Source organism: Helianthus annuus, chromosome 10 (genome assembly GCF_002127325.2).
Source record: "Helianthus annuus cultivar XRQ/B chromosome 10, HanXRQr2.0-SUNRISE, whole genome shotgun sequence".
Taxonomy (NCBI): Eukaryota; Viridiplantae; Streptophyta; class Magnoliopsida; order Asterales; family Asteraceae; genus Helianthus; species Helianthus annuus.
The window spans coordinates 4,214,427-4,286,515 of NC_035442.2; the positions used below are offsets into that span (position 1 = coordinate 4,214,427).

General features: G+C 36.7%; 2 protein-coding genes and 1 long non-coding RNA gene across 4 annotated transcripts; 1 reads left to right on the forward strand and 2 right to left on the reverse strand.

Moving 5' to 3' along the window:
- Positions 1-15,170: 15,170 nt before the first annotated feature.
- Positions 15,171-27,628, reverse strand: LOC110883831 (S-adenosylmethionine carrier 1, chloroplastic/mitochondrial). Of its 2 annotated transcripts, XM_022131483.2 has the most exons (13): positions 27,511-27,628; positions 27,335-27,423; positions 25,127-25,231; positions 24,285-24,371; positions 24,070-24,142; positions 23,799-23,889; positions 22,976-23,029; positions 22,219-22,314; positions 21,557-21,646; positions 20,560-20,611; positions 19,807-19,868; positions 18,201-18,281; positions 15,171-15,488 (listed from the first exon to the last, which is right to left on the reverse strand). In XM_022131483.2, the coding sequence occupies exons 2-13, from the start codon at positions 27,363-27,365 to the stop codon at positions 15,378-15,380; spliced, it is 933 nt and encodes a 310-aa protein (XP_021987175.1). In that variant the 5' UTR covers positions 27,366-27,423; positions 27,511-27,628; the 3' UTR covers positions 15,171-15,377. The 2 variants fall into 2 exon arrangements, with proteins under 2 accessions (XP_021987175.1, XP_021987176.1); XM_022131484.2 differs by lacking the exon at positions 27,511-27,628 and having other exon boundaries at positions 27,335-27,504.
- A 3,991-nt stretch (positions 27,629-31,619) lies between these two features.
- LOC118483346 lies at positions 31,620-33,484 on the reverse strand. Its single transcript, XR_004870434.1, has 2 exons — positions 32,515-33,484; positions 31,620-32,447 (listed from the first exon to the last, which is right to left on the reverse strand). It is a non-coding gene; the product is annotated as an uncharacterized LOC118483346 (long non-coding RNA).
- Positions 33,485-34,221: 737 nt separating this feature from the next.
- Positions 34,222-34,833, forward strand: LOC118482580. The gene has a single exon (XM_035978108.1). It carries the CDS (start codon positions 34,222-34,224, stop codon positions 34,831-34,833), a length of 612 nt encoding a protein of 203 aa, XP_035834001.1.
- The last annotated feature ends 37,256 nt before the right edge of the window (positions 34,834-72,089 follow it).

A 72,089-nucleotide genomic window follows, 5' to 3' on the forward strand; every position in this document is an offset into this window, starting at 1 on the left:
GGCTAGGAATGCTGTGCTGTTCGATCGAACAGAGTCAAAAAGTCAAAGTGTTTAATGAATGTTATGCTGTTCGAGTGAATGACTTTCTAGCCGATCGAACAGCTGTTCGATTGAAGTGCACTAATATGCTGTTCGATCAAGAGTTTCTAGCCGATCGGTTAGCACTTTGCTAGCCGATCGGTTGGCACAATAAGCTGCTCGATCCAAAACAAGAGAGCTGTCCGATCGAATAGAAAAATATGCTGTTCGATCCAAGTAAAAGCTAGCCAATCGAGTGATAATTTCCTGTTCGAACGGTTAGCACTTTGCTAGCCAATCGAGTGATAATTTCCTGTTCGAACGGTTAGCACTTTGCTAGCCGTTCGACTAGCCTAACCGAACGGTTGGCCTACTCGATCGAGTAGGACTTCTGCTGTTCGATCGAACAGAGTTTGACATCAACATGACGAACAGTTTCAGCTCAATCGAACACAAAATCACTGATTTCTCTCAAACGGCTTGGAATTTTGACCTGAAATTTTGTAGGATCATAGATCAGATATAGGCGCACAACATATCAAAATTTCATCCAATTTCAACCGTAAAAACACTGTTAATTTTGCGATTTTCAGATAAAAACGTGAAGAACAAGAAAGTATGAAGAAATTTGACAAATCTGAGTAAATTCGACTCTGAATCTGAAGGATTTCTGTGCGTATTCGTGCGTTTGATCTGTGCAATCGAGCTCCTGCTCTGATACCACTTGTTAGGACCGGTTTGACTCCGAAACGATTGCGTATGACACGTTCGACGTGCGGAAACCGTGAACGTGAATAACCGAAACACACGAGACGTACTATTAACGTGATTCTTTGATAGATCTGAAAAGATACAAGAACCGTGAATCACCTTTTGCCTTTCTCTCTCTACTTTCTCTCTCTAGCTTCTCTCTCTAACCTCTAAGCTCCAAAGATCAAAATGGCAAAAGTCCCTAACTAAAAGCCTAAGGCTTCTATTTATAGGCCAAAGGTGATAAGGAATCTTTCCTTATTTACAATAATGCCACCTTGCCTTTAGTAACAAGATATTACATTGTAAACACTATAGTTCTTCTGTTTCAGCTACGAACTAAGATGACGGAGGCGATAGACATTAATGTACCAACACTTCCCCTTAACGTTACCCAATCCCCATACTCTCCGTCTTAAAATCTTTCTACTAAAAGTTATGACCTGTTTACCCCTATATTGAGGTTTTACCGGTTTAACATCATGCCAACCATTTCAACAAATCTTACCTTAACATTTCTCATTTATTTGTGCGTTCCACCTTGATTTCGATTATTCAAACATATACATATATCTTCATGTACTTAAATACGAAGTGAGTGCGGAAGTCACTTACCTTAAGCGTCTGTATTCGTGATCGCTTCCTTGCCTCCTCTTGACCCGTTAGCCTTCCGTGCTTGCATCCTTGACATGATTCTTATCGTTACATGTCTCCATATTTACATTCTTATTAACATACATGATATTACATATTACCGTATCATAACTAATTCATATCTTGCATTTGAATTTCAATAATCAATCCTAACAAGCACAAGGCGTAGACTTAACAATACAACATTCCAAATTTATGCAATTTATCATACCATCAGGTATAACATATAATGACCCACATGTACCGCTCGATCCTCCTATTCTTACAATCATATTATGAATTCTAATAATGTTATTCTCATACTCGTTGACTTTCATAAGGTCAACCATCAAGTATACAAAATTCTAACTTAGGAACATATGTCCATACCGATGTAATCGATCATACTAATGGCACTATAAACATTTCATGTTCATGTAGTAAAATACATACAACCATGTAATCACCTAGTTACATACTCACACCAAACATATTCGATTTCGTTCATACTAGTAATTCTCATAACTTCATAACTAACATCGGCATCATTCGAATTTACTCTTTTTCTAGGATTCTTATATGCTCCACATCTACTTCTTTAATCGCAATTAAGACAATCAAACAATCCACATGTGTGCATTACATCACTCAAGCATATAGCACAACTCCTAAAACATACTTCTACTCAATCACACATTAACTACATTCACGCATGGATTTCATCAAGAACATATTTCTCATGATAATTTACTTTTGAATACATCATGTCTACATTCTATACATATTCATCCACTACTTGCATACATTTTCACATATTATTGTCATTTAGACATTTCATCAAACACTTGGCGTGGGTACTACTATCTAAGCATAATATACAAGTAGTTCATGCCTAGTCTTCCTAGTTAATACATAATTCATCAAGTTTCTTACTTACAACAAGTACCATTCTTATCATAACAATAAACATATTAAACACCACATTTCTTTCAATCCATCTAACAAGAATCCATCAAACACAACATAATACATCATCATTAAACAAGAATTGGACATGGATGATATATCTATATCACCACCTTCACCAAAACAAATGGGGTTCACCTCAAATATCAATTTAATTGAAATCATGCATAATCTAAGTTCTATTTGGTGATTCTAATGCACCTACATGCTTAATTCCATACAAGTTCAAATACTGATCACATACTCTTTTCTTGTAATATCACCAAATCAAAATCTACAACATACCTTATGATTGTTACTACTAGATGGTTTGAATTCCTCAATCATGCAAGTATTTGGCTTCATATCCTTTTTCAAATTTATCAATTTACGGGGTTTTGGGGAAGAACCCCTTTTCCTCGTGTGTATATGTCGACACATATACATACATCGATATAAAAATGCTGATTTTATTACGTTATCCCATTTGTCACTTTAGGTCCTTCTAATTTTCGAGCCTTTGATTATTTACAACCAACACCACCATTTCATTTGTACATTTCACACCCTACATAAGAAAGCATACTATCAAACTAGAAGTTCGTATTTTTGGGGCGTTACATTTAGGGCTGTAAACGAACCGAACGAACACGAACAAGACCTTGTTCGTGTTCGTTTGTTAGGAAATATATGTGTTCGCGAAGCATTCACCAACACTTATCGAAGAAGATTTTATGTTCGTGTTCGTTTGTTAAGGAAATAAACTTGTTCGTGTCCGTTTGTGTTTGTTTGTTAATTTAAGGAAACAAACAAAAAGAACATTGACGAACACAAATGAGCACAAAATAATGTTCATGAACACAAATGGAAACAAATGAGCACAAACAATCGTTCATGAACAACAAAATATATAACACACTGACACTTATTAGATATTTAATTTGTCAGAATTTTGAAGTATTTAAATAGATATTAAAACTAAAAACACTAATGAACTATCGAACACAAATAAACACGTTACCGAACGTTCACGAATATAAACGAACGAACACGGTCTCTGTTCATGTTTGTTCATTTAACTAAACGAATGGAATTTCTTGTTCGTGTTTGTTTGTTTAATAAACGAACGAACACAAACGAACTTCCCGCCGAACGGTTCACGAACTGTTCGCCGAACGTTTGGTTTGTTTGCAACCCTAGTTACATTAGTGTTGAATTATCTTACTAGACAGTGCTACCGTATTTGAATCATTCCAAATATTTTCTTTACCTAATTTTTAGTTTCATCAAAGAATAACCACACCGTTGTTTTAGGAGTTTGTCGTCGGCGGTGAACATTCTTACATGCCACAAAGCAGTTAGGGGTTCTTATTAAGCGGTGAACAAGTTAGCGTGCACCAAAGCAGTTTGGAGTTCGTCTTTGGTGGTGAACCTTCTAACCTGCAAGAAAGCTATACAGAGTTCCTCTTTGGCGGCCAACCTTCTTATATGCTGTCACACCCCAACCGATTGTGGAAACATCGAGGTGGGACGAACGATATTGCTGAAAACGTCATAACATACTATTTGTGACGATAAATTAAGATATTAAATTTCGTTTCATTTCATAACTTCCAAAGATACATTGTCTCAAAAAATAAATTACAACAACTTGGGATCAACATGACCAAACACGAAAAGAAATACATAAACGAAATTCGGATGCGTTTCTAATTTCCACCCTAAATTGATTTCTCGTGCATCATCATAAATTTCCTGCAACGTGTATATAGAGTATTCATCAACACAAAAAGGTCGGTGGGCATACAAGTTTTGTCTACATAGCATAAGTATAAAAATGTCTCAAATATGCATGTTAATTGTACACTATGTTATATGAACATACTAGCATGCATTAGCTATAAATCGAACCAAAATGTCCATTAGCGTAATCTTATCACCAAAGTGAATAAGAACGTATTGATTGAATAATTAACTGTAACACCCCGTGTTTTCGAATGTCAAAGTCAAAGTCAAAGTTTGACTTCTTTGACTGTTAATAGGCTATTTTAAATTTTGTATTATGTGGAGTAAGTGTTGTCTAATCAAAAGTGATCGAATATTTATCAATGCGAACCGTTTATCGACCTTGAATAGCAGGAAGTAACAATGCGATAAAGTTAATCAATCAATAATCAAGCTAATCAAATCATCATCGAACTCGGAACTCAAATTATGCGAACTTTGGTATTGTTATACGTGTGTGTGTGCCTTATGTGTTACTTGTGCGTGTTTACCTTATGCTATGTGTGTGGTAATCAATCGAATCGAATCGAATCGAAACTCGAAACTCAATCGAACTCAATCGAAACGTGAATGATAGATGCTTCTATGTTGATATAGTAGTTAGGACTGAAAGTAATTGGAATAGAAACTCTATCGAATCCGTATCATCCTCCATCGAAATCGAAATATCAGAAATCGTCGCCCAAACGCTCGAAACAGGCCGCGGATCGAACAGGCTCTCACCGATCGAACAAGCCAGCCGATCAGACAGACCGTCCGATCGAACAGGCTGTCCGATCGGGATGCCTGGCCGATCGGCCAGCCCTTTCCTCTTTTGGAGCCTATAAATAGCCCTGTCATTGTCATCCTTTCCACTTTTGGAAAGCTCTGACCGACCAACTCGTATTCTTCATCTTTTCTCAGATTTCTCTCGATTCCGGTAAGTTTTCACTCCAAACCTTGTACGTTTTTTATCTATGCACACTTCTACACCTTTCTATCTTTCGAATCTTGAATTCCAACCGTGAAATCATCAAGATCTAAGTGTTCTAGGATGATGTCATCATGTGTTCTTCAAGAACTTCATGCTTTGGCCTCATTCCACCAAGAAACACTTAGATCTAACCGATTTCTACATTAACAAACAAAGATCTTTAACAGATCTAAACATTTCACGGTGTAAAAGATTGAAAGACGGATTTCCAACTTTTCTTTCAACTCTTTCATACTCAACGCCTTCAAACCGGTAGAAACGGAGCTTGAGCCGACCCACTAATCATTCTAGTAGTTGGGCGGTTCAAGATTCGGATTCTATCTACGAGGTTCACCGATTTCGGGTTAAACATCAAACTATCGTTCCGAACCAGCTCACCGGGCGGACTCGGGTGATTCCTGTCCGAGCAAGGGAAACAAGTAAGAACGAGAGTCCCTTGGTTCAACTCGTTGTCAAATTACTTCGATATAACGTCAAATAATCAGAAACAGCCAAGTGTTAGATGATAGGCCAACCAGGTCAGGATGCTGCCCAATCGATTAGGCTCTCCGAACGAACAACCCAACCGATCGGACAGGTCAGCCGATCGGCTAGCATATGGCCCCACACTTTACAAATTTATGAAGTCTGGTATTGAACGAAGTAATGTGCGAACGAACCTTTGTTTGGTAAACATTACTCTTCGGATCATGAGATACTATGCTTCAACACTTAATCGATTTTCAACTCGACAAGCCTTAGAGTGTCGTCCGATCGGACATGTTGTCCGATCAGGTGACCACCTACTGAGGACTTGCAACTGAAGTGTCTAACTGATCGGTTAAGCCAACTGATCGAACGACCCGTTCGATCGATCGACCGACCTGAAAGGTAAGAACACTTCAATGATTTTAAATACTGCAACAAAAACATCAAAAGTTCAAACCATCATACACAAACACATCCTACACAAAGGAAGAAACAATCCACTTGAACAGTCTAACCGATCGAGCCTACCGGCCGATCGAGTAGGCAGTCCGGATGGGATGTCTAGCCGAACGAACCAGCCGCCCGATCGAACCTACCGTTCGATCGACCGGGCTGTTCGACCCACTGTCACTTGATTCCATTTCGTGTTACTCATCGTTATACTATCGAACTATTCAGGCTAACCCTACATCCAAGCGCTCCCTTCAATCCATTAATCAATCGCTGTGAGTATACTCGAACCCTTTTTGCTTTAGCACTTTCGGGTGTTACATACGTTACCTATCTAAATCACAATCGAACACACTACTCAACTATTTGAACGCTAACCGATTCGCATGTATTACGTGACTAAATGAATGCTTGTTGTTATGTTTACACGTGGAATGTTGTCTACCTGCCTTAGCAACATAGTACTATAGTTTGGAGTCAGCACCCGTTCACACGAGGGTTGTTAAGGACAATTACTTGCATGGATTACGGTGGTAATCGTGTATTGCGAACTGTCTCGGACAGTCAACCTGCAGTCGTTGGTATCGATAGATCCATGTCGATAATTAACATGCATCATTTTCCTCTGTGTACGTGCTGGTTATGCGTAAACTATTTCGAACTCTATATGCTATATCAAACTTGCATGCTCACCTTTACATTATATGTATTGACTCTATTTTAACGTATGTGACAGGTGTTTAAGATGTTTACTTGCTAGGGAAGCGAGGCTAGAATAAAGCTCTAGAGGCCCCCAACAAATAGTTGTCTGTCAAGAACAAGCGTCTAGTGCATAGTTGTCAGTAGATCTTGTCAGGCTGGGTCTTTAGGAGCATTTAAACAATATTTATTTGTTTTATTTGTAATCTGAGTTGTCGGAATAGAAATACTTGACTAGATGTTTTCTGTAATAATATATTTTATTATTTGGGATACGGTATGGGACGTATCATTTAACTGGATAGTAATAATAGTTGCTGTGGAAACTTCTGGACAATCTGTTTCGCTCAGTGCTATGCCCCGATGATTCCGCCATCGGTTGGGGTGTGACATTAACAATGACCACAAAACGGGTGGTGTGCTACTCCTATAACGCTATACATGTTAAGGAATGCCTGCGAAATTAATGATAGATAACATGCATAATATGGTCCTAGTATGTATAAACAAGTAGCATAACAAGTAGCATGTTTAAGGATTGAGTGTTTGCATAAGATTGTTTGTATGTGTGATTGTGAATTTAATAATGATACATGTTACAACCTAAAGTGATTTAAACCGTAAAATAGGTCAAGCATACTCACGGTTTACAATAAACTGAAAATGAAACATAAAATACAAAACGTTACATGTGCAAGTGTCATACGTACAAGAGAGCAATCATAACTTCCTGTATCGTGGTGAATCCCATTCTTATGTGCAACAAAGCAATATTTCGTCTTTGGCAGTCAACCGTCATACGTACAAAAAACTAGTCAGAAGTTCCCGTATGGTGGTGAATCCCCCCCCCCCCCACCCTAGTTAACCAAAACCGGTTATCGAATTTTTTGTACCATCGTTTAACCAAAATTAACCGAATTGAACCATTAATATTTTCATATATTTCTTGTGTTTATACCTTCAGTTCATTTATTCCATATTTATACTTCCATTTTATGTATTTATACATATATTTCGTGTATTTATACCTCAGTTTTTTTGTATTTCTAAGCAAAAGTTCTTGCCAAAGTTTGGTTTTAGCTATTAACCGACATTAGACGAAGCGTAGCAAAAACTGCTATTCTAACTGAATAAATGGGGGCTAGTTAAACTAAAAACCAATTTTGGTTGATAATTGAACCGACCGAACCACGCATACTACAATAAGATGGACTAACCAATGATTTTGTTTATGAGGTATATCAACCACAATGATCCTACAATAACTATTATACAAATAAAAAACTACAAGAAACAAGTACCACAATACATAATATTGCCCTCGCCGCATCACGCGAGCACTCTCTGGTAAGTGATAATGTGAAAGAATTTGTTAGTTTGTAACCCTACGTTATCTTCCCCTTCAAACTTATGCAATTTTTAAGAAAAGTTTGTATATACTTTTTAATTTTTATATTTATCATCTAATTTAGTGTTTTTTTTAAGCTTGTGATATTAATTACAAATTTTAATATATGTTTTTAAATTTGTAATGTAAATATTATAAAAATTAAGTACCACAATACATAATATTGCCCTCGCCGCATCACGCGAGCACTCTCTGGTAAGTGATAATGTGAAAGGATTTGTTAGTTTGTAACCCTACGTTATCTTCCCCTTCAAACTTATGCAATTTTTAAGAAAAGTTTGTATATACTTTTTAATTTTTATATTTATCATCTAATTTAGTGTTTTTTTTAAGCTTGTGATATTAATTACAAATTTTAATATATGTTTTTAAATTTGTAATGTAAATATTATAAAAATTGATGTCTATTGAACATTTGTACTAAAATTCAATTAGTTTGTTGACAGATAACATGAGAATTAAATTCTGATTGCTAAACTTTAAAAACCAAAAAAAAATACATTACTTTTAAAAATTGTTTTAAAATGTACGTTATTTTAAAAATTACAAAAAAAAAAAAAAAAAGTTCTAACATTGATAAAGTTGTTCATGTTACATGTTTGTGGAGTGATAGTCATAAAGTCACTTTAATCCATTTTCATGTCATGTGATGTCTTTTGCGTATTTTAGGCCATGGATGTATTAGTCATTTGTCATGGAAACCTTAAAATCATTTGTGGCTTTATCATTGATACCTATCTTACCTTTGAAAACAATGTAACAAAAGTGACCTTTTTAAAAGTTATAAATTATTAAAAATGTTTTTTTCTTACATTTATTCAACTTCATGCATGTTTTATGGTTGAAAGCAACAATATATTTGGAGTAACAACTATAAAATTATGTTGCATATTTAAAATAAAATGTCTTATAGCGATTGACCTAGTTGAAAATGCTATTCACTTTAATTTTTTTAAACGGCTTAATTTTTATCACCAATAAGATTTGAACCTTTATCAAATGAAAAGACAAATCCTTATCTAATACCTTGATATCACTTGAATTCATAAACCGACACATTATATGAATATGTATTTTTTTTTGAACGACAAAATGGGATCACTGACGGACCACTGGAGTATCATCGTGCCACTAGCTGACTAGCGGAACCACCCGATCATATCCATCTTCACTAGGCAATAATGCATATACACCAATTTAGAAGAATACGCAATAAATCTGAAAAAACCTCTATTAGAATCAAACTCAGAATCTAATGGTACCTAAACTTTATCTCACCTTTAAAATGTCACTACCGATAGGGCACGACATCCATAACTCTAGCAATCAGTCGATTTATTTATATCGAAATGAACTTTGCCACACACGCATAATTCATGATAAAAAATGAACATTTTAATATTTTATATAGACTTTTTTTAAAGTAAAGACAATAGTGAATGTCATATTCAACAAACCGACCACTTGTGGGCAGTATCCAATCAGAAAGAAGTTTTAGATAAATTTTATTGGTTGAGATCTATCAAGGACACGTGGCGTGCCTTTGTGAAATGCTAGTTACGTGCCAAAATTATAATTTACTCTTAAATATATAATTACTATAATGTATATATTTTATTTTTAAAGGCTATTATGTTTATATAAAGTTGAGATTAGTGCACCTTTATTCAAGACCTATTTAAATATATTGTGTTACTATTCAACATATTGATATTGTGTTTTCCTATTACTTAATGTTTGTTTAATATATAAAATAGAAACTTTGACATTTAACCTTTTATATAATTATACAATGGTATATATCTTTAGTATTTTTTTTTTCATATTGTAAAACTAATAAATATTATGTAAACATATGTTGGAGACTTTTTTTTTTAAAACAATATTTATATAACTTAATTTTCATTGGGTTCAATAGTGGCAAACATATGGGCTTATCTAATTTCTAACAAAGGTCTTAGGTTCGAATCCATTTTTCATTGTTTAAACGTTGAAGATCACATGGCAAGCGGAAAATGTGTTTTACGTATACCATTGTTAGTAGGGTATCAACAAGGTTCCGTGAATTTATCCATAACAGGTTGTGAAACACTAGGTTTATCGTTTTATAGCAACAATAAAGAGTTACATCAGTAATCTTAATATAAAGCTTTATTAAATAACTTAAATTCAAGATTAGTATTGAATATTAATTATTAATGAACTTTCATTTAATAACTGAAATATGAATTATGTTACTGTCAGGGTAAGATGATAAATTTGAAGTTCTATAATTCCTGATGTAAGGTGTGAAAACATACTAGATACTAAAAAACAAACCCTGTGTTGTATAAGCATACTATAGATATATCTCATTTTTGTTTATGTCGTTGCCTGTGAAAATAGATTATATGCTCACAGTTCATAGTTGAAGCAACGAGCTAGCCAAAACAAAGATGATTATAGACCTTTTGTGAAGATAAAAATTATTAATAACTAGATTGATCATGAACACTGCACACTGGTCAATAATATTTTTATATTGGTTAAAACAAATTGCAATCTAAGTATGCTATTTGCAATGACGGATCCAAAATTTTTCGTTAGTGGAGAATGCATATTGGTCAAATTAGAATGGGCTAGTTCAAACAAAGTACCTTAAATCGTAGCACAACTTCAAACTCCAAAGATATTCATACTCCCAAGATTATGATATTGCTTATAAAAGGTGACTAAGGGGTTGTTTGGCAACTTCTGAATGGGTAAGTGTTAAACCAGTAAGAGATGTAAACCATGAAGAGCTAGTATAATACTTAACTATTCAGATAAAATGTCTTAACCATTCAGACTCGGTATAATGCTTAACCATTTAGAGGCAAATGTCTAAATCTCAGACATTTGTTCGTGAAACAAACAATCTAAACCATCAAGTGCTAAAACAGTAAGAGGTCTGAACCATTATGAGTCAATTAAGAGCTGAAACAAATAGCCCCTAAGCCACACTAACAAACATATTATTCCATGCAAGTGTCAAAGGATCTAAGTTATCTAACCTCGCAACTCATAGACATAGACCCCTATGAATGTAATATAAAATTGTACTAACGATAGTTGCTTGAAGTAACAGAGAGCTAAGCTCAAAGAGCACAGTGTGAAGCAAACATGTTTGTCATTGTATTAGATACTTATGATATTTAGCTTCATCAGTCGATCTAGACAATTTTTTGACGTTTTGAGGCCCAAGATAATACGCTATATATATCAAGAAAAACACAATAGTCATGTACATCATATAAAGATATGGTGTTGGAAGCATGAGAAGGAGAGCCCTTGTGAATCTAGGCTAAATGAAGCAAGTCCATGGTGTGAGGGTGGGGGCACCAAAATATGAACACATGTAGGTTATTACGTCGTGAGCATTGATGTTAAGGGTCGAACCAAGTACAATGTTGCTTTGGGTCGGTGGCTATGAACAAAGTGCCATATAAGATGGTGGAGAAAGCCATGGTGATGGTCATATGCAGTGGTGGTTCCAAGATTTTTTCCAGTGAGTTACTTTTGGTAGCTTCTAACTATTTTTTTTTTTCAAATTATACAAGGTTGTACTATTTTTTTTTCCAAACCCACTGGATTCGTCACTGGTCATATGTATCTTTTAAGAAACTTCAATATCAAATAACAAGTGACTCAATACCATCTCGATCCGTTATCTAGCTAGATTGCATGAGCGTCTTTGCTCTATCTAAACGCGTTTTCAAGACCGAACCTTTGATCACGTGTTGTCACATATTTATTTGGAGTATGTTCATCTTGACTATACCATATGTTGATAGCTTGACAAGTTCATCTAGTCAATTCCACTACAAAGTCTTTGGATTCTCTACTAGTAGTAGAATCACCAATACAAGTAGTACCCCAAAGTTGATAAATTGAGTTTAAAGAAGTTCGCTAGTAGAATATATGCCTTGATGTTGGCTATTTATTAATAGCCTCATGTTATACACTAAAACTATACTAACACCTAATATAGTAAGATACCAATTTAATATTAAAACGTTGATTAGTTTGTAGTAATGGAATCAAGCATTTCATAACAAATAAACTATTCCTCAACATATTAAAGTAAAAAAATATACTTATTATTATATATGTATTTCCGAGTTAGCCATCCAACCCACCACCGAAGATCCGTTTCCCAGCCACTTTCATGAGTACGTGTATATTATTATATTATAGGCACAAATATTCATATATAAACCTTGTTACGTGTATATATATAGACATAAGTAAATAGATCCCATCAAATATTTAATTGTAATTTTCAAAAAAAAAAAAATTTAATTGTAAACCATCTTCTTCATACATGAATATTTTCTAATGATTACATCCATCGTGAATTGACTGAATTCAATATAAACAAATTCCTAGACTAATATATAATGGATTTTATTATTGTTATTGCTGAGAAGTGTGTCAAATCGCACCCTTGATTGACTTTTTAACGATTAAGATTGAGACGTGTATAGAACAAAAGATTAAAATGAATATACAAGCATAAAAATGAAAGAGCCTCTACTAGTGACTTCATAGGTTAATTATAAAGTTAGTATAATTATATACATGTCTCGCTAATATGGTTCGTGATAATAGGGACGTATGTATCCTTGCCTAAAATACATTTGTTACATGTAACTTCCACACTTTCGTACAGAAAAACGAACTCGTAAGAGGCGTTCGATATATAACCAAAAATTTGTAAGAAAGAGAGAAACATTTGTACCTTCTGCTATAACTAATACATAAGACGATTATATAACCGCTTACTCCACTCTCTTTTTAACTCTCGTTATATTCACCAAAGTAATCAAACACCACACACAAATTCACCTTTTAAAATCCTCTACTTGAAATTCATTATTTATTAACCGCATAACACTTATTATTATTATTGTTATTATTGTTATTATTATTATTATTATTATTATTATTATTATTATTATTATTATTATTATTATTATTATTATTATTATTATTATTATTTAACTTCCGACATAAACCAAACACTAATAAAATGAATTAGTTTCATCACATTCCCTGTCCCTTTCTCATTTCTGTGTTTGAACCAAACAAGTCTGCTTAAATAACAATTGTTTGTTTAGATTAAGACATGATCAATTGAGTGTCGTGGCTTAATTTGCATCGTCCAAGCGATAATTATGTTTGATGATGTGTGTTTAAAGCAGTGAGAGCCAATAGAAAGATACTTGTAAAGGTTTGGACGGTTTGAAAGATAAACTGGTCCCACCTAATTAACCATTAATAATCCCATGGTTTTTCTTTTTATATCCCTTTACTTAAAAATAATAAATAATTAGCAACATGCTAATAGTAATACTGGACTATTCAATTCAACCCCATTTTTGTGTTAGACATACAATTTTCGTGTTCGTGTTGGGTTGAATACGTGAACACTGCTTCTTTCACATTCCTACTTTAATTTTTATTTTTTAACAGTTATATAACTTTATTCTTAAATCTACGTCAATGTCCATCGAGACATTTGAATCGTCAAGCTGACAGGAAGGGATACTATTTTACACACCCTAACGTTGTTGCTACTTATAACTTTACTTGCACATACTTTTTTCATAAATAACAAAAAGTAAATTGCCAAATTCGTCCATGAGATTTAGATGTATTTACCAGTTTCATTCAAAACAACTTTTTATACCCCACCTAATTAACCATTAATAATCCCATGGTTTTTCTTTTTATATCCCTTTACTTAAAAATTATAATTAGCAACATGCTAATATAGTAATACTGGAGGACTATTCAACACCATTTTTGTGTTGACATACAATTTTCGTGTTCGTGTTGGGTTGAATACGTGAACACAGCTCCTTTCTCATTCCTATTTTAATTTTTATTTTTTAACTCCATCAAAACATTTGAACCATCAAGCTGACATGAAGGGATATTATTTTACACACCCTAACTACTTATAACTTTACTTGCACATACTTTTTCATAAATAATAAAGAGTAAATTGTCAAATTTGTCCATGAGGTTTGGGAGTATTTACCAGTTTCATCCAAAACAATTTTTTTGCACTATATTGCCCCTCACTTTTGTGATTTTTTGCCATTTTCATCTAAACGTCTAACTTTTTTGCCAAATCATCCCTGAGATTTGGGATTTTTTGTCATTTCCATCCGAATATTTGAAAGAAAATATAAAACAAATTAGACATTCGGATGAAAATGACAAAAAAATCTCCAAAGTGAAGGACAATATTGTACAAAAAAAGTTGTTTTGGATGAAACTGACAAACACGCCCAAACCTTAGGGACAATTTTGGCAATTTACACAATAATAAACTAGATTAGAAACTCGTTTACCATACAGATTGAGTAATTAAACACTAAATAGCCAGTAATAGAGCTATAGGAACTATAAGACGACATTTGAGGTAAGATATGATTGACATTATTTTACATTTTTGAACTAAGAGACTGTTTGTTTCAACTCTTAATGGTTCAGCACTTAATGGTTCAGACTGTTTCGCGAGCAGATGTCTATATGGTTTAGACATTTGCCTTTGAACGATTAAGCATTATACTGAGTCTAAATTGTTAAGACCTCTTATCTGAATTGGTCAAACATTTGTCTCTTAGTAGTTAAACATTATACTGACTTTTAATAGTTCAGACATCTTACTAGTTCAGCACTTAATGGTTCAGACCTCTTACTGATTCAGCACTTACCTACTCAGAATTTGCCAAACAACCCCTAAGAAATAGAATACGATAGTGTGATGATGAAGAAAAACGAGAAAAAGAATCTTTTGCTCACAAAATTTTGACACATGAAGCAACCAATTACTTGTTTATTAGGTGCAAATTTACCGATTTTAAACAATCTCTTGTCACTTGTGAGGTTGAACATGCGAACACGACCCATTTAACACCCCCGCTTATATCTTTAGTTTCGCATAGTTTTACATTGATAACAATATTACTAATTTTATACAAACATTCAAATAATTTTTCGTCAATTGTCTTTAATAAACTGTGGAAGAAATTGATTAACGCATTAAATATTCATAAAAAAAAGTCTAGAAAACTGAACTGAAAAGAAGTAGCCACAAGCCTGGTCTGGTTGGGCTGGCCCGTTTTGACCCTTATCAAAGAATTACACATTTCTTTTCTTGTTAATAATACAAACAAATTAGATGTTTAAAAAGAAGTCAAGAAACCTTTTTAGAATTCAACTTGTCGGGTCGGAACGGGTTTTCGCAAGTATCTGTTTCGTTCTTTCGAGAACACCGAAGAAAATAGAGCCTCCGATACCTATCCACATGACCCGTGGCCCGATCCCCTGCATTATGCAAGTAAAACATAATAACAACACAGATTTAACATTCCATCGAGTATCATCGCATATTATATACCTTATTTGCTTGTTGAGTTTAGAGTAAATTAAACTTTTCGTCCTTCACGTTAAAACCAAATTTCAGGTTTCGTCCTTAAACTAAGGTAATAACAGAAATTGTCCTTTATGATTATATTTTGTAACACGTTTTCGTCAGGGCCGGCTTTGGGCCCGGCAAACCCGTGCCGACGCCCGAGGCCCAAAATTTCAAAGGGCCCGAAAAGTCTTTATAAGCTTGTATATATTTAGTATATTCATACGTTTATTATGCAAAAAAAAAAAAAAAATAAGTGTAGTGGCAAAAACCATCTCAAAATAATGTAAAGGTCTCAAGTTCAAGTCTTTGCTCCATCACTAAGTTTTTATTTTTTAATTCATTTACCCTTAACCATAATTTTGGGCCCAATTCTTTTCGTCGCCCGAGGCCTAAATTTTTTTAAGAGTTTTCGAGGATGGCTCTGGTTTTCGTTAATGGACGTTAGACCATGGGTTTAAGTAAAAGCAGATTGAATGGAAAAAAGTTTGCTTACTAATCTCGACAGATTCGAAATTACAAGTATACCCTTATGATGACATCAGCATTTCCTAAAGTCAGCTACTTGGCAGTCTTGTTAGTTAATTGAGCATCAATGACATAATTATTAGCCATATATTTTTTGGACGGTTAGCTCAGCTGGGAACTACCCAGCATATTGCACTCACACAGCCCCGGTTCGAGTCGGCGCCAATACGCCAGAAAGCTGAAAACCACCACAAGACACTTGCCAGGAGCAGGGGGGCAGCCGGACCTCGGACTCGTGGCAACCCGGGCGGGAACCCCAAAGGGAAAACCCTCCCACCTCCGTCTTGGACCACTGGACCAAGACATCATTGGCAATTAGGGGGTGTTTGGCCTAGCTTTTATTTTTTGGCTTATGCTTATATTTTTAAGTAGCTTATAGCTTATTTTCTATCATTTGATAAGCCTTGTTTAAGTGTTTGGATTAGCTTATAGCTTTTTTATATCATTTACCCTTACACAAAGAAGCTTTTTCAAAATAAGCTAAAAAACCATCTTCAAGTAAGCTTCTTAAAATTAGCTTATATAAGCTAATAAGCATAAGCTTAAAAAGCTAAACCAAACACCAAATTTAGCTTATTTTGTAAAAAAAAGCTAAAAAAGCTATAAGCTTTGTTAAAAAAGCTAGGCCAAACACCCCCTTAGTAGCCATATTACATTTAGCAACTTGGGTGAACAGTAATCTCCTTTGGTTTTTTGTCCTTTTTGTGTTTTTGTTTTCTTTTTATACTTGTATCTCTTACGTTCAGCATTAACATTTACAACCCATAACTTTCTAAAGACTTTATAATCAAGTTTTACATGTACGTGTCGGTATAAATTCAAATTGATTTACATTTTGATGTAATTTCCTCGGAAATGAGTTGGGTCAAATATAATATGTTCTTATACTTATTACTATGTACGTTTTCAATTGGTCTAAGTTTTGACGTACTTGAGTTTTTTCTTTTCTTGACTTTTATCATTTTTTTTTTTTACTTTTCTTTATGTTTAATGTTTTAGTTTGTGGTTTCTTTTTCATTAATGTTATATTTAAGATAACATTTACATTTCCATTTATAATTAATATAAAATCAGCCTGTCCCGCTGTCCATTTAAATTTATTTTATGGTTTTATGTCGATGTAAAATATGTGTCGATATTCTTTTGAACATATTTCTTTTGGTTGGTATACTCAACCAAAATATATATCGACCGAAACCTCGCAACGTAGTGCGGGTAATCTTTCTCGTTATATTCATTTCACATTTTTTTTCAATTACATTGTTCAACATGCCCTCTCATAACTTTCAAAAACAACCCAAATCTATATCATTTTCATATTTCTGTTTTTATGTTATTTTGTGACAAAAAAACAAAATACAGTGTATATCTTCTAGACAATTGCATCACTAAAATGAACCTGATATTGACTTTTTTTTCGTACCAAAATATATTAACAAAACAAGTAAAACTATTATACAATCTAATACATTAACCTCCCTACATAATCAACAATATTTAAACTTCGTGAAATAATTTGCCATTAATAAATAAGATAAATATATATAAATCCAAATTTATATAAGAATTAAACCTTAACTATCAAACTGACTGATTTTAATTTAATAAGAATTAAACCTTAACTATCAAACTACTGATTTTAATATACTTTTTTACTTTATAACTATTAACACTTACTAATCACTAAGGGATTGTTTGTTTACCTCTTAATGGGGCTCTTAATGGTTCAGACCTCTTACTGGTTCAGCACTTAATGGTTCAGACTGTTTGTTTCACGAGCAGATGTCTGAATGGTTCAGACATTTGCCTCTGAATGGTTAAGCATTATACAGAGTCTGAATGGTTAAGACCTCTAATCTGACTTGGTCAGACATTTGCCTCTGAACGGTTAAGCATTGTACAGGCTCTTAGTGGTTCAAACCTCGTACTGGTTCAGCACTTAATGGTTCAGACCTCTAACGGGTTCAACACTTAACCATTCAGATGTCGCTAAACAGCCCCTGAGTATTGTTTCTAAATTAATTTAAACATTATTCTTCGTCTACCCGGGCATATAAGCTAGTACCATAATATACGACTATGAAGGAAGATCATACCTTTAGAAATGCAGAAGGTCCTTCTTCCTTTAAAATAGTGCCTACACAGTGGGAGATACTTCTGTATTGGTTGGCAGATCCCTGCAAACCATCAATATTCCAAGTGAAAAATAATAAAAATGAAAAGAAAAATAAATATTTTTTTTAACGGAAAAGAGAAATAAATAGGCCAACTAATATTTGCACCAATATTATTTTCTTATCTTAATATTGATAATACACCAATTTTGCTCCCAAACTTTTAAAATTTGTCTCTTATTATCTTGAGTTAACTTCCATTTTGCTCCCTGTGATTTGGTCATTTTAACAGTTTTGCCCCAATAGTTTAAAAATAGCCATTTTCCTCCCTGATTTTTCTAACTTATCGTCATTTTGCTCCCCGCCTCTAACTCCATCCAAAAAATCCATTAACTAGAAGGGTATTTTGGTAATTTTATAGATAAAAGCAAGGGCATTTAAGTCTCTTCACCTAAATAAACCTATAACTTGTTTATTTACATGTATATTAGTAATTCATTTCTGATCCCCCCATCTTCCCAACCACTCTTTCTACCGGCCACCACCATCCACCACCACATGCAACTACCACCTGCCGACCACGACTACCGCGACTTTTAGCTAAACGTTTTAATTGAGTTAGAGCCAGGGAATAAACTACCAAAATACCCCTACTTTTAATTGAACGTTTTAACTGAGTTAGAGCCAGGGAGCAAACTGGCGACAAACTCGAAAGATAAGGGAGGAAAATGACTATTTTTTAAACTATTGGAGCAAAACCGTTAAAATGACCAAACCACAGGGAGCAAAACGAAAGTTAACTTTATTTTCTTTATGTTGGTGATGTACCAGTTTTCTTTCACACTTTTCATGTTATAGTACTTGAAAAATTAATTATTTCAACAAAATGTAACCTACTTTCACCCTTTTATCATTGTATGCGACATAATTTCATTTTTTTACGATTATGTGCAAGTAACCTTCTATAGCAGATAAAATACGATTTGTCACCATTTTGATGACGTGTCAAAATGCAACGTCACCATGCTATAAAAGCTGGCTTGCATACAACAAAGAAGTTTGAATATATGTTACATATAACAGAAAAAAAAAAATCTTACTAATTTAAATTACATTTTGATGTAATAAATCCAACTTTTACGTGCTATATCATGAAAAAAAAATGAAATGCGGAATTAGTATATTGTCAATCTCCAACTCTTATGTCCAAAGGATAAGTTGGTAATTTCCTAGAAATATAGAAACTGAGTGCAAGTTTATATAAAGAGTTAATTACTGTTTTCGTCCCTATGGTTTGTCAAAAATCACTATTTCAATCCATTAGTTTAAAAATTGCGATTTCAGTCCCTGTGGTTTCACTTTCGTAACCATTTCAGTCCCTGTGGTTTCACGTTCGTAACCATTTCAATCCATTATTGTGTTAAGTACAGGAACTGAAATGGTTACGAGGTGGACTGAAATGGTTACGAAAGTGAAACCATAGGGACTGAAATTGCAATTTTTAAACTAAGGGACTGAAATAGTGATTTTTGACAAACCACAGGGACGAAAACAGTAATTAACTCTTATATAAACATATGGACCGTACCTGAACCATCAATCTAGTTTTTATTACATCTAACGGTGTAGTAACGGCTCCAGTGATTGCACCTGAACCCACGAAATAAATGGCAAAAAGAGCTTATACAAATGAATTAATATAATACTTGTGATAATCGAAAAACAATAAAGTAGTTACTACTTTTCGCACAGATGCAAATAGGGATGTCCCCTGTTGGGTACCGTCCAGCGCAGTGGCGAAGCTTGACCCGAATGATGTGGGGGGGGTCGAAAACGTATATACCCAAAAATTTCTATAGAACCGGGGGGTCGAAAACGTATATACCCAAAATTTTCTATACGAAAACTACATATATAACACTACTGAGCGAAAAGTTCGGGGGGTCGGGCGCCCCTCCCCGCCCCTTCTATACTTCGCCCCTGGTCCAGCGGTTTGAACTGATATTTTTATTTATTTTCAATATCATTAGTTTGTATAAAAAGAAATTAAATGATAAAGATGGTTCATGAATATGTATATAATTACGTATTCAAAAAAGGAAAAAAGAAATATAAATAATAAAGTTAAATGCCCGGTTCTAAGTTTTAAAAATGAACCATTAAACCGCCAAACCGCAAAAACCGAACCAATCCGGTTCAATCTCAAACCAACCAAACCGACCGATTTGCTTCGGTTTGAGCGATTTAGTCGGTTTCAACAGTTTTTGAACCTCCCCCTACATGCAAAACTAACTATCTTGTACAATAATCTTCAAACAAATAGTTTAAAATAACAAATTACCTGCAAAAGCACCAATCGCAGCATTCTCGGGGTCACTAAGATCCCTTTTCGCCTATAGAGAAAAACGTAACAGTTTAAATTTTGTATATCGACTTTGTGATGTGAAGCTAGCTATATAGAGGACCATAATAGTAAACATTAGAGATAGTGATACCCATTTACTTAAAAGCAGATCAATATGGGTAGTGTTTTATATCTAACGGGTTACGGGTCGTCAAATGACTAAAATTAAAAGGTTAGTTAAAAAGGGAAATAGGTTGAAAGTCACTCAAAAAGGTATTGTTAAAGCATATAACCTGCCAAACGCTTTGTTCAAAAATTCAGATTATTATTGCGAAATATATTTTCTGTAATCAGATTTAACACAAAATTTCAGAAATTTGTAGGTACATGCTTATTGTAAAGAGCAACTAGGTTATATATTTTAATTTATAACACGGGAATGTACCATGCGGATGGATGATTACAACTAGGGGTGCAAACGAGCCGAGCGGCTCGCGAGCTACTCGAGATCAGCTCGAGAAAAAGCTTGAAACGAGCCGAGCCTTATCGAGCCCGAGCCGAGCTTGAGCCTCAAAACAAAGCTCGTTTGTTTATCGAGCCCAAGCTCGAGCCTTACATGTGAAGCTCGTTAGGCTCGTCGAGCCTTATCGAGCCTTAGTGTAAACGAGCCGAGTTGAGCCGAGCTTATTTAAACTTGTTTACAAGCCGACCTCGAACCTAAAAATAAGCTTATTTAGTAAACGAGCCCGAGCCCGATCTTTACCTATCGAGCTCGCAAGCCTAAGAAGTCTATTATTTATATTATTTTTATTTAATATACTAATTAATAGATAATAAACGAGCCGAGCTCGAGCTTGGTAAAATACAAACGAGCCGAGCTCGAGCTTTGAAAACAAAGCTCGAATCGAGCCGAGCTCGAGCCTGGCCGAGCTCGGGCTCGGCTCGGCTCGTTTGCACCCCTAATTACAACAAACATTGACCAAAGTCAACTTACCGCTAGTTTATACCCAATTCGAAGCTGCTCATATATGCAAAACTGGATGGCGTCAAAAGGCAAGTCTCTCAATAGAAAAGAACTATACCCCTGTAATTTCAAAAAGCTTACATAAGAATGGTCGATTTAGATTGTTTTATATCAGACGGGTCAAGTATACAAAAAATAAGCTACAAGAGGAACAGGTCAAATGGGCTAGACGTGTCAAACTGTTTAAAAGTCTTCCGAAGTTTTTTCTTGGTGAATAGATGAACACAACCTCCAAAACGTTTGATTCAGATATTTATTAACAGACGGAAATGACGTTTTTACCCTTCATTAAACAGCAGGTTTTAACGGACGTTAGTTTTTTGGACGAAACTGGCATGTTTCAAGAATGTCAGGGACGGAAAAGGTACAATTTTGAAATTTCGCCTGGACTGAGATAATTGGACAAACCATAGGGGCGAAAATGGCAGTTAACTCTTGTAATAATGCTGTTTCTAAATCATACTTAACATATTAAGTATTTATAACTTCTTTAAGAAAGTACCCAAAAAGTGGTTGTTGGTCGGCCCACTCCGACTCAGCCTGTTTTGGCCCGTAATAAAAAATGACCTGTTCCACCCTGACCCGGTTACCCGACCCCCCAATCTTGCCACATCTAGTATCAAATGACATACAGCGAAAAGCCCTTTAAATCCCTCTTTAGCAACAATAAGGCGAACAGCATCAGGGGCTGAAGCAAAATGGCCCGTCTGCATCCTTTGCTTAACAACCTTCATAAAACATGGTAAAAACGGATCAACACAGCAAAAAAACAGGAGAAGTGCTGTGTGCTTCTAGCAGCACTCAAGCTTGGGTGCTACTGAGAGTACATAAAGGCCTTTATAGGGCTGCAAAAGAACCGAACGTTCAGCGAACAGTTCGTGAACCATTCGGCGGGAAGTTCGTTTGTGTTCGTTTAATAAATGAACAAACACAAACATTAGTTGCGTTTGTTCATTTATGTTCGTGAACATGTTCATTTAAGTTCATGAACATTCAGTAACGTGTTCATTTAAGTTCGTTTGTGTTCAATAGTTCATTAGTGTTTTTTTTTATCTTTTATGTAAATACTTCAAATATCCGACAAATAAAATATTTAATAAATATATTATGTTCAAGAACGCTTGTTTGTGTTTGTTTGTTTTCATTTGTGTTTAACGTTTGTTACCTAAAATTAACAAAACAAACAAACACGTTCATTTCCTTAACGAATGAACACGAACAGAAAATCTCGTTCGGTAAGTGTTCACGAATAGTTCGTGAACACATATATTTCTTTAACAAACGAACACGAACAAGGTCTTGTTTGTGTTCGTTTGCAGCCCTAGCTGTTTATTTTTCTTTATTTATTTATTTACTTTGGCAGGACATAATTTATGCCACATGAAATACCTCTGTTGGTACACGTATAATAGAAGAAGCAGCTCCTCCAGCAGCACCTGCAGTCTACATTTAGTATGGAAAAATGTTAACACAATAAGAGATAAAATGATAAATTAGTCACCACATATACCATACAAGTATATAAGATTCAGAAAAATATAAGAGATAAAGCATATAGACCGTACAAGCTCATGTGAATTGTGAGCGAGTTTCTGCTTCCTCAGCTATTATATTAAAATTAAATCTTAATGATCATAAATACCTTTTTACCTATATACTTTTGAAGATAATAATAATAACTAGTATTAAGCACCCCCGTGTTGCGGCGGGGGCGAGCACCAATGCCACACTACTACCAGCGAGCACTAACACTAAAGTTGCGGCGTGTTAATACGAAGAAATTAAACCAAAACGTAAAACGTATAAAAAATAACTAAGTCGATCTAGGACCCCGAGCTTTACGATGAACCTGTCAAACAGGAAAAAATAGACGGCGTAAAAACGTTTAACCACACACGCACGTTGCGCCGTGTTTAAGCAACATGTACAACTTATAAATGTGCACACTTGGCAACATTTACAACTTATAAATGCACACACTTTTTGCTAAATAATAGTATATAGATAAATTAATCAGCATAAAAAATCACTAAAGCTACATATATAACTTATAAATGCACACATATGTTTCAAAATAATAGTATATAAATAATAATAACAACCCCCCTCCCAAGTAAACTGAATGATGCATGAACTACAGGAAAGTAAAATTAAGCACAAAGAAAATTTCAAAATAACATACTGATTAAATAGACATAAAGAGAGAACTCACCAAGTGAGCCAAGGCGCTAAGATTTTCAGGACAACTCTTTAGTAATTTTTGCTTGGTAGGTTCGTATACACCGATAAATATGGCTGATGCACTGAAAAAATAAATAAAGTCATCAACATTTTCCCTAAAAAGATACAAATATTGTATAAATTCCAGAAAATGGCAACAAGCCTTTTTGGTCTGTAAAAGTGTAAAGAAACCATGTAAAGATATAAAATTATATTTAGACAATAATTCAAGTATTAACTGAGGAAAAGACACTATAACTTACGGTAAAACGCCTGCAAGATTTCCAAGCAAACCCGAGTATAAACCCTTCAAAATAATTTGTCCTCCACCACGAACTGTCTACCATGAAAAGGAAACATAAAGAAAATGAGCTGAATAAAATAAATATAAAAAAAGTATAGAAAAAAACCATATGTTCACCTAAACAAAACAGTTACTATATAAAAAGTGAAAACGACTTCGGCTCTAACATTTAACCTGCTTGAAGTCGAGTTTTAATTGTGTCAAGTGGATATAAAGCAGATTCCACTACAACCCCTGCAGCAGCTCCAGCAATAGCACCATCTATAAAATTTAAAAACACTTTTTCAATCAAAAAAGACTAAACATTGCTCTACTGAAATTATATTCATCCATTGTTACTATTACAACTTATCAAGCTTGTGATTTTGGTCCTTGGTTTAAAAAAGCGCGAGGCGCTCCGAAGCGTTTTGGTTCCAAAAGCTTTAAGCGAAGCTTCAAGCGCGAAACGAGAGCTTCACGTATACGAAGCGCTCAAAATAAAAAAAAAATATATATATATTTGCACACATCAATATGACATATTCTACTTGTTAATCAATAATAAACACAAAAACATGATTAAAAACACACTTAACACATAAAAAACATAATTAAAACGTAAATTAAAGTCGATTAATGGAGAAAGTATGAAGAATCGATGGAGAAGAGGGAGGGAGCGGCTGAAGATGTTTACTAACGTTCTTTTTTTAGGGTAAAGAAGTAGCGGGCCTCAATTAAACCCTATTAGAGACTATTGGGCCTAAATTAAAAACCTAAATCTGACCTGATTGGGCTGAAGCGTCGCTTCATACCAATGGCGCTTCGGGCTTAAAGCGCGCTTCAAAACGCTTCACGTGATTTGTCGCCTCAGAGCAAAAAAAGCGACAACCCTAGCGCTTCATTGCTTCACGCTTTAAGCTCGCTTTTTTAAACCAAGTTTTGGTCCACCAGATTTCTATTTTAAACTTATTTTTTTCAAATGAAAACAACAAAACAAGGGAAGCCAAACAAGATTGTTATTAGATAATACAACATACCCAACAAAACTCGAACAAAATCAAAGGGGTCTTCTTTTCTGCTGATTGATGCAGCGTTCTTTTTCATCGCATCTTTAGGGCTGAATAATTTGTGTTTTAAAGCATCTGTAACAAAAAGAATCAAGCTTAAAGCCTTAAAAACATATCAGCAAACATCAATTTATTTTCTATATTTGCACGCAAACACACACATAGAAGCCTTAAAATGCATATAATTCAGCTTCTTACAAGATTCATCGTCAGTGTTGTAAAACTAAAAATCACTAGGCGTTAGTCAGGCGGTGGGGGTACTAACTAACGATTAATCTGAATTAATTGGATTGGAATTTTATACGTAACTTTTCAAACTTAGATAGAAAAAGTTTAAAATACAATAGTCCTTAACGTGCGACGTGTACGCATAACGTGCGTAATTATGAATATAAAATGCGTGCTTAGGATTTACTCACGCGTGATTTGTTTTTTTGGTGACCACATGTGTGATTATGGTTTTTTGTTCATGCGTGATTAGGGTTTGAGTTTTACAACATGCGTAATTTAATATTGTACGCGTTGCACATTAAGGACTATTGTACGTTAACCTTCCCCTATACACACACACACACACACACATCGATATGAATATAATACTTCAAAGTTCACATAGTATAGTTCAAACATAAACAATTACACTTAAACATAACAAACCAAGTACTTAAATATTCAAACATTAACATATTAGTTCATGGATTCATGAATTGGATCGGGAACTTGGGTTAAAACCAAGGGACCGATTTTGACAACACTGTTCATCATTGCCTTGCAATAACAAACTATCTTAAACAATACTTTTTAGCATAAACTGCCAAAATGTTCCCTGAGGTTTGGTCCCTTTTGCCACTTTAGTCCAAAACTCAAACCTTTTGAATCTGGGTCCCTGTTGGTTTCAATTTTGTTGCCATTTTCATCCAAAATCAAAATCTGGTCAGATTTTTCAGTTAACATCCAGTTTTTTTGTCTTTTTCCTCTCTTTTAATGAAAGACAAAATGGTTTTTTAACGTTTTATAATAACAAATTAAAAAATTTGACCATTTTGCCCTTCATTAAAAGGGAGGAAAAGGACAAGAAAAAACTGAATGTTAACTGAAAAATCTGACAAGATTTTGATTTTGGATGAAAATGGCAACAAAATTGAAAGCACAGGACCCAGATTCAAAAGGTTTGAGTTTTGGACTAAAGTGGCAAAAGTGACCAACCTTTTGACCATTTTGGCAGTTTACTCTACTTTTGAGTTAAATGCCATTTTAGTCCATGTGGTTTGGGCCATTTTACCAGTTTAGTCCATAAGTTTAAACGTTGCCATTTTAGTCCAAATAGTTTTAAACGTTGCCATTTTAGTCCACTGGGTTAACTCCATCCCTTTATTTTGTTAACTATAAGGGCATTTCAGTCATTTTAAATGTAATTCTGTTAACTAGAAGGGCAATTCGACCATATAAAAGGATCGAATTACCCTTCTAGCTAACATAAAAAATGGACGGAGTTAACCCAGTGGACTAAAATGGCAGCGCTTGAAACTATTTGGACTAAAATGGCAACGTTTCAAACCTTTGGATTAAACTGGCAAAATGGCCCAAACCACTGGAACTAAAATGGCATTTAACTCTCTACTTTTTAATAAGAGTAAAATGCACGGATAGTCCCTGTGGTTTGGTGAAATTTCACCTTTAGTCCTCATCTTTTCAAAATTACACTCTTAGTCCCTGTGGTTTAATAAGTTGTTACTTGGATAGTCCCCAAAGCGAACGGAGGTTAGTTTTTCTAGTTAAGTGGCTGTGAAATAACAAGGACTATCCGAGTAACAACTTGTCAAACCACAGGGACTATCCAAGTAACAACTTGTCAAACCACAGGGACTATCCGCGTAACCTTCATCCGCTTTAGGGACTATCCGAGTAACAACTTGTCAAACCACAAGGACTAAGAGTGTAATTATGAAAAGTTTGGGACTAAAGGTGAAATTTCACCAAACCACAGGGACTATCCGTGCATTTTACTCTTTTAATAAACAAACCATCAAGCACGATTTGAAACCCTAAACCTAATCTAAAGGCAGAAGATTAATAACGTATCTTCAATTTTCGAAAAATGTGCATGCAAATTACAACAAAAGAAAACTACCAAATTACTCGCAAACATACAATTTCTAAAGAAAACGAGAAGCGTACCTGGTGAATCGATCTTAGGGTTCACAGACATTGTTGATTTAGCACAAAACTCGATTGAATCGATTAAGATAACGAGAAATCGTCAAATTCTGCACAAATTGAACAAAAGGATTAACCGATATAGCTACAATACACATTGCAAAACAGGAATTGATCGGTAAGTGGAGTGTTATTACATTTGTGACAGCTAATTCGAACTCAAAACCCTAGACTCTGGTGATTTAGAGCGATTCTCAGCTTATGTTGTATTTTGTGCATTGAAAGTTGTACATTATGGGTGTTTGGTAAATGTTTAATGTTTTATATCGCGCGTTGCGGCGAAACATAATATAAAACAAAAATGATTTGAAAATAACGCATATTGTTTAGAAAGTCAAACCATTAGAACGATTTAGTTTATCATCGTACCGTATTATAATACCAAATAAATACTTTATTTTGAGTATAACCTCGTTTTTACAAAACTTATAACGGAATGTCAGGGAAAGAAATCAAGCACAACTACGTGCTTAAATTTTTAGATAAAAGTTATAAACGTAACTTATTAAAGAAATATCAAATTAATCGATAAATTAATATATGTTAAAAAAAGAAAAAAAACAATTATTAAAAAAGGTAAAGGAAATAGATGTTAAAAAAATGAAAAATATGTTATTAAAAGTAAATATAATAATAAACTATTAAAATATATTAAATAATAAAATAACAAAAAACTATAAATCATTATAAAAATAAAGTTACTATTTATCGTTCCTTGAAATCAATATATATAATAATTGTGACCTAGTGAAATTATTTCTAGGGATATTTTCTTAAACTGTTACGCAAATTATTAAACTAACTAGTTTTATTCTCTATGCTCTGCTGAGGGTTTCGCTCGATATCAATGCAGTTTGTTTGGTTACAGTACTGGTACGATTTCAGCACTTGCTACAACAATCGAAAAGAGGTATACACATTTGAAAAAAAATATATCGGCACTTGCTATAGTTTATGGTACAAAGAAATACTCTATTGGGATATATCATAAAAAATATAAAAATGAATACTCCACCAATATCGATGTTTCTCAAACGATAGCGGGTCAGCTCGTCACGGTAAAGAACAAAAAGCAACTATATAGACACATTCGAATTAAACTTTTATCGAATCATAGACAAGGAGTAAGCATGTCGTAATGATATATACAACAATTTATAAAATAAAAAAAAGCTTAATAATAATATAAATAATAACTAGTCTTAAACCACCGCGTTGCGGTGAGGCGGTGTAAAATTGTGCTACCAACGTTACGGAGAGGGGGGTAAAACCATGCTAAGTAGCAACTAAACGACGATCAAATCCAAGAAAAAATAGTCAAAATAAAAATACAAATTTCTAACCAAGTGACCAACAGGACATGAAATGTAGACGTAAACAAAATCGAATTTATAGCGATACGTATTACCAAAAATCGCGCTAAGTAGCAAACTAACGACAACCAACTCCAAAAAAAAACGTAAAACAAAAACTAACAAAAAAACTAAACTTATTTTACTTTCGTGGCAAAACTATAAAAAAACAAAAGTTTTATTATAAAAATGAAAAATCTTGATGTTCAAAAAAAAATACACACACAAAAGGGCATCTTGGGGGTGAGATAAGACTTTGGACCAATAGGTCCTTGGTTCAATTATCACAATAGGGTTTTTTTTTCCCATATTTATTGGGTTTTCTTCTGAATTGGTGTATAGGCATTATGCCTAGTGGAGATAGATATGATCGGGTGATTCCGCTAGTAGCACAATGATACTCCAGTGATCCGTCGGTGATCCAAATTTGCCATAAAAAAAAGGAAAAAAAGAACACTATTCATCACAATTTTCTCAATTAATATATATAGATAATAGATAACTAGTGTTCATGACCCGCGCGTTGCGGCGGAAACATTTAATCGAATAAAAAATAGATGTAAAAACGTTGAACCACACATACGCATTGTGACATGTTAACTCGTCAAATTCATACCGAAACGTAAATTCGTCGACACAGTAACAAAATCACAAAAAAAATGAAATAATAAAACTATAAAAGCTTAAAGTTATAAAAATAATACACTGCAATTATATGTTTTTTACATTGATTTTTATATTAGCCATCATTTCTTGGATTAAACATTCAACAAAGATGATTTAGAAAAAATTGAGATTGTAAATAAATGTAAAGGTTAGGACATGAACCATCAAAATAAAGATTTGTATTTAGTCTATAGGTGGCTCAATGAAAATGTATAAAATTGAACAGTGAACTTGTGAGGTAAAGTAAACTTGCTAATTAATATAGAGGGAAATAGATTGGACACTAAAAGTAAATAAATAAATTTAAAAATCACTATTCTGTGGTTGTATTTATGTTATATTATATGATATAATAATTTTATTATTCTTGACTTTAAATAAATCCATGAAAACATAAACCAAGAAGTAATAAAACTATCAGACTATGCAAGTAAAAGGCCCAAAAAGCCAAGGTAACATTCGGAGGATTTTAAAAGGCCCAAAAAGCCAGGTAACCATTCGGAGGATTTTAAGTCTTAAGCACTTTAATATATATAGATACAACTATACAAGATGGCAAAATGTTATAGCATTTGATTTTTTGTCCAGTCTATACACTATTACTAAGATTGTTCAACAATTGTTATATTACTAGTGGTTAACCCGTCTCGCGTTGCGGGTGTGATGGTCTTAAAACCGTGCTAAATTGTAAGCAAACGACGATTAAAACCGAAAAAAAAAACCATAAAACAAAAATGTGAATTTATAGTGCCATGTGACGTAAAACGTAAGCAAAGACAAACACGAACTTATACCGCGAGCAAGCGTAAAACATAGAGAAATCCAATTTTTTACCGAGAAAGGTTAACCTAAAGACCCAAAACGGCTAATATAAGGTTTTTAGACAAACCTGAGAAAACGCACATGGAGGACATAAAACCGTGTAAAGTAGTAAGCAAACGCCGACTAATATAAGGTTTTTAGAAAATGACGAAAAAAGTGACAACTTTGAAACTTAAAGGGATATGAAAGAAAATTTTAAGCAAAAGACAAAAAATTGAGGGATCAAAGCTGACTGCCAAACAAATTTTAGCGTTTAAAATCTAAAAATAACAACAGTACAATTTCTTTGTATCTTTTATTTGTTGTGCTGGACCCCACATTTCTTACCCCATGTCTACGTCCATAACTCTACGCTTTACTCATATTTTGCCTTGTTAATTGCCAGACAACTTTGTAATTAATTTGCAAAAGCTGTGTATTTTGAGTACTGACGTCCATAGCTCTACTCTTACTCATATTTTGCCATGTTAATTGCCAGGCAATTTTGTAATTAATTTGTAAAAGAGGGGTGTTTTGAGTACTGTTCCTAAGAACATACTCTAAATGTTATGTAGAGTAATATATTATATAATATAATATAAATATAATATAATTTTGTCGCTTTGAAATTTATACGATTTAGAGATTGTTTACTTTGACACCTTCTGAATGGGTAAGTGCTGAACAAGTAAGAGGTCTAGACCATTAAGAGCCAGTATAATGCTTAACCATTCAGAGACAAATTTTTGACCAATTTAGATAAGAGGTCTTAACTTCCAGCAATGAATGACAATGCAGTTACAGTTCAACTTCGAAACTGACGAGTTAATGGTCTTTGACTGAGAATTAAATGACGTATTAAATTGCATTGAAGACGTTTAATGCAATTTAAACCTCTCCTTTAATTCCTTTTTGACGGTTTCGAATCTGGAGCTGTATAAATACAGCTCTTGGTCACTGCAGAAGACACACTACGAAAACCAGCAATACAACAGCAACTCAACATTTCTCTCTATAGAATTCTGATCTTCTCCTGCTCTCTTCAAGGTAGCCTTCGGGTTGTAGGCCATCTCCGGCAGTACGCTGCTCCGGCTGTTGTACCCTGGGAAACAAAACGAGTACTCCTGGGAGACTCGGAATTTGATTTAAGGGAAGCGTGTTGAACATGTGCCTCAGTCAATTCTGTTTCTACTCCTTCTTGTATTTTGGTTTATTTCAGTTGTAATTGTAACTGTCGTTTGTTTTCTTTATTTCTGTATTGTAATCGTATAATAAAATTTGTTTATTTTATTTATTTACGTGAACGGTTCCTACACAAAATAAATCTACACATTATCCATCAATCACTATATCTAAACAACGTTTGAAACATCAATATAAAACACATTAATGAAAAGAAATTGATTAACATTCATTAATAAACAACGTTTGAAACATAATAGTAAACCCTTTCATTGTCAGATTGTTTTTTCTTGATTTAGTAATAATAACAAAATCCAAATCAATACAAAACAGGAAACCATTACAGCATAAAAAAATATATTACCTAAAAACCTAACGTAACCGAATAAAACGTTCTAGACTTAACGACAAAAATGAGTTACTTGATGGGTTGTTGATCCAATGGGGAGCTTGCAATAGGGCACGTCACAAAAATGAGTTACTTCAGCAATGTGACAACAAGCTATGTAGCACGCTGCATCTTCTTTTAGCGTTGAGTTTGGATTATAAACAAACAATCGGGCTGCTAGGTTCTCAACTTCTTTTGTAGGTTCTCTGATAGGGGAGGAGATGACTGTCCCTTGCTTGACCTCTCTTCCATCGAGAGGTCCTTTAAGCTTCATGGTAACATATTCTCCTGGGTAAGCCTCCTTTACCAACTTGGTGTTAACAACTATTTGTTCTACAGCTGTGCACCAAGAGCCTAGACAAAACACCATCTCTTCACTGGTAACTAGTTTACCTAAATGCATCATTCCACTTATAAGCCGGCCATCAGCTAAAACTTCATGAACTACAATACGTAGCGGTTATCTTAGTTTTGATAGGGTGTCCGTTTGGCCAAGGGATTCAAGAACTGTGGGCCCTTTGTACCAACCAAATTTTGTCGACTTCTTCGATAAGTTTTCCCCACTCACACCTGATGTGGGCACACATGGAATGCCATCCACATCAAACCTAAACGGCCTCACAAAATCTAAAACCTTTTGTTCCAGTCTTGGGTAAACCTCTTTTGGGTTCGAGAGAAGATCCATCTACAGATAAGAAGATGTAAATAACAATTTAATTAATACAAACAAATAATAATTTAATGAAAACTACCTTATTGAGACAACACACAATTGGCTTGATTTCCAAGCAGTTTGCAACTAAGGCACCCACACCATCCCCTTTAATAGGATCTTTGCTAGCATCAAAAACAAACACCACATAATCTGACATGGAACTCTCCTTGACAAAAATTTCAGAAACATTAACACTCCCATCATGATAAAAAAAATGTGCACTTATCGGTCCTCAAATGATTTTTAATGGTGGTCTTCCCAGATTCCACCAGGCCAAAAATGACAACTCTAGTTGCTTTGCTCCATCTCTCTCAAATTGACAAGGGTTAATATGATTTATACAATAAAAGTAAAAATTCAGAAAATATAGTCTATAAATTGACCTTTCAGTATATCTAGTTTATCTTGAATTCTTGTTTCCTAAAAACGGTATGTAAGTTCTGGATCAAGTGAAAATGATGAACCACAGTCACATAGTTCGTGGTACGCTCCGGTACGAGTACGTGAAACGGGATCGCAATTCGCTAGGTCTCTAAAATTCGGTACGAGTGAGGGTAGGCTCATTTCGGATCGCTTCGGTACGATGTACCATATAATGCGGTATGATGTGCATGTTGAAGTTAACTATAAATAAGTTGGAGGCTCCTAAAAGCAAGATCTTGACATGGTTTGGATAAGCAATACCAGCATCCTTCAAAGCAAGATCTTGGAAAACAAACTTGACAGAATTTGGCTAGAATTCTCTTCAGAGTTGCTCTACGGCTCAAACCACTCTGAATTAGAGAAAAATGGACCTCATCGTGGTGTTCGGAACATCAGAATTAGTAGAAAAAGTGTACCTATGGCCGGAAAATGGTCGCCGAAAGGTTCGCCAGAAAACCGCCGCCGGTACGTGCCGCTGTGGTTGGCCGCCGCCGCCACGGCTCCGCCGTGTGGTGGCTGGATTCTGGTCGACGGATCTTGTGTTCTAGAGAGAGAATGTAGAGAGATGTTAGAGAGAAGGGAGGTAGAGAGAGAAAATGTTTATGAAGAATGAAGGAGGTGGAGGTATATAGGAGTTTATATACCCAGGGTTTGGTGGAGTGGGTTTGAAGCCCATCAGCCAAGCCCATCATTCTTCAGCCCACCATTTTCTGCACACAACTCCGTTTCAGCTTGTTCTTACGTCAGAATTCTCATTTTCTCGCGTAAATTTCAAAAAAAATTAGTTTATAAATTAAAATAATTATTTTTATGCTCAAAGTATTAGTATTTTGCTAATATGGCATTAAATGTTGAGCACACACGCTCTCCGTGTTGAAATCGTGTAAGTTGATCTGCTTGCTGATTCTTGTCGTTTCAATGACCTGAAAGTTATTATAACTTATAAAAATACTTTTTCAATAATGTATAAGTATTCTAAACATATTTATTACGATTAACGCACAAATTATTGTTATCCCATGCGCAATGTTGACAGTACACACGTCCAAACACTGTGTATCTCTCCTAAATGCTAACTTTTAAATCTTAAAGATACAATTTTCTTTCTTAATCATAAAGTTAAAAAAAGAGTCAAACATTTGTCTTGAGTTATATTTTCGGTTGAATCTTTGTTTTCCTATACACTAATAAGGTTTTTCAATGTTAGTGTGTTGTTAAATGATCATTAGTTTTTCTTTTCCCGGTCTTAATCACTATTCCGGTCCCTACTTTAGTTCCTAATGGGGTGGATCGGCTGTTATGGAAAGATTTGGATGGCAAGATGGGTGACTTCAAATCGGCTCAAGTCTGGAACACTATTCGCAATAGAGAGCATCAGGCTTTGTGGGCTAACATGGTTTGGTTTCCTCAATGTGTGCCAAGGCACTCGTTTCATATATGGCTGGCTTTCAGAAATAAACTAAAGACTCAAGATAGATTGGCAGTTTGGGAAGCGGGTAGTCAAACAAATCTGAATCTAATGTGTTGTCCGCTTTGCAATTTTGATCGGGATAGTCATGATCACTTATTTTTTCAATGTAATTTTGCTGCTCAAGTGTGGAGTAATGTGAAGAAAATGGTAAACTTGGTGACTGTGGATAATACGTGGCCATCTTTATTCACTTGGGTGGAACAACACTCAAGATCGAAGGAGGTAGATCATATTGTGTGTAAATTGTTGATAGCAGCTTCTTCTTATTACATCTGGCAAGAGAGGAATAACAGGTTGTTCAATAACAATAAGAGGACGGTCGACCAAGTGATTAAGAAGATTAAAAGCTCGGTTCGTTTGCGGCTGATGGGCTTCAGATTTCGTGCGATTTCAGATAGGGAGAGGATATTCAAGGCCTGGCAGATTGAAGATATCAAAGGCGATATAGGGGATCCGGACTAGTAGTGTTGCGTGTCTAGTATAGTTCGGTTGTGGCTTGTTTTTTTGGTCGTCTTTTTTGTTTAGTTGTTTGGTTTTTGGTTGTGTTTCGTGTTGTCCTAGGCTTGGTATGTCAAGTCTAGTTGGTGTGTCCTTTTTGTCACACCCTTGTTCTTATTTGGTTCATTTATAAAATTCATCGGGGTAACCCTTTACCCAAAAAAAATGTTCATTAGTTTTTGTCTACATCTTATTTTAATATGGTGTTTGTTTTTCTAAAAAATATTTGCACAGGCTCTTATGTCTGCTCTGCGCATACCACATGCGGACATTGCCATCTGCAGACTGTTTGTTTTTTCGAAGATGTTTCATTAAAAAACGTTTGCGCAAGCTCTTCTTGGTGCAGACTTGGACCAACCACTTTTAAGATCTTTTAAAGTCTGCAAAGGGTTAAACACCACCACCGTCCATCACCATCACCACCGTCCACCACCACCGTCTACCACCACCGTCCACCACCACCACCCATCATCCACGTCCACCTCCCACCACCACCACCACCACTGCCACCACCACCATTGTCCGTACACCACCACCGATTTATTTTAGAAGTCTACATACGTTAAAAAACAAACAATCTTCTTCTTGCAGACTGCAGAGGTTTGGTCCAACTCTTCTTTTACAGATGTGGTCCGTATACTGCAGACGTTTTACCTCTTAAAAAACAAACTGCACCTAAATGTAGTGTGAAATCTAAAATACAAAAGCTATGCTTAACAATTCATATTGGAAGAGCATCAACTATTAACCTTTTTTTTTACTTCATACGTCAACCATAGAATTAGCATCGAACAAGAACGAAAACGGAAAACAGTAAGAGCTTGACTAAGCACCCAAATTTTATTTATGTCAAGAAACTATCTCGAAACTTGACTTACAATCCTTAATCCTTGACTCAAAGTCTTTATTCATTAGAGCAATACTTTTACGTTTTATATTACAAATTTCTCCCCGTTTCTATTTTCAGAGTTATCATAAACATTGCAACAACATCCATTCCATTGCTTTAGTTGCGACAATAGTCCGTCACGGTGCTTTTTGTTTGGCAACTTGATGTCACTAATAGTTGCTTGGGAGCTTCATATGTGAAATAAGACAACAATATAGGCCTCATGTACACCTAAAACTAACCTCAAATGTAAAAAGAAAATATGTACTATTTTATGTTGGGAATTTTAATACCATCAACTTTGACGATGGTTTTACTTTGGAGGCTACTTTTATACGGATAAAAAAGAAAGAGGGTGAAACGACATGTTTTATAAACTTAGGGGTTTGATACGTGAAATTGAGTAATTGAAACACGTTGAGAGGTTAAAACGAGTTGTATAGATCAGAGAGTGAAAGTGAGAGAGCTAGCAAAGAAAAAAAGTAGAAAAAATTACTGCTACATGGACTAATTAGAGAGTAACACATGGACCAATGGCAGTATACTACTCTAGATCCTTATTATCTTTAATATAATATATAACTAGTTTTTCTCATTTCTATCTTAGTTTTTTAAAATATTGCAACAACGACCCATTGCATTACTTTAGTATTTTTCTTACTAATCCCAAATGTAAGAAAACTAAGCATTTGTCAATGTTGATGACTTTGTAGAATCTTGTTTTAACTGATAAACTGCAAGCTAACATGCCGAATTGGTAAAATAAAAGAAATAATAGAAAAAAAAGTAGTTAAAAAGATAACGGGTCAAACACGAATGAATGTTTGCCAAAATTGTTTTACTAATGCAAAAAACCTCTTACATCGTTTTTACATAAGAAATCATATTATTGGTGAAAAAAAATATAACTTCTTATTAATATGAAACAAGCTAACTGTTTATAAAACACATCGAGTTTTGGACAAAGTGTCTCAAGTCCGTCCGACCCGACCAATTTCAACCCATACCGGTTATTACCTTAATTCAAATGAATGAATACTCATCAATCATCATTGGTTGAGACTATTATGACATGCCTGCACAAAAAGTGAGACATAAAATCACGCCAATAATTTTTTATCGAAATATAGGTGTGTGTGCATGGGTGTGTTTTTTTTTTTTTTTTTTTTTTTTTGTAACCAAGATTTTTAATAATTTAATAAATTATATGTGTGTGTATATACATATTTTAAGGCCCTTTAGCTACCTTTTAATGATCTCGTGAAGTCCCCCTGAGGTATTAGCATGTGATTCTTCCAACTCAACAATCTTCTTCATTTCTACAATTTTATCTGCACATAATAAACATATAGTATGTGTATATTTTGGGATCAATTATTTAGCCACAAAACCAAAACTACTGAAAGAAACTGATAGGAATTTCATTATTTTGGCAATACCTCTCGTTCATGATTACGATTTTCCAACTACTCCACTTTCATTTTATCAATAACTGGCACTTCTTTGATTATGCGGAGCGTGTACACTAGCGACTTTGCTGCTTCTTTCTCATGAATAATTTGATTGTGCGCCTCTTCCAATTTTCCTTGCATTTCTCGGATAGCATTATACAACTTTATGATTTCTTGTCCCTTTCCTTCTTCAAGATCGACATGTAAGTACATAAAACGTTTAGAAAATAACTTTTTTTTTTGTTACTATTAGCATGTTAATCTCTGTTGGACATATAAAAGATGTACTATCAAATGCTTTTTAAAAGTCTAATCTCCATGTTAGCTCTTCACCACGCTTCTCTAGCTTGTCTTTAGTTTCTCTAAGGGCTCATGCTTCAAAAAATTTAAAACTTTTGCAGATAAATTATGAGTAGGTTACGCTCCAGTAATAAAAAAGAAAATACAACGCTTTACGGATATAAGAACCTCCTATGAAGAATGAAGTGACTTACAGAAGCCATGTTTTGCAAAAAGCAGAAAGAGTTGGGCAGGTGGTGGGTTTTTTATTAGTGGCGGATCTAGAAAATCCGCATATGGGTAACGTTTCAATAAAAAAGGGGTAACAAAATTGAAAAAACGTCAAATTTTTCCAAAATTTACACTACCGTCAGAGCGTCACCGGAGCGTGAAGGGGCAACGGAGGTTACCCCTTCTATCACTCTAGGTCCGCCCCTATTTTTATGATAAAATGACATTCTGGAACTAATGAGAAAGATGAAAGAGAAATGTGTTTGTCTAGAAAAAGAAGAAGACACGTCACACGTGGCATGTTAACAGCAAAAAAGAGAGTAGGTAAAAAAATCTCAAAATAATTTAACTATGCTGGGTAAAAAATGAAAATCATGTTAACAACAAAGAGAAAATAAATAAAAAAAAAGCTCAAAATAATTTAACTATGCTAGGTAAAAAAACAGATTAATTTTTTTTTTACCATGGCACTGTTCATCAGCCATGGCTAATTAAAATAAGAGTTAAAGGCCATTTTAGTATAGTCCCTGTAGCTTAGATCATTATTTTCAATTTAGTCCAAACGTTTCATTTTTCACCTGTAGGTCCAAAAAGTTTTCACCGTTGCCATTTTAGTTATCTGGGTTAACTTCATCCACTTTTTCTGTTAACGAGAACAGAAATTTGGTCATTTTCTATGTAATTATGTTAACTAGATGGAATATTCAGCCATATAAAATGACAGAATTGCCCTTCTCGTTAATAGAAAAAATGGATGAAATTAACTCAGTGGACTAAAATGACAATGGTGAAACCTTTTTGGACCCACAAACAAAACTTGAAACATTTGAACTAAACTTACAAAATAACCAAAACCATATAAAATAACCCTAAACAACTAAAGCAGCCATCCTCTTGTGTGTCTATCTCCCCTGTTCGCTCCTCCATCTTCTAAACTGAAAGTTGTTTTCTTCTTCCCAAGTGAAGCAGCAAGAGAGGCTGCCCTTGAATCAGGGTTGAACTATAGAAAAAAATGAATATTACAAATTGAACATTTAAATTCTTTAAACTTAAACTAATAAAAATACTTACCACACAAAATCCTATCAAACTAACCAACTACAAACAAGTTCACTAGTGCATACATAACTAAAACTAATCATGAAACAACAATAACACAGATTATCATTATCATTTGAAACTTGAAACAAAATCCTATCATCAAACTAATAGTATCTAACAAAATCCTACGAAACCGGTCCACTAGTGCATACAAGAAAGACTAAAACTACTCAAGAAACAACAATAACACAAATTGCAATTTGAAAGTTGTCATTAAGGCTAGTGGGTATGGGGGCCGGCTGAGGCCCGGCTAGGACCGGTGCCGGTCCCCCACACCGCCCCCCTCAGGTCCGGCCCGGCAAGTTCGGCTTCCCACAGCCCGGTGTAGCCGTGCCTCTCTCCTCTCTCCTAACACACACACATCTATACATACATACATACATATATATATATATATAGGGGTTCATCCCCTACCCCCTAGGTCCATCCCCTTCAAACCAAGCCTATGTGGCGCTGACGTGACGACCCATCCTCTTGAGGATGGGGCTCTCCATACCCTCTAGTCTACATTGAAAGCAAAATCATGTAACAAACCAACCCTAGGTACAACAAAACAGTACAGTCTCATCATCAAGCATACTAGAACAGTAACTACTCTTCTTCAAATGCTTGATCAACCGAGGCTTCCATGAGCATGTAACCACGAGAAAAATGGTCTTTCCTTTGTTCCACCAGGAAATTAAAAGTTGACTCTGGTCAATTAGTAAACCGGCCAACATTAGATTAAGGCGAATTTAATTTGATTTATTAAAAATACTATAGTAAAAAGGGACCATGTTACGTATCTTATATATTTTATATTTTAGTTTTATTACTATTGTTAAGTCAAGGGATTAGGATGTTATTTTGGTTTAGTTTGGGGGTGTCTTGTGTAAGTGTCTTGTTTATTTAATTGGTTTACGTATGGAATTAAAATCAACCAGAATTTGAGTCAAATTTCCTTCTATCTCTTAGCTTTCTTCTTCCCCAAGGTTTTAACCCTATCAAGGGTATCAGAGCCGTTCCGACTCTTCATCGGAAGACCTTGCCGCCGCCGCCATGACTAACACCCGCAACCACGAAGTCGACAACACCCTCAAATCCCACGATAAGGCGATCGCTGATATCCAAACTGCCTTAGCCGCTTTGATGAAACAACAGGAGCAATCATCGAAGCAACATGAAGAAATCTTGAAGGCTATCCGTGACAAAGGAGTTCAATCGTCAGGCAGTTCCTTTGGGTCCTTCTCCGGCCCAGATGGTGACTCACGAACATCCAAACCATTCCGTATCGGTAAGATCGACTTCCCTAAATTTTTGGGGGACGATGTTGAGGGATGGGTCTATCGCTGCGAACATTTTTTTTCGATGGATGACACCCCCGATGACTCAAAATTACGTTGTGCTGCGGTTCACTTGGAAGGCGATGCCCTCCAATGGCATCGTGCCTATTTAAAGACCCGTAATGCCACGGTTGCTGAGGTCCCATGGGCGGACTATGTTCGTTCGATCTCTGCCCGTTTTTCTGATGCAATGTTTGAAGACTCTATGGAAGAGATTGCATCTCTCGTTCAACTTACTGATGACGCCAAGGGTCTACAAGAATATAATTCAGGTTTTGATCGCTTGCTTAACAAGGTTACCATTAGCGAACCTTATGCTGTTAGCCTATATTTGAAGGGTTTGAAGCCGGAAATAAAAGGGCCGGTAAAGATGTTCAAGCCTCAAACACTACGTGAGGCGTATGGGTTAGCAAGAATTCAAACTATCAACAACACATGCTTGATGAAGCGTTTCAACGCTGTGGAGGATGGGCTGCAACCCGAAGATGTCAAAATAACACCTTCGGTTAACGCTTCAAAACTTCCGTTGCTTCCAGATCCAACAGGAGTCCCTGGGCCACCAACTTATAAACCAACAACTATTAACGCGAAGCGCTTGTCAGGTGAGGAACTCGAGTTAAAAAGGTCAAAAGGAGAATGCTTTTGGTGCACTAAAAAGTTTGTTCCAGGACACAAGTGCAAAAAGAAACATCTTTTTGTGATTAATATGGAAGGCGATGAGGAAACTGAACAAGACGACGACAATGGTTAAGGATTGAATTGAAGAGCTTACTTTTTGAGGGCAAAAAGTAGGTTAAGGGGGTTGTATTGTTACGTATCTTATTTATTTTATATTTTAGTTTTATTACTATTGTTAAGTCAAGGGATTAGGATGTTATTTTGGTTTAGTTTGGGGGTGTCTTGTGTAAGTGTCTTGTTTATTTAATTGGTTTACGTATGGAATTAAAATCAACCAGAATTTGAGTCAAATTTCCTTCTATCTCTTAGCTTTCTTCTTCCCCAAGGTTTTAACCCTATCAGACCACCATCAATGAGCATCGGTAAACGATTATTAGGGTGTAAGGGGCACCCTCGGGGACTCCCTTCGGGGACCATGTTCACCGTGCGGGAGAAGTGCCGCCATCCAAGAGGGGAGTGAAATCGGGGAGGGGGTTGGGGGAGAAGTCATCGAAGAAGGAAGGAGAGAGAAGGTGGGCCCATAGCTTGTAACAACCAATAAAAACTTTTTTTTTGAATAAAAAAACAATTCCCCTAAGAGGGGTGCACCCCGTACGTTTTTGGACAAGAGAGAAGTTATAGAGGGGAAATGACATGACAACATATAATTGGGTTACAAAAAGTTTCCCCTCACCTCATTAGGGGTGCCCCCTTCACCCTTAATAACATAGATGACGCCCGTCTCCCCACAAATGTCACTTTCCAAGCTTATTTATTCGACATAAATAACTTAACCTCCAACAAATGCCACTTTCCTTGTTTCATAGTCTTAGACCACCCGTAGTGGTGAACAAAAATAATGCCTTCACCATGGGCATTATCCGACACGTGGCATCCTAATCAGCGTTGGGCATTATAGCAAAAGTGGCGTAGTGGGGCATTATTCCAATAACGCCCCTTCTAATTATTAAAAAAAAGAAAACAAATGGTGAGGTCACATGCAAAAGTGGGGGTTCTCAAAAGTTGTCAAAGGATAGTTCAAAATGATTGGTGGGTCAACCATTCCACAAAACAAAATGAGCGTTTTAAAAAAAAACGCCAACAACAAATTTGAACAAAAAAAAAAACGTCCGGAAACGCCGGGTGTAATGGGGTCCGGGGCGTTTTCCGGAGTTTTTTTTGAATTTTTTTTTCTAAAAAAACGCCCCACTACGGGTAGCCTTATAAAGTTTCACATCATTTCATATTATAAATTTCCAAGTACATCAAACTTTTTTTTATATATCAAACATTGATATATCAACCATTTACTTGTCAATGGTTCGATTTGGGTTAAGTTGTAACTCAGACGGGTCAAATCACAAGTTATATAGAAGGGGAACATGTCAAGAGTTTGAAAGTCACCACTAGTCTATTTCGGCAACCTCCTAAATTATTTTATTCAAATTATTATTGTAAAAATATTTTTTGGCAACCTCCTAAATTGTTTTATTCAAATTATTATTGTAAAAATATTTTTTCTAATTATTATTAACGCATTTACGTATAACAAAAGATGTTTGCTAGTTAACCCGACCCAGCCCATACTGACATCTTTTGATATAATAAATTAGTAAGAGCATGGACCAAATGTTTTACCTCTAAATTTGGAAGTGAATGAAGAGTCTTAAGTGATGTGATTTGATTTGATTCCCGGCAAGGTAGAGTTGCAACATGAGTTTAACGAGGAAGCTATATTGTTTATTTAAAGCCGTTAATTACTTACAACCATTTAGACTAGAGGGTATGGGGGCCGGCTTAGGCCCGGCGCCGCACCCCACACCACCCCCCATAGGAATGGCGCGTCTTCTCCGGCCTCCCAACGACGTGCTCGACGGGCCTAGTTTCACTCTCCTCACACACACAGCTATACATACATACATATATATATACATATATATATATATAGGTAAAGAGTATGGTACAAATATGGTTATCCTACATTACGTACGCTATATTATGAGCCGTACACGTGTCTTGATTGAGTTCGGTTTAAGAAGGTTAAATCAGACAATTAACCTATTCATCAGAGGGCAAATTCGTCTCTTCATTCATTCAGCGAGAAGTTCGTTACACTGATATCCCGGTAATTATTATTCAAATCAGTTTCAAATTTTCCATAATTCACAATTTGCAGTTTTCGTTCGTACGTGATAGGGTTTCATTCAATTTTGTCTATTTTCGATGGATCCACAGAGTAGCACTGGACGAATAGAAGATGATTTTGAAGGAAATCGACCGATTGGTGATCATGCTCAATTATCTGCATATCAGAGAGTTTCAATTGAGGATGTTTTAAATCCACGACCTGCAAATCCAATTCCAATTCCAGTTTCAAGTACAAGTGCTGCAAACGAGATTTCTATTGGTAATTATGTTAATTCAGATATCTAAATTTGTTCGTATAATTGTTTTTTGTTTAAGCGTAGCATTGTTGTAGATGTTTTTGTAGTTTGAATGTTGATGATACTTATGTATTGTTTTGAGAAGCAGCATGTATAACTTCGCATGTTTTTACTCATTACAATTCGCATTTGGTTTTGTTTTCTTGTAATTTCGCATTTGATTACATAATAAATCCCATATGTAATTCAGATTAATCAATATCATCATTTCGCATGTATTTATCAGACGATTCGCATGTGGTTTGTATGACTTTTTTTATGTTTTTTATTTTGATTCATGTAGATGAAAGGGTTTACACTCCGGAGGTTCAGGCATCAGCTACACCTGTTGTTGGGATGCAATTTATCTCCATTGAACAAGCATATGCGTTTTATCAATCATATGCTAAGTTAGCTGGTTTTTCTATTCGGAAAGGTGGCGAAGTATACAGTGATGGTATAATCAAAACTAAGTATTTTGTTTGTTCTAAAGAGGGACATAAGCCTGTGTGTATTAATGATAATTCCAAGTCAAAAAAGCAATTCAAAACCAGGAACAGGGGGACTATTAGGACCGGATACAAAGCTCAACTTGTGATTTGCACTGTTGATGGTAGATTATATACAGTCAAGAAATTTGTTGATGGCCATAACCATAAGTTTGTTTGTCAAAATGACATTCACATGCTCCCAGCTTATAGACAATTGTCAGATGTCCAGGAGGAGATGGTTTGGGAACTTGGCACTTTAAACCTTGGTCCTGTCAAAGCTTTCCACATAATGAGGAAACGTTATGGTGGTTTCGAGAACGTTGGTGCCACGGTTGATGATTGCAAAAATTTTAGAAAGCGAATAAACAGCTATATAGGAGAGTATGACGCTGACATGGTGATTAATAGGATGACTGACAAAAAACAGTATTTAGCTGATTATTCGTTTGAATACTCTGTTGACGATGGCAAACGGTTAACTGGGTTGTTCTGGGCTGATGGTTTATGCAAGCTTAACTATATGGAATTTGGCGATGTGATATCGTTCGATGCAACCTTCAAGACAAACAGGTAACTGTTTTAAAGACAAACATATTTTGTTACTGATTTTTCGCATGTTTTTGTCTGTTAATGAGTGTTCAATATCGCAAGTGTAGACAACAGAGTGGTGTTGAATATATCGCATGCTTTTCCTCCTGGTTTCGCATTTGATTTTTATTAATTCGCATATAATAAATGTGATTTTCGCATTTGTTGTCCAGGTACAAGATGGTGTTTGTCCCGTTCACAGGCATTGACAACCACTGTCGGAATGTAACACTCTCAGCTGGGTTGTTGGCATCAGAGAGTATTGAATCATATAAATGGCTTCTAAATTCATTTTTAAAGTCATTTGGTCGACAGCCTAATGTTGTATTGACGGATCAAGACCCTGCTATGAAACAGGCTATTGAGGAGGTTTTCCCTATTAGCAGACACAGATTGTGTATGTGGCACATAATGAAAAAAGTGGCAGATAAGGTAGAGTATGCAACATTTTTGGTGTTTTTGTTGGTGTTATTTTTAATTATTATAGCTTTTTGTAATAGACTGATTTAAAATGCATTTATTTGTTAAAGGTTGGGCATGAGTTGTGCAATAATGATGAGTTTAAAAGGAGGATGTGCGACATTGTTTGGACTGATTCGATTGAGCCCGAAGAATTCGAGAGACAGTGGAAGTTGGTGATGATTGAGTTTGGTCTCACTGAAAACAAATGGATTGATGATATGTTTGGGATGAGATCCATGTGGATTCTGGCTTTTTACCGGCATGAGCCAATGTCAGGTCTTATGAGAACAACTTCAAGATCAGAGAGTGAGAACCATTTTTTTTGTCAGGTTGCTAATTCACAACTCACACTCGTAGAGTTTATGAATCATTTTGATGGGGCAATGGATGTTCAAAGGTTCAATCATAGGAAAAATGATCATATTTCAAGATATACTGAGCCAGCTGATTGGAGTCAAACTACATTGGAAAAAGATGCTGCTAAGATTTACACCAGGTCTATATTTTTTGATCAGCAATTAGAGATACATGGAACAATTTCCGAATGTTTGCCGATGGACACCAAAGTTGAAGGTCCACGTATCAGAATATTGTTGAAGGATTTTAAAGCACATGGAGATGGTTTATTGGAGGTATTTTTCATGTTTTTTTAGATATGCGAATCCGTTACATTACATATGCGATTTTAGTTTATTTATTTTACATTATTTTTTTAGAAATGCGAAATTGTTATGTTCCACATGCGATATTAATTTTTACTCACTTACATGATTGTTAAACATGCGATATTGTTTATGTTTATACATGCGATTTTAAACCTTATTATTAATTTTTTTTTTGGTTATTTGCTAGGTGTGGTTCAAGAATCTCGAGAATGATGTAACTGCACAGTGTAGCTGTTTGCGTTTTGAGCAGTATGGGCTGCTATGCAAACACATATATTTTCTCTTCAAGATGTTTGGTGTTAAAGAAATACCAAACAAATATGTTATGAAGAGATGGACGAAGGATGTTGTGCCGAATGAGTTAAATGTTAAGTACAATCTAAATGTGGGGGGCAAGGATGTGCATCAGAGGGCTAAACGGATTGCTCGTGAAATAATCCACACAGGGGAGTATTTGGTTAGTAATTTGATTTCCGACTTTGATCAACTTGTCTTAGTGAGGGATCAAATGATGCAGCTTAAAGAGAGAGTTGATCAGAGTCGCATAACCAAGCAACTTGATCCAAAATTTGACCGATTTTCAAAGTTGATTGGTTATCAACAACCAGTAACTAATGCTCCCCCCACTGTTCGTGTGCCTGCTGGTATAAGAAACAAAGGCCGCGGCTCGCATAGAAGGATTAAATCTAAGAAGGAACAAATGATCAGCCGCAAAGGGAAAAGGTCAAGGACATGTAGCGTATGCAATGAAAAAGGTCATGACATTCGGACTTGCGGCGAGCTTAAAGCCAAACAACAAGGTAAACAGGGAAAAAAGAAGATGAAGGGTGTCCAGATTGAAGATGGTGTGAGAGACAAAGACAATTGTCACACCCCGATTTCCACGTGTCTCACCGGTGGGCCCGGTGGGGGATTACCGTGACGATGTTGGCAACAATATAGTCAAACCACACAATTATATAATGCACAGCGGAAGCATAAGATAAATATATAAATTTCAACCTCTGAATGTAATATCAAAATGTATTACAGGGGTTGGATATATCCAGAGTGGATCGTAAATAAAGGTAAAGTATTGTTCCATTAGATACTGCAATCAAGCTTGCGAGGCTTATCCCGACGCTAGGGAGCTAATACCAGCCAATTACGTTTAGGTACCTGCACTTAATCTTTTTGGGGAAAATACGTCAGTTTACACTGGTAAATACATTCAACTGACACATTTGAAAATGTTTATTAAAATTGATTTGAATGCACAAGGCACAAACTCTTTTATAACTTGGGAAAATTCATAATGATCTTGTGAACGTTTTACATGTTCTTTTATGCGTTCAGTAGCCCGGGTCGTGCCGGGTTAAAGATTTATAGACACACCACGTTTGCGTAAAACCGTAGTACAGAAACCAACGGCTACGTCTTTTAGTTTTAATGTCGACACTTTATACCGGGTGTACGCCTACACCGGGATGTCGATGGTCGTGGCCATTTCGTAAAATGATGCCAAGGATATCCGGGACAACGGTCATTAAACCCCCCAAAGGCTTATAAGCAACAAAACTGTTTAAATGAGCCAATCATATTTAATCAATTAACCACCTAAGCGATGGAATTATATAATGCTCAATCAAGCGGTATTAATATACCGTAACCCAAGCCCATATAGGGGAAATAAGTTAAAGTATTTACCTTTGCAAGTATTAATCCTTAATTTAGATCAAGTCACCGATAGCTTTTACTGGGGCTCCTAATCTGGAACGAAGGTTTTAATTAACCTCTTAGAATCCTAACGGTCCTTGTATTAGCCGTAGCTTAAACCGGTTGATTCCGATATATAGATATGGTTAATTCGCACGAAAAGGCGAAAACCGAGAATGGAGTATGATTTGGACCTAACAAGTTCAGAGACTTGTTTTATATGGGTTTATAGTTCATACTCTGGATTTTTGGGGTTCAAATAATATAATTTGACCCATATCGACTATTGCACGAAAACTAGTTCCATGAGCCGTACCGTGTGCGCAAATAGGCGAAACGGTTAACTATTGGAGTCGTACGCTTATTTCCTAAGTCAACATGCCTTAAAAGTATTTTGGTATCAGTAGGATACCTTTCGTAATGCCCGTAACGAGTTTAAGTTTATATTATGCCCCGTAGGGGCTTTTCGGTCACTTTAAAGACTTTAAAAAGGCTTTTCGAGTTCTACAGGAAATCTGAGTTTCCCGAACAGCTTATAAAGCTTAAAATACTTTATTTATTATTTAAAACCAGTGGCAACTGGAATCGGGTCAAAAGACCTTGTAGAACTCCCGTTTTGGCCAAAAAGGGCATATTCGGTATTAACCGAACCGTAGCCATAACCGCAGGTTATGAGCAAGGTAAAAATTATTAAAAATCTTTAAAATTCCCAAAATATTATTTTACCACAGTGGGTAAAAGTTTTGGTGACGAAAACTTGGGTTAGATGGGCGTTATGCTAATTGCGCCGTTAATTACAACACTTTCTTAAAAGTGCGCCTTTTAGCATAACTCTCATTCTAGACCTCGGATTGACGTGAAACTTTAAGGACATGCTTATAATTTAACAAGCAAGGGTTTGGTCCGTTCACGTGTCCGAAATACTCGTTTTAATTTTAAAAGGCCGTTACGGTCAACTTTTAGGCGAATGACGGAAATACGTAAAGGACTCGGATAACTCATGAACCGACCACAGAGGCGTATACCAACATGTGACCTGGTCCTAAGAGAGTCCTAAGGTATATTTTTACCTCACTAAAACGGGTCAGAACTGAAGTCAAAGCAAAAGTCAAACTTATGCGACTTTCGGCTCCGAACCGGGTGAATATAGCAAACGGTCGATTCAAACGAGCGCAAACAAGTTTATATGCTTATTATCAGGTTTTGTGATTATCAAAACAGGTTCCATAATATATATTTTACGGATTATGCATAAATCGCTAAAATGACTTTCTGTTGACTTTTTAACCGCACGTTTGACTCGACATTTGACATAGTTAGAGCGGTGATCAGAGGGAACCCTTTTAGGGGTTTATTACCTCCATTCATACCAACTTATAACTACTTTTGATTCGTCATAAGACTGAACCATCACTGAGTTATTTTAAAGTCAAACCGTATTTACGACGGTTCGGTTTTTAGCTAAATACTAAGCATGAACTGAACTATGAATGATCAAAGTAACTTACAGAAGTTAAGACTTGAATGTAGAGCAGAGAAGAAACACTTGGGAGCCTTTAGAATAGCCAGAGATGTGTGTTTGAGTTGTTGTGAATGTTATGCACACAAGGGTGCTATTTATAGTCAAAAGCATGATCCAAGATCATTACAACTCAAGCTACAACTGGTTATGGATGGTTGGCATGTGTCCTAGAGAGTTATGGGTCGAGTAGGGGGCAACCATACCTCTGAAAGACCCATTATTACATGTTTTGGCGTTTAAAACAGCCAACAGCCATGTTTCTGTCGCTGGGCGCTGCTTACGGACCGTATGGCTTCGGCCTTGCGGTCCGTAAGCCATAGGCGGAATAATTCAAATCTGCTACCCCCTTTACGGTCCGTAAGGCCTAGCCTTTGCGGTCCGTAAAGGTTAAAAATCTGATCTTTTTTAAATGATTACAAAATCTATGTAATTAATATCGAATCTTTCGTAATGATTTACCTGACCTTTCGGGTTTGAAGGGGTAACTTTGCGGTTTGGCCCTCGGTTATTTACCGATAGGGGCCTCGAGCTATTTACCCGCATTATTAAGTCCCCGGTTTATTTATTTAATTATTCTGAAAGTCTTAACTTTCATTATTGACGCTTTTAGCCCTTCTTCTACGAGTTCGATCGTAACTTTCCCGTTTCATATCGAAACTTCGCGAAATTTATATATATTATTTTAGTGAGTGTATAATACCGTTACAAAGTCTTGGGAACGTTAAAGGGTCACTCAGAGGTATAATTAAACATGTTGACACAGTTAACCCCTGTAGTTTGTAATCTCTCACTTTCTTCCGCGTCTTGTTTTTGTACGATCTATATTTTATTCGTTTGAAGGTTCAAGCATTATTTAGGGATACTATACAGTATATTTACCCTTGTTGACATTTATAACCCTCGAATTTACGTACTTTCAAGGTTTGTCAAAATTAGTCCTTTATTTATTATAGATGCCACGTGTAATCAAACGACACGTGTTAACACATCATTGGACACAAAAATTCGAGGTGTTACATCCTCACCCCCTTAAAATAAATCTCGACCCGAGATTTACTCAAATAAATAGGGGTATTTTTCTTTCATTGTAGCTTCGACTTCCCACGTATATTCAGGACCTCTACGAGCATCCCATTTGACTTTTACAATCGGTACGTGCTTTCTGCGAAGCTTCTTCACCTGTCGATCTTCAATCGACAAAGGTTTTTCTATGAACTTTAAGCTCTCATCTATATGCACATCTGTGTGCGGGATCACCAATGATTCATCGGCGAAGCACTTCTTGAGATTGCAGATGTGGAACACATTGTGAATTCCATTGAGCTCTTCAGGCAAGTTCAACTTATAGGCAACTGATCCGACCCGTTCAATGACCTCAAAAGGTCCTATGTATCTCGGACTCAGTTTGCCCTTCTTGCCGAAGCGCATCACCCCCTTCCAGGGTGACACCTTAAGTAATACTTTTTCACCCACTTCGAAGTGAAAATCCTTACGCTTTGGATCAGCGTAGCTCTTCTGCCTATCGCGGGCAGCCTTGAGACGTTCCCGGATCTGGACAATCTTGTCCGTTGTCTGGAAAACAATCTCTGGTCCTGATAGTTGGACCTCTCCTACTTCCGCCCAACAAACAGGCGATCTACATTTCCTACCGTATAATGCCTCGAAAGGCGCAACCTTTATGCTGGTGTGGTAGCTATTATTGTAGGAGAATTCGATCAGGGGTAGGTTCTTATCCCAGTTACCACCTAAATCGATCGCACATGCACGAAGCATGTCTTCTAGCGTTTGGATAGTACGCTCACTTTGACCGTCCGTCTGTGGATGGTAAGCCGTACTAAAATTTAAACGCGTGCCCAAAGATTGCTGGAAACTCTTCCAGAAGTGAGATGTGTATCTAGTATCCCTGTCGGAGATAATAGACACAGGTATGCCGTGTAAGGCTACAATCTTATCAACATAAAGTTGGGCTAACATATCAGAGCTATACGTCTCCTTGATGGGTAGAAAATGAGCTGATTTAGTCAGCCTATCGACTATGACCCATATTGTATCGTTTCCTTTCCTGGTTTTGGGTAACTTGGTTATGAAGTCCATAGTTACGCATTCCCACTTCCACTCGGGAAGTTCAGGCTGTTGTAGCAAGCCAGACGGCTTTTGGTGCTCGGCTTTGACTTGAGCACAAGTCAAGCACTTTGCTACATGGGCGGCTACAGACTTTTTCAAGCCTATCCACCAATAATTTGCCTTTAAGTCTTGGTACATTTTATCAGCACCAGGATGGACCGAGTATTTGGAACTATGGGCTTCCTGGAGAACAACATCACGTAGTCCTCCGTAAACTGGAACCCATATACGTCCATTCAGTCTTAGGATTCCATCCTTGCTAAGAGTCAACTGCTCCTCAGTTACTCCCAGTTTTTCATTTGGATAATTAGCTTCCAACACAGCCTCACGCTGCGCAGCTAATATTCTTTCCATCAAATTATTTTTAACTTCAATGCTCTTGGCATTGATTCGAATGGGTTTTACCCTTTCTTTCCTGCTCAATGCATCGGCGACCACATTCGCCTTGCTAGGATGGTACCTGATTTCACAGTCATAATCATTCAGGGTTTCCATCCAACGGCGCTGTCTCATGTTCAACTCTTTCTGGTTGAACAGGTGCTGAAGGCTTTTGTGATCTGAATAAATCACAAATTTAATACCATAAAGGTAGTGCCTCCACAACTTAAGTGCAAATACAACGGCACCCAACTCCAAATCATGGGTGGTGTAATTCTTTTCATGCACTTTTAATTGCCTTGAAGCATAGGCAATCACCTTGCCCTTCTGCATAAGCACACACCCCATGCCTGTGTGTGATGCGTCGCAGTAAACTACGAATTCATCTGTACCCTCAGGTAAGGTTAACACAGGTGCGTTGCTCAGCTTCTGCTTCAGTATTTCAAAGGACTCTTGCTGCTTTGGGCCCCAATTGTACTTTTCCTTCTTCTTGGTCAAGGAAGTCAAGGGCGCAGCAATCCTCGAAAAATTTTCAATAAATCTTCGGTAGTATCCTGCTAACCCCAGGAAACTACGGATTTCGGTAGGCGTCTTTGGCTCTTGCCAGTTCATGACTGCCTCTACCTTAGCGGGATCCACCTGGATACCACGCTCACTTACAACGTGTCCTAAAAATTGAACTTCTCGTAGCCAGAATTCACATTTCGAGAACTTGGCGTAGAGTTTCTCACGCTGAAGTAATTCGAGAATGCAACGGAGATGCTTCTCGTGGTCATTTTGTCTTTTAGAATAGATCAGGATATCGTCTATGAAGACTATGACGAATTTATCTAAATACGGCTTGCACACGCGATTCATGAGATCCATGAACGCAGCCGGTGCATTTGTGAGCCCAAAAGGCATCACTAGGAACTCGTAATGACCATAGCGAGTCCTAAATGCAGTCATGTGTACATCTTCATCTCTGACCCTTAGTTGATGATAACCCGACCTTAAGTCGATCTTTGAGAAGTAGCTTGCTCCTTGCAGCTGATCGAATAGATCGTCGATCCTTGGTAAAGGATATCTATTCTTTATGGTAACTTTATTCAGTTCTCTATAGTCGATGCACAACCGCATCGATCCGTCCTTCTTCTTTACAAATAGGACAGGAGCTCCCCAGGGAGATGAACTAGGTCTGATAAAACCTTTCGCCAGCAGTTCATCCAACTGGGTCCTCAGTTCTTTCATTTCCGTTGGCGCTAGTCTGTAAGGTGCTCTTGCTATCGGAGCTGCTCCAGGAATGATGTCAATTCTGAACTCCACTTGTCTATCTGGTGGCAAACCAGGTAGTTCTTCAGGAAAAACCTCGGGGTATTCAGAAATGACAGGAAGATCCTCGATCTTCGGCTTTGGTTCTTCAATTATCACCTGAGCCATGTAAATTACACAGCCTCTGTTCAAACATCTAGAAGCTTTCAGCATAGATACGTCTTCGGGCAATCCGAAGTGCGTATCCCCTCGAATGGTAAGAGATTCACCACTCGTAGTCTTTAAAACTATCTGTCTTTTGCCGCAAATGATTTGGGCCTGGTTATGGGATAACCAGTCCATGCCTAGCACGATGTCAAAACCCGCAAGTTTGAAAGGAAGTAGAGATAAAGGAAAAGAATGGTTCCTAATGGATATTTCACATCCTTCTAGAATAGTAGAGACGGTTTCTATCGTGCCGTCTGCTAACTCTACTTCGTATTTCACGTCAAGGGTTTTGATTGGCATATTTAGTAGTTGGCAAAATTTCTGGTCTACAAAGGACTTGTCAGCGCCAGAATCGAACAGTACTCTTGCAAATATATTATTTACGAGAAAAGTACCTGTAAGCACATTGTCGTCCTTAATCGCTTCCTTTGCATCCAAGCGGAAAATTCTCGCATTTGATTTCTGCGTCTCTTCTGCCTTCTTGGCATACTTCGGGAAATTACTCTTTATGTGCCCCTTTTCATTACAATTATAGCAAGTTGCGTCCTTTATCTTTTTGCACTCCACTGTCTTATGATCCTTGGACTTGCATAGCCCACAGGGTGGAGTCCTTTGTTGCGACTGTGAACCAGACGCAAACCTACACTTCCCGGAGTGAGGTTTCTTACAGACCTTGCAGTGAGGTCTTCCATCAGCTTGCCCCTCCTTCTTTGCCTCCGACCCTCTTTTGCCTTCACCGTTTCCACGGTGCTTTTTCCCAGACTTTCGTGAGGTATCATCCTCACGTTTTCGCTTTTCAGCCTCCTTGCTCCTTTGTGCCCTCAGACGGACAGCATCAAGTGTAAGAGACAAGGAGAGGTCAGTAACTGACCTGAAGGTCGTCGGCCTAGAGGCCTTCACACTGGCCTTGATTGCCGGCTCTAAGCCCCCAATGAAACGGGCAATCCTTCTAGGTTCTGGTGTCACAAGATATGGCACCAGGCGTGACATAGTGTTAAAACTAGTCAGATATGCTTGACAATCCAGGTTTGTCATCACTAGTGAGACAAAATCTGCCTCAATCTTCTCAACCTCGTGCTGAGGGCAGTAGTTTTCTTTTATGAGGGTAATAAACTCCCCCCATGACATTTTGTACAAGGCAGACTTACCTGAAGCCTGCACCAGAGCTCTCCACCACGCCAGGGCCTCGCCCTTGAATGACTGGGACACAAACTTAACCACGTCCCTCTCAGCGCACCCGCTGATGTCCACAATCGTGTCCATCTCGTCCAGCCAGGTGATACAATCAACTGCACCTTTTTCCCCTGTAAATTCACGGGGCTTGCATGATACAAAGTATTTATAGGTGCAACCCTTAGCACTTGACGCATCAGTATATTCTCTATCGCGATGAACGCTGTGCTCAGTAGACGAGTGCTTGTCGTCATCTTTCTTGGGTTCAGAGGGTGGTTTGGAGTGTGTCTTTGGTTTAGAGGGTGGTTTTGACACAGATCTGCCTTGAGACTCAGTATGTTGACGATCAATAGCTGCCTGAACAGCATTGTTAATCAGAGCCTTCAGTTGTGCGCCTGTCAAATGTACTGACGCATTGTCATAGTCATCTTCGTTTGTGTGGCTGTTCTCTCCATTGGGATCCGCCATTGTAACTTGAATCTGTTACAGAAGATAACAAAATTTTAATTTAGGAGATTATTATATGATTGTCTTTTATGACAATTTGTCAACCATGGTACAGAGACCATATTTGGTTAACTTATTAATTCATTATATATTAGGACCTGAATATATCCTATTGCAGCTATATAAATAATATTGGCGGCATAAAGCCTAATCGTGATGATGTTTTATAATATTAGCCGAGATTTCAGAGAATCAAAGGCATAGAGAATTGAACCGTAGTTCTTTATCTCTTTTTGACAGGGAGTCATAGACCACCACTGTCTTTTGTCGTTATAAGACAATTATTATGGCCCATAGGCACTACACCTCTAATGGATGTCTTTAATATGGCTGGCCCGTAGGCACTACATCACTAATGGATGTTTTAACAATTCTGGCCCGTAGGCACTGCATCACTAATGGATGTCTTAATAGTTCTGGCCCGTAGGCACTGCATCACTAATGGATGTTTTAATATGTTAGCCCGTAGGCAATGCATCACTAATGGATGTCTTTTAATAATATTGGCCCGTAGGCAACGCATCACTAATGGATGTCTTTATAATACTGGCCCGTAGGCACTACATCACTAATGGATGTTTTAATAATTCTGGCCCGTAGGCACTGCATCACTAATGGATGTTTTTAATATTGATCACCTTCATTGGTGATTTAACCCACGATTTATAAATCATTTAGTTGGGTTTTGAAATCCTTAAAGGATTATTGTATAAGAATGACGTGCGTGATTATAACGAATCACATCTGCCATGAATGTTAACATGCGTACAGAGGTTAACAGGGAATCAGAATCTTTTCAGTTAGGTCGTACCATCTTGACTAGATCTTAAAAGACCCCAAGCTAGGTTTTACCTCTTAAGATTCTTTATTTAGGCAGATCAATATAAAAGGAATGGTTTTGATTTATTTTTATATATATTAAAACAAAACTCATAACATACATTCCAAAATCTCAAATACAATTACATATTTCCCTAAACGGGTCTTTCAAATAGTACATACCTCCAGAGAGGTTTAAAATAAGTGACAAGTCCACGCAGGGACTAATATAAGATAGGTGTCCATGCAAAGACTAAAGATAAGTCCACGTAGGGACTGAAATACGATAAGTTGTCCACGCAGGGACTTATTTCAAAGTAGAAATTACAGTAGTACTACTATTAAGGGCTAGTGGTCACGTTTCTTCTTTTTGCCCTTTAGTAGGTTCGCCAAGCCTTTGAGAAATCCTCGGTGGCTTTTCTTTTCTTCCTCGAACTCTCTCTCCACACGATCTAGTCGATGGAGTATTTCTTCCTGTTCAGGAGGAGAAAAACGTGGTTGTTGCGCTTGATGCGGAACGGGAGGTCTGGGAGGTATTGGATACCCATGAGCTGAGTAATCCGGTGGTCCCATGTTTCCATGTGCTCCGTCAGGGTAGCGCGCATTATATCTAGCCGACACCACATATGGGTCGCGCTCATAGCCGTAGTTGTATTGTGCTTGTGACGGTTCAAACGGGTTGTAAGCCGTTGGACCTGTGTAAGCTGGTATGGGTTGGTCATACCCAAATGGTGGCGAATTTCGTGCAGTAGGTGCGGAGTTCGCCTCCTGTATAGGACTGGAAGGTCCTTCTTCTTGTAGCGGCGGATAGTGGCTACTACTAGAATGTCGAGGAGTGCTGAAGTGGATACCCCCTCCTCCTCGTGTAGACATACGAGCATTTGTCCTCCTACGCCTCGGCGGATCAGGTATAACTGGTTGTGCCGGTGGCGGAGGTGGTGGCGTAACTGCCTCAAAGCGTGAATCCTCAGATGGATCCTGTGGATGTCTCGGTTGATGAGATGTCTGTCGAGATGGTGTGTTGTACCACTCATGTCGGTCAAACAAGGCCATAAAGCTGTCTGGGCCTTGATACTGCGGACCATGATATGAAGATCCATCAGATACTTCTATCGGATGCGTGGGCGTACCACGAGCTGGTTCAGTTGGATCCTCATCTTCCTCCATGGGATCTTCAGAAAAATGGTCTTGTGGCCCTAGTGGAACAAAACCTGAAGGTTCCTGTATGTAGTCAGCCGGATTAAACTGAGCTACGTAGTATGGAGTAGGGTCGTCATAATTCCGGTGCGAAACCGAACGTTGCAGAGGTATGAAGGAAGGTTGTGGGTTGTTGGGATTATTTTCTGAACCTGGCCCAAAGGAGTGCCGGTAGGATGGCGTCGAGCTGTGCGAAGTGGAATGCCTCGCGGGTTCGTAAAGATCTCTTCGTCGTTGTGGCTCTTCGCTTCGTGTCATCGAAGGATGTCTTGTACCAGATGGTCCAGCTTCTTGATCGTGATGTGTCACGATTTCTCCTCGGCCTCTTCGTCCCCTTCCTCTTCCTCGGAATATAACGGGTGGCATTTTCCTGCTCCAAAACTTATTAAAAATCAATTCGAAAATAAAGACAAAAAGGAGTAATAATCCGAATTTGTCCTAAGTTCTTGTCTAGACTCAAGTATGTGCAATTGTGTCACTGAGATTAAACACAATAGGATAGTGTTTAATTCACTCAATGTTGGCTCTGATACCAACCTGTTACACCCCGATTTCCACGTGTCTCACCGGTGGGCCCGGTGGGGGATTACCGTGACGATGTTGGCAACAATATAGTCAAACCACACAATTATATAATGCACAGCGGAAGCATAAGATAAATATATAAATTTCAACCTCTGAATGTAATATCAAAATGTATTACAGGGGTTGGATATATCCACAGTGGATCGTAAATAAAGGTAAAGTATTGTTCCATTAGATACTGCAATCAAGCTTGCGAGGCTTATCCCGACGCTAGGGAGCTAATACCAGCCAATTACGTTTAGGTACCTGCACTTAATCTTTTTGGGGAAAATACGTCAGTTTACACTGGTAAATACATTCAACTGACACATTTGAAAATGTTTATTAAAATTGATTTGAATGCACAAGGCACAAACTCTTTTATAACTTGGGAAAATTCATAATGATCTTGTGAACGTTTTACATGTTCTTTTATGCGTTCAGTAGCCCGGGTCGTGCCGGGTTAAAGATTTATAGACACACCACGTTTGCGTAAAACCGTAGTACAGAAACCAACGGCTACGTCTTTTAGTTTTAATGTCGACACTTTATACCGGGTGTACGCCTACACCGGGATGTCGATGGTCGTGGCCATTTCGTAAAATGATGCCAAGGATATCCGGGACAACGGTCATTAAACCCCCCAAAGGCTTATAAGCAACAAAACTGTTTAAATGAGCCAATCATATTTAATCAATTAACCACCTAAGCGATGGAATTATATAATGCTCAATCAAGCGGTATTAATATACCGTAACCCAAGCCCATATAGGGGAAATAAGTTAAAGTATTTACCTTTGCAAGTATTAATCCTTAATTTAGATCAAGTCACCGATAGCTTTTACTGGGGCTCCTAATCTGGAACGAAGGTTTTAATTAACCTCTTAGAATCCTAACGGTCCTTGTATTAGCCGTAGCTTAAACCGGTTGATTCCGATATATAGATATGGTTAATTCGCACGAAAAGGCGAAAACCGAGAATGGAGTATGATTTGGACCTAACAAGTTCAGAGACTTGTTTTATATGGGTTTATAGTTCATACTCTGGATTTTTGGGGTTCAAATAATATAATTTGACCCATATCGGCTATTGCACGAAAACTAGTTCCATGAGCCGTACCGTGTGCGCAAATAGGCGAAACGGTTAACTATTGGAGTCGTACGCTTATTTCCTAAGTCAACATGCCTTAAAAGTATTTTGGTATCAGTAGGATACCTTTCGTAATGCCCGTAACGAGTTTAAGTTTATATTATGCCCCGTAGGGGCTTTTCGGTCACTTTAAAGACTTTAAAAAGGCTTTTCGAGTTCTACAGGAAATCTGAGTTTCCCGAACAGCTTATAAAGCTTAAAATACTTTATTTATTATTTAAAACCAGTGGCAACTGGAATCGGGTCAAAAGACCTTGTAGAACTCCCGTTTTGGCCAAAAAGGGCATATTCGGTATTAACCGAACCGTAGCCATAACCGCAGGTTATGAGCAAGGTAAAAATTATTAAAAATCTTTAAAATTCCCAAAATATTATTTTACCACAGTGGGTAAAAGTTTTGGTGACGAAAACTTGGGTTAGATGGGCGTTATGCTAATTGCGCCGTTAATTACAACACTTTCTTAAAAGTGCGCCTTTTAGCATAACTCTCATTCTAGACCTCGGATTGACGTGAAACTTTAAGGACATGCTTATAATTTAACAAGCAAGGGTTTGGTCCGTTCACGTGTCCGAAATACTCGTTTTAATTTTAAAAGGCCGTTACGGTCAACTTTTAGGCGAATGACGGAAATACGTAAAGGACTCGGATAACTCATGAACCGACCACAGAGGCGTATACCAACATGTGACCTGGTCCTAAGAGAGTCCTAAGGTATATTTTTACCTCACTAAAACGGGTCAGAACTGAAGTCAAAGCAAAAGTCAAACTTATGCGACTTTCGGCTCCGAACCGGGTGAATATAGCAAACGGTCGATTCAAACGAGCGCAAACAAGTTTATATGCTTATTATCAGGTTTTGTGATTATCAAAACAGGTTCCATAATATATATTTTACGTATTATGCATAAATCGCTAAAATGACTTTCTGTTGACTTTTTAACCGCACGTTTGACTCGACATTTGACATAGTTAGAGCGGTGATCAGAGGGAACCCTTTTAGGGGTTTATTACCTCCATTCATACCAACTTATAACTACTTTTGATTCGTCATAAGACTGAACCATCACTGAGTTATTTTAAAGTCAAACCGTATTTACGACGGTTCGGTTTTTAGCTAAATACTAAGTATGAACTGAACTATGAATGATCAAAGTAACTTACAGAAGTTAAGACTTGAATGTAGAGCAGAGAAGAAACACTTGGGAGCCTTTAGAATAGCCAGAGATGTGTGTTTGAGTTGTTGTGAATGTTATGCACACAAGGGTGCTATTTATAGTCAAAAGCATGATCCAAGATCATTACAACTCAAGCTACAACTGGTTATGGATGGTTGGCATGTGTCCTAGAGAGTTATGGGTCGAGTAGGGGGCAACCATACCTCTGAAAGACCCATTATTACATGTTTTGGCGTTTAAAACAGCCAACAGCCATGTTTCTGTCGCTGGGCGCTGCTTACGGACCGTATGGCTTCGGCCTTGCGGTCCGTAAGCCATAGGCGGAATAATTCAAATCTGCTACCCCCTTTACGGTCCGTAAGGCCTAGCCTTTGCGGTCCGTAAAGGTTAAAAATCTGATCTTTTTTAAATGATTACAAAATCTATGTAATTAATATCGAATCTTTCGTAATGATTTACCTGACCTTTCGGGTTTGAAGGGGTAACTTTGCGGTTTGGCCCTCGGTTATTTACCGATAGGGGCCTCGAGCTATTTACCCGCATTATTAAGTCCCCGGTTTATTTATTTAATTATTCTGAAAGTCTTAACTTTCATTATTGACGCTTTTAGCCCTTCTTCTACGAGTTCGATCGTAACTTTCCCGTTTCATATCGAAACTTCGCGAAATTTATATATATTATTTTAGTGAGTGTATAATACCGTTACAAAGTCTTGGGAACGTTAAAGGGTCACTCAGAGGTATAATTAAACATGTTGACACAGTTAACCCCTGTAGTTTGTAATCTCTCACTTTCTTCCGCGTCTTGTTTTTGTACGATCTATATTTTATTCGTTTGAAGGTTCAAGCATTATTTAGGGATATTATACAGTATATTTACCCTTGTTGACATTTATAACCCTCGAATTTACGTACTTTCAAGGTTTGTCAAAATTAGTCCTTTATTTATTATAGATGCCACGTGTAATCAAACGACACGTGTTAACACATCATTGGACACAAAAATTCGAGGTGTTACAACAATGAGGGTGAAGACGACGAAGAGGAAGATGACTTTGAAGATTACATCAGTGATGAGGGATCTGAAGAAGAAGATCAGTGGGAAGAGGTGTCTGGAGATGAAGATGACGAGGATGAGTAATGTCTTTTTAAATGTAAATGCGAATTTGTAAGAAACACATGCGATTTTATATTCATTAATGTATATCATTTTTCACATGCGATTTTAAGATTATAAACATGCGATTTTTATATGCATCAGTTTAATTTTAGTTTATATGATTTTTCAAATGCGATTTCTCCTTTAATACATGCGATGTTGAGTTATCTTGTTTTTTTTATGTTATAGTGGCAAAGATCCCTAATTCATTCATGTGATTTTTAAATTATATTAAAGCATAATATTTGTTCAAAACATATATCCAAAATACAAAATATTGGTTATTGTCAAACACAGCTACAACCATAAAATGATTTAACAGAAATTTAGTTATTTGAAGCAAAGATTTTGTCACGTTCAGTAGAGCTGAACTCCATCTTCTCCTTCACCGTGTTTAGAGCATCTGTCAGGAAGGAGAAGGCTAAGTCATCAGCTCGAGATTGCTCTTTTATATGATCCAAAGCTTTGTCCCTGAAGCTTGATAGTGGTTCTTGAAGTAATTTTTCCCATACTGCTTGATTGTTCTTGATTTGTTCAAGGATTTTGCCCTGCACATCAAGAACCAGATGAGAAGAGTTGACATCAGTGGTTATTTCTGTCAACGTGCGAGTTGACAATAGCTCCTTGATTGCAATGTTTTTGATTTTTTCCATATCTTCAGCTGCCATTTTTGTTTGTGTCTGTGTGTTTTGTGTGTGTTTTATTTGGTATTCTATGTCTTAATATGGAAGGTAGTTATCAAGGTTTTTTATATTAATATAGTAAATTTATTATATAGGTAGGGTGGTAAGTTCAGTAGTATTTATTGTAAAATTCATCATTACATGTCAAATTATAGTCACATCGTTAATAAATTAAGTTTTTTTTATATAAAATAATATCATTTTTAGTTTTTATGATTGGTAGTTGTTTTTTTTTTTGTATTTTTGTTACAAATTTTATTTTTTTAAAGTTTTGTTTGCAGCCTTATTCGAAATCGCATTTGATTCGAAAGAAATTCGCAAACTGTAAGAAACAAACATTTAAATGTCCCTTTCTATGATATCGCATGTTTAATTTATATGAAATCGCACACTATATGAAGGGGATATTGAAAAGTTTGATATCGCATTTGTATTTTCATGAATTCGCAAACTATATGAATTTTCAAAGAATTCTTAAACTTTTTTACTGATATCGCATATGCATCCCATGAATTCGCAAACTATATGAAATTTCAAAGAATTCTTTTTTTATACCGAATTCGCATTTACATTATCAACGTTTTCGCACATGATTTGTCAATCTGCACCATCTTCTTCGATAGTCAGTGCATACAGAATTTCTAAATTCATCAGAAGTTTTCTCAGAAGAGTTTGTTGAAATAGGAATCCATCCATTTGGTGAATAAGAATCGTTCTGGTTAACTGTTATAATTTCGGTTTTCGTTTTGATTTAGGATCTTACGTTATGATTTTTGACGTTATGATTTTTGAGGTTTTGTTCGCCGTTTATCAGGTGCTTTGATCTTAAGACGATTTTAACCTTGGCGGTTTCCTTTTTATTAATCCTATGTTGACATTTTTAACAGAAAAAGGCGCTGTTTATGAAAGATGATCTGACGGCTGTGGACGACGCGTACATAATGTACGATTAGGTTATTTGTATGATAACCGACCTCTATATATATATATATATATATATATATATATATATATATATATATATATATATATATATATATATATATATATAAAGGGGTTCATCCCCCACCCCTAGGTCCATCTCCTTTAGGCCCCGCTTACGTGGCGGTGACGTGGCGGCCCATCCCCTTGGGGGATGAGACTATCCATACCCTCCAGTCTTGGGAGACAAATAAAAGGTTTGTTTTTGTAAAACCTATGACCTCCTTTCAATATTCTAACACATTTTTTTAGAACACTATAAACATAACCCCCGAGTAAAAAGACAGAAACCGCATAATGACAGTATATATTTTAAAACGTTATGACTTACATTTGTCGGGTCAATTTAGGTAATGTTCATGATTTCATATGGGCTACATAGGGTAAAAGTCGAGTGTTTTAACCTATTAAGAAAACACACTTTGAGCAAATATTAAAAAACCAAGTAACATTACCCAAATTGACCCGTTTATAAGGAAAATGAACACTGCCCAAATTAGGGGTGAGCAAATTAACCACCATAACTGACATAACCGAACCACTAATAACCGATAACCAATATAACCAATGGTTATGGTTATGAAACTTTGTATAACCGCTCAATCGGTTATGGTTATGGTTATGGTTATGAAGCTTTGGTTAACCGATAAAACCGAACCGAACTTGTGATGTTAACTTTATATAATGGATTTGTGTTTTATAAAACCATATAGAGGGTTTTTACTAAGATAAAAGTATGTTAGTAACAAAACGATCTTGATGTAGATGCCATTTATTTTGATAAAGAACTAAGGTGTTATGGCCATAATTGTTTTTGTTTTAGAATTACCTTATTAAAAAGAACCCTAAATCGGTAGTTTAACCAAAAAGTTTAGTCTCCGTTATCTTATAAAAGGCTCAAGCTAAGTTTAAATCGTGCACAACGCTATTTATTTCAAACCTTACTTGGTTACTTAACCGAAATTAACCAAAACTGAACCATAACCGATTAACCGTAACCGAAGTTTGGTTATGATTATGGTTACCAAAACTTCATAACCGAACTAACGGTTATGGTTATGGTTAATAGTAAAAACCGAACCAAACCAACCCATGCACACCCCTAACCCAAATTAAACTCATCTATAAACAATGGTTTATCTATGTTAAACAAATTAGTGAAGCATATGTATGATGAGTACAACACTAACCTGGACTCAACGGTCCTTGTGTTCATCTTTAAACCATTGCCTTGAGCAATCCTGGAAAATTATAAAAATGTAATTATAAATGCTAATTTGTGGCCCTAAATAGTTACATAAGTTTACGATAGGCGGTACTTGTAACAAATTTCCCATCTCTATATGGTAGTGTTACTGAATCGGTACCAGTACTGAATTTATAGAAAAGCGAGTACCGAATATGTCGGGACGATTTCGTTATGATACCGATATTCAATACCAAATGCTCACCCCTAATTATAACAAATCACATCATCTGCAATGCATTTATCTTGATTCTTCATCGAATGATGTGTTATGATATCTCAACAACCTTTTTTTCCAAATCCTCACCATCTTTAACATCTATTATCTCTAAATATATCAAAAGTTAATTTTTTATAAACATAAACAAGCCTTTTATATAATTATAAATTACTAAAATAATCAAACACAAAATATTGATAGGATATTAAAGGATATTAATTTATTAGACTAAATATATATGTATTTCCACAACTTATAGTTCAGAAAGTATTCATTAGGCCACCCATAGTCGGCCGTGATCCAGCGCCATCAACCACCATAGCGTTGGGGAACACCCCCCACCCTCAGCGCTGTGGGTTGAATTTTTGAGGGCCCTGATATGTAGGGGGTGTTCAAAACCGGATATCCGAATATTCGGATATCCGAAATTTTCGATACTAGATTTCACTATCCGTATCCGAAATTTCCAAAATTTCGGATACGGATTCTGAGAGTGAATCGGATATCCGAAAATCCAACTTTTTATTTAATTTTTATTATTTTTTTCATATTCGGAAATGGATATTTTGGATAGTTTCGGATATCCGAATATAAGTTTTCAGATATTTCGGATATTTTTCGGATATTTCGGATATTTTCGGATACTTCGGATATTTTCGGATACTTCATATATTTTCGAATATTCGGATATCCGGAAAAAATGAAAATTAAATTTTCGGATATTTTGGATATCCGAAATATCTGAAAATTTTGAAAATCACTATCCGAATCCGAATCCGAATCCGAAAAATTCGGATATCCGATTTTTCGGATATTTTGGATTCGGATATCGGATATTTCGGATCGGGTTTTTGGATAGGAATAGTTTTGAACACCCTGATATGCATAGCGGCATCACACATTGGGCTATACATACATATATACATTGGTTTCTCGCTATATTGGGCTGTAACCCCCAACTACACACTCAAGTTATATAACCCCACATAATCCCCCTTTCTTACACATTTGTCACGTGTCGTATAACCCCACATCTATAGGGTTATGGGGCTTGACCACTACACATGGTCTTAGCAACTATTATGGGTTTAACATGGCAGCTCCATCACACGTCTACTCCAATCAGAAAAAATAAAAATATAACAATATTTATAAATCCTAGCCACTTCCAATTTGATTTGGAATTTATGCATGTTCATTTCACAAAATGGAATGAAATACGGATGAAATTGGAATGTACATATCCTTCTTTATGTTACTGTTCAATTATATATCATTCTTTTGTTGAAACGAACAACATAAGAAATGGAATATACATCCAGATTCCATTTCATTTTGTGAAACGAACACACCCTTAGGATCTGTTTGGTATGGGGTAATGGAGTAGACGATGGAATGGAATGGACGAGGTAATGGAATGAATGAGGTAATGGAATTGATCATTACCATTACCATTCCATGTCTTATTTGGTTGCCATGTGAGAATGGAATGAATTATTACTTTTTCTTGTTCGGAATGCTGGAAAAGACGAAGGAATAAAGTCAGATGGCGGTGGTCAATGATGGGCGGTGATGGTGGGAGGTGACCATGTCTGATGAAGTGTGACACCAATTCACGGAACAGAGGCGCATGGTTGAAACATGGCGGTGTTTCGCTGTGCTAACCAAAGTTTTGTGAAGAAAGTGCCATGTGGAGTTGGAACGTAGACCTATTATATTGTTGTGGTAATTTTCGACATACTGATGCATGTGTAGTGTAATATATTTTTAGAATATAATTAAGCCCTTTTTACACCTTTAGCCAAGTTTTAAATTTATAAAACACGATATTCACTAACACTAAACACACATATGGGCAAGTGCACCCATCGTGGACGTAGTATAGTGTTGGTAAGATACCGAGGTCGTCCAAGGACACAAGAGCTTTTAGTACCGGTTTATCCTCAACGTCTAATCAAATCAAAAAGTTAAAAAAATGTTTTTAAACTAAGAAAATAAAAACTAACTAAATGCTGAAAAATAAAAATAAAATAAAAACAGATAGACAAGATAAATCACTTGGATCCGACTCGTGTATTAGTATAACCTTTGATTATTTTCGCACTTTTGCACTTGTTTAAGAGATTATCTTAGTTATTGTAGTAGGCCCCTCTTTTGAAGGCGACGTTACCCTCAACCCAGTAGTTTGAGTCAGCAAGGATACAATCCTAAAGGGTTGGATTATTGGAAGATAATGAATTAAGTTATTAATGCAAATTGTGGTAGGCCCCGCTTTTGGCGGTGACGTTACCCTCGACTAAGTAGTCTGAGTCAGCAGGGATACAGTCCTAAATAGCCGGGTTATAGTATTAATAGTAGTTAACTTATGAGGGGGTCAAAGAGTTTGGATCCCCGCCATCCAATACCTATGGGCATTGAAGGAGATCCTACTAAATTTGACCCAGGTCCCTTGCAGGACCTCTAAACGCTGAACAAGGGCAAGACCCTTACCAAACCGTTCCGTTAACCCCCGACCAGGTAGCCAACATACCTCCACATAGACTGTGGAGATATGAATGGTGAAAATCTTTTATTTTATATAGACAGTAAAATAATGCCAAGACACCACGGACAAACGATAAGGAAAGATCACCTTCAACATAAGCAACTAATTATTAAAGTCATTAATACAAAACCAAATAAAAAGTACAAAAGATTAAAAATAAAAAGTATTATACTAAACACTTGTCTTCACCAAGTGATGTAAGAGACTTAGGCAAACATGGCCTTGGTTGTCAAGAACTCTTACTATCAATCTTGGATCCCGAGACGACTCACACACTCTACGATGGACAATGGATGATGGTGGTGGATGATGGTGTTATGGTGGTGGTGGGTGGTGGATGAAGTGTGAGAGAGGTGGTGTGCCAAGGGATGAGTTGGAATGAAACCAAGCACTCCTATTTATAGGCTGAACAGAAGGCTGGGCACGGCCCCGTGTCCGCTGGACACGCCCCCGTGCCCGTCTGACACTCTCTCTCTTCATTAATTGTAATTCGCAATTACAATTAATGCGCCTGCTGTACTTTCGCCGCGCCCCCGTGCTCACTGGACACGGCCCCGTGGTGGGCAATAGAAGCTTCTACAGGTTTGTCTTTTCTGCTGCTTCTTGGGCACGGCCCCGTGCTGGCTGAGCACGGGGCGTGTTCAGGCTTCTGTTTTCTCTTCTTTGCTTGGGAGGATGCCGTTGAGGGTTCGGGCAATCTACTTTTGCTCCTTTTCTTGTATTTATGTTAGAATTAGCTGTCTTTTTGCTTCTTTTGTGAATCTGAGCTCATTTCATCCTGAAAATACAAAAGGAAGAAAAAAACACTCTTTTTCCAACATTAGTACTTAAAAAAGGTTAGTTTTATGCCTTGTTTGATGCAATTTATGTAACAACTATCACGAAAATCGATAATTAGGATGATAATTAGGCAATAAGAAAACCCTAATTGAAACACCCACGTGATTCCGCATAAACCCTGAAATTTTCATAACAATCGGAATCAGGATCAGGGCCCCTAAAACTCAAGGGGGTTAAACCCTAGTGGACGTTTATCCTCTAAACTTGCTGTGGAAGTAAAAATTCGTTTGATTGACAACTCATCCAAGCTACTGGGACACGAACCTAACCTAGCCTAAAAAGTAACCCGTCGCGCCACGCGACAGGACCAGGTTTCCCTGTCGCGACACGCGAGGGAACACATTTTTCAGATATAAATAGGGGACGTTGGCACTTGAAATTTTGTGATAATTCGACGTCGAAATTCTCTGTAACCATCGAGTTATAGCGAAAATCATTCACAACACACACTAATATCGAAACGCTGCCACAATCAGGGTAATAACTCGATCGCTATTACGATTCAACGTCTGATCGATTATAACTATCCAACGATTATCCTAGTGCTGCTCAAATTGAGCTTGTACTTTGATTATTCATCGTGATTTCGACTTGAATATTAGAGTGCTGTTCGAATTCGGACTATGCTCTGTTATTCGTTGTGAATCCGATTGAATTATCGAGTATTGCACTGATTAATCGTTGTGAAGGTTTAATCTCGTGAATTGACGTAATTGCTGTATTAGTTACTAACCTGCCTGTGTGTGCATTGTGTTAAATTAGGTTTAATCAAGGCTAATCAGTAGGCTTATATCTTGCTCGTTAATCTGCAATGTGAGTCATTCTTCTTTTTAAATTGTTTTCTCACAGTTTGTGAGTAAGTATTACAATACCTTAAATTATTTTCACGGTTATAATTACAGGGATTAAGTCTTTGTAAATCACCAAATTACAGCTGGTATGTGGGGTATTGTGCACATTACTATTTTTTTTATCACTCTAGGTGAGTGAGTATCACTCTATGTGAGTGAACTGTCACTATTGGGGCGACGGGACCCAATAGTGGTATGACCACAGTCACAGATCCGGTCGAGTGACAAATACCCATTCTTGATAATTGGTTGATAAAAACATTGTAATCGCTCTTAATACTGTGAATTTATAACTAACGGGTCGTTTTAGAAAACAGAATGATTCACTCAGTATTTCCCCGCTGACAAAACCATTTTCAAACATGTTTCAGGTGATCTGTATGATCCAGGAAAAGGGCAGTAAAGCACTATCAAGCTCAAGAAGTGGCTCAGTGTAAATAAACCAATAAAACGTGTTTTGAAAAATAAAGATTTCTGTGTGGAATCAACTTATTGTAAATTATGGGATTTATCCCTTAAAACTTTGTGTAATATATTAAACGAGCATTTTACGGTGAAAAGATCCTGTAATAAAAGACTTCCACTGCCGCATAAATTAAATACCACGGGTACCACGTGACTGCTCGCGGCTCCCGATTCCGTCCAGGGTGGGTCAGGGGTCGCGACAGAAGGTGGTATCAGAGCTAATAACTAATAATTAATAACTATTGAGCCACTGATCGAGCCACTGATTTAAGCCTATTACAAAATTAAGTATTTGACAAAATACTTAATCCTACTAGTTATCATTCTGTGATTATTTGTTTTATTAACTGATTATTTGATAGTTACAGTATGGGTAAACAAAAGCTGTCTGCTATCTACCACAAACTAGATGTTGCATCTTCTTCTAAAAACCCAGTAAATTTAGAAGAAGGAATCTTTGTCCGCAAAGCAAACTATGAGAATCCTCTTTCCCAGAGAAAAGGGATTCGATACTTAAAAAGAGTCAGGAGAAAAAGAAACCCCGAACCAAGAGAGTTAGGTTTAACCCAGAAGTCCAAGAGTTGGGTAATAGTACACCTTGGGAAGATAAAATAGACAAGAAATGGGCAAATATCTATATGCTAGCTACTATAGCAGAAAATGCTAATCTCTAAATATCCGATAAATTGGGTCTAGTAAGAGAAATCACAATCCAGTAAATAAATAAAGTCCTAGTGTGTTTATTTCTGTTGTCCTTTATATAAATTAGTATGCAATAAAACTCAGTGTTTGTTTGTTAAACTTTGTTCCAAAGTTTTAACATTACAATCTTGTATTTTGCATATATACTATGCAGCATGAATGAGATGTCGGAAGCATTTCAGAATCTCAACTTATATCCAGTGCCTATCGAAGTCTCTCATGACTTTACTGGTTACATTGCTGACATAGAAGAACTTGTGGAATTAAAAGCTCCACCGTTGGAAAAAGCCAAACCTAAAAAGAAAAGAAGATACGTAGGGTGGAGGAAAGTACGCCGTAAGAAACCAACCACTAGGAGACTTCCTAAAATAGAAAATCCTGTAAGCATGAACAAGGGAAAGGAAATAGAAACTGGAGAAAGTTCGAAACCACCAGAAAAGGAAATAGGAATAGATCTTAAGCAAAAGGGAATAGAAATTGGTGAAAGCTCTAAACAGTCTGAGGAAATCAAGTTCCAGGACGAAATAGACCGCCTACTGGATAATTGTGATGTTCTAGAGCCTATCAACGATAATCTTTTCTCTTATCCTGTTACAGCCCAATTTCCACTAAACCTAGGACCAGCTATTCCAGACCCACTAGTTCATACCAGACCATAAGGTCAAATGGAGGAATGGTGGACTAATGACTGGCAATTCCAAAATATAGTTAATAGTCCCTATAGTTTTCTCCCACAGTTTGATCCAGAACCTATCCCTAATCCGCCAATGAGCTATGAAAATTTAGCTGAGTTACGTCAGTTCGGTGAAGAACTGATAGGCACCGGGAATAGGATCCGGGAAATGGGGGAGCAGATCTCTTGGAAGTACGACGAGAGGGAGCGTCGTTACTAAAACTGCCAGTGGACCAAAAGATAGGAAGGGCTGGGAAAAGTTTGTCTGTATTATAACTAATATAGGAAAACTGATTCTGTAAAATGGGCAATAAAACCTTGTAAGATATGGTGTGTACGGAGGCATATACAATATACAATAACAAAATGAAAGTCGAGAAATCGACAATTTTGGTTATGTTTGTATGTTGTAGTAATTTATATGTTCATCTGTGCTAAATTTGTTATTAATAAGTTAGACACTAATAATTCCTACTAATTAGCAGATGGAAAACGCTAACAATGAACCAATTAATGAAGTAAATCAATCTAAGCAAGAACAGGAAGATCAATATATAACCCGACAAGATATTGAGCACTTTATCGCCCAAGGAATAGCCAATGCTATTCCAGAAATTGTGGCTGCTGTTCAGAAACCTGCCGAACCACAATTAATTCCTAGTAAACGTATTCCAGAAGATAACGGCAGTAATAGCATAAATGGAGGCGGAAATCATGACGATCATGATCTGCAACAGGCCCCACTCCCTAAAAGAATAAAAGCTGCAACGCCTGGTTGCACTTACAAAGAATTTCTTGCTTGCAAACCCACAGAATTTGCAGGTAATGAAGGGGCAACTGCAACACTGCGTTGGTTAGAGAAAACCGAGGCAGTAATTGCAATAAGCAAATGTGCCGAAGAGGATCAAGTGATGTATGCATCAAATCTGTTCAAAGAAGGAGCACTAGAATGGTGGAACACGATCCTCCAGGCAAAAGGGAGAAGGATAGCCTATGCTATGAGTTGGGAAGAATTTAAGAATCTTGTAGAAAGAAAATTCTGTCCCGAATATGAAAAAGATCAAATGGCAAACAAATTCCTAAGTCACCGCATGACAGGGGTAGATTGCCGGGGCTATACTTCGACATTCTTTAAATACGCAAGGGTAGTACCAACACTGGCTTCGCCAGAACCGGTACTCATTTCCCGTTACATCTGGGGGTTAATTAGTGAAATCCGAAACATCGTTAAAGCTGCGAGACCTCGTACTATTGACGATGCGGTAGAATTAGCTAATACCCTAACGGATGAGTTGGTACGCACAAGAGAGGAAGATCGCAAGAAGGAATTAGCTCAAAAGATTACCCAAGGATTTCGTGTGAGTAATATCAAGAAAAGAGGAACATGGCAATCCTCATCACCTTCTTTCTGCAGAAATTGCAAAAAGAAGCATTATGGGCAATGCAATATAGTTTGCAATTTTTGCAAGGCAAAAGGACATCGCGAAGAAGACTGCAGGAAGAAAACAAGAATTTGCTATAATTGCAGAGAAAGAGGTCATTTCCAATTTGAATGTCCTAAGCTAACTAAACAAGTAGACAACAAAGCTAAATCAGCTGAAGGAGCAACCAAGAGAAATGCGCGGGCATTCCAGCTAACCACTCAAGAGGCCGAACTCATTCCAGATGTGATAGCTGGTACGTTCTTAGTACATGACGTATTTGCAAAAGTATTATTTGACTCTGGTGCGAACCAAAGTTTTATTAATACTTCATTTTGTCAAGCTTTTAAGTTACCGTTAACCACTCTTAGGCAAATTTTCACAGTTGAAACCGCAGAAGGAAATTCTGTGAACATAGATAAAATCTGGCAAGAAGGAAAAATAGAATTATTAGGCCATAAGTTTTCTGCAAATCTGTTACCAATGAATTTAGCCGGATTCGATGTAGTATTAGGAATGGATTGGTTAATAGCCAACCATGCACGAATCCTATGTGACAAAAATGTAGTAGAAATTCAAACCCCTTCAGGAGAGGTAATTGTAATTACTGGAGATAAACCTCGAAAACCATTGAAATTCATAACAGTAATGAAATTGGCTAGTTATTCGAGAAAGCAGGAAATGGTGTATATGATTTCAGTAATCATTAACACTAAAGATAAGGAATTTCAGGACATCCCCATAGTCTCAGAATACCCAGACGTTTTTCCAGAAGAATTACCTGGGTTACCACCTGATAGAGAAGTAGAATTTAGAATTCATTTAATTCCAGGTACTGCACCAATAGCCAAAGCACCATATAGATTAGCACCTACCGAAATGCTAGAATTGAAAAAGTAGTTAGATGAATTACTAAGCAAAGGATTCATACAACCGAGTTCATCCCCTTGGGGCGCACCAGTGTTGTTTGTGAAAAAGAAAGATGGATCGATGAGAATGTGTATCGATTATAGAGAATTGAATAAGGTTACGATTAAGAATCGATACCCATTACCTAGGATTGATGATCTCTTTGATCAATTGCAAGGAGCTAGGTATTTCTCTAAGATAGAT

What these genes read in the sequence shown, in the direction of transcription:
- LOC110883831 (XM_022131483.2), bottom strand. Translation starts at nt 27,365, where the DNA reads ATGTCTGTGAACCCTAAGATCGATTCACCAG. An exon ending in TTATACGTGTACCAACAGAG is followed by an intron (nt 22,315 to 22,975) that starts GTATTTCATGTG and finishes TGTTTTATGAAG; the next exon opens with GTTGTTAAGCAAAGGATGCA. An exon ending in TGCGATTGGTGCTTTTGCAG is followed by an intron (nt 19,869 to 20,559) that starts GTAATTTGTTAT and finishes TCGTGGGTTCAG; the next exon opens with GTGCAATCACTGGAGCCGTT.
- LOC118482580 (XM_035978108.1), top strand. Translation starts at nt 34,222, where the DNA reads ATGGGTGACTTCAAATCGGCTCAAGTCTGGAACACTATTCGCAATAGA.